General features: G+C 37.1%; 2 long non-coding RNA genes across 3 annotated transcripts; one reads left to right on the top strand and one right to left on the bottom strand.

The window, feature by feature from the left end:
• Positions 1 to 31,217: 31,217 nt before the first annotated feature.
• On the bottom strand, positions 31,218 to 32,314 carry LOC116259662 (uncharacterized). Its single transcript, XR_004173954.2, has 3 exons — positions 32,221 to 32,314; positions 31,893 to 32,126; positions 31,218 to 31,698 (listed from the first exon to the last, which is right to left on the bottom strand). It is a non-coding gene; the product is annotated as an uncharacterized LOC116259662 (long non-coding RNA).
• Positions 32,315 to 48,103: 15,789 nt separating this feature from the next.
• LOC116258397 (uncharacterized) lies at positions 48,104 to 55,133 on the top strand. Of its 2 annotated transcripts, XR_007574012.1 has the most exons (5): positions 48,104 to 48,236; positions 48,314 to 49,103; positions 50,072 to 50,285; positions 51,025 to 51,155; positions 54,499 to 55,133. It is a non-coding gene; the product is annotated as an uncharacterized LOC116258397 (long non-coding RNA). The 2 variants fall into 2 exon arrangements; XR_007574013.1 differs by lacking the exon at positions 51,025 to 51,155 and having other exon boundaries at positions 48,119 to 49,103.
• Positions 55,134 to 72,089: the final 16,956 nt, after the last annotated feature.

Below are 72,089 nucleotides of genomic sequence, written 5' to 3'. Positions count from 1 at the left end.
AATGACTAGACCTAAATTTTCTTTATCTGATTCCATTAGCCCAAAACCATTTGATGTAATACACTCTCATGTTTCGGGCCCAGCGCCTATTGATTCTATGGATGGATTTCGTTACTATGTGCTTTTTATTGATGATTTCTCTAGGACCACATGGGTCTATTTTATGAAAAATAAGTCCGAAGTATTCTCTCAATTTAAAACTTTTTACAAAATGATTGAAACTCAATATGGACTGAAAATTAAAAATATTAGATCCGACAATGGCACTGAATATAAAAATCATGATTTCAATTTTTTTCTTGGCGAACATGATATTAGACATGAGACGTCTTGTGTGGATACACCTCAACAAAATGGTATATCTGAAAGGAAAAATAGACATTTACTCGAAGTTGCAAGAAGTTTCTTGTTTCGGATGAATGTACCAAAAAATTATTGGAAATATGCTATTTCTACAGTTTGCTATGTTATTAATAGGACTCCGAGCAAATTGTTGAACTACCATAGTCCTATCAAGCGTCTCACCTGATCACAACCTAAGCTCGATCATCTTCTTGTGTTTGGATATGTTGCATACATGTGGCAACATCCATCAAAAAGAGATAAGTTAAGTCCTCGATCTATTAGATGCATTTTTGTGGGCTATGATATGCAAAGTAAAGGGTACGTTTGCTATAACCATGTCTCTAGAAAAACTTTTATTTCCCGTGATGTGCAATTCAATGAATGCCTCCCTTACTTTAACGTCAATCTAGATGGACAAAGTCAGGGGGAGCCCACTAACTCAACTTTGCATGATTATGATGACATGTTTATTACTGTGGTTGATGTATAGGGAGATAATGAGATTCATGCTGAGAATGAAAGCCCCACAAATGATCAAGAACTTGCTATTGCTACCGAAGATGTAGAGAACAACTCAACACTTCTCAGAAGATCAGAGAGAATTAGGTGTGCTCCTTCACGCCTAGTAGATTATGAAACATACCCAATCAACAAGTATGTGTCCTACAATCAAATTTCTAACAATCATGCCAAGTTTGTTAGAAATCTTGATAACATTCAAGAGCCTAAGTCATTTCAAGAGGCTCAAGAAGATTCTAATTGGGGGAAGGCTATGCATGAAGAGCTTGAAGCTCTAAGGCAAAACAGAACATGGGAAGTTGTCATCCCACCAAAGAACACAAACATAGTGGGGTGCAAATGGCATTATAGAGTAAAGTACAAAAGTGATGGATCCTTAGAAAGATACAAGGTTCGTCTAGTGGCTAAAGGTTTCACACAGACTAAAGGGTTAGATTATGAAGAAACATTTGCTCCTGTCGCAAAGATAAACACCTTGAGAATATTACTCTCTATTTCTTGCAACTTGAATTGGAGTCTACATCAACTAGATGTCAAAAACGCCTTCTTACAAAGAGAGCTTCAATGAAGAAATTTATATGTCATTACCACCAGGTCACCTAGATGAAAAGAAAGGAAGAGTCTGCAAACTCAATAAAGCCATATATGGCTTAAAACAATCTCCTAGAGATTAGTTCATAAAGTTGAGTCAGGCATTGAAAAAATCAAGGTACCACAAGTGTCACTTAGACAATAGCTTATTTGTCATAAAATGTGGAGAGAACATCACTGTGGTCTTAGTTTACGTAGACGACATAGTTGTGGCTGGAAATGATACAGAAGGCATTCAGATTATGAAAGACTACTTAAAGAAAACCTTTGATATAAAGGATTTGGGAAAACTCAAATATTTTCTTGGTATTGAAGTTGCTCAATCGTACAAAGGTATTATGCTATGTCAAAGAAAGTATGCATTAGATATTCTAAAGGAGACTTGAAAGTTAAATGCTAAACCGGCAAACACTCCTATTGAACCAAACCTCAAAATTGGACTTGCGACGATGAACCTGAAGTTGAAAAAGAAAGGTTCCAACGACTTGTGGGTAAGTTGATATATCTATCAGTTACTCGTCCTGACATCTCTTATGCTGTGAATGTCATTAGCAGATATATGCAAAGTCCAAGAGAATCTCACATGAATGCAGTTGATCGCATCCTCAGATATGTGAAGGGTACTCTAGGGCAGGGACTCTGGTATAAAAGAAACAAAAACATTGAAATTGTTGGTTTTACTGATGCTGATTGGGCAGGTGACATTAATGACAAAACATCTACCACAGGATATTGTGTTTTTGTCGGAGGAAATGTAGTATCTTGGAAAAGTAAGAAACAAATAGTGGTGGCTAAGTCTAGTGCAGAAACAGAATACCGTGCAATGGCATCTGGTGCCAGTGAGCTCACATGAACTAAGAACCTTGTTGAAGAAATGGGTTTTAGTATTACCAAGCCAATGGATATGTTCTATGACAATATGGCTGCAATATACATATCTACAAACCCTGTATTTCATGCGAGAACCAAACATATTGAGATCGATTGTCATTACATCAAAGAAAAAGTCATATCTGGAGAAATTAGAACTCCTTACATTAAAGACACCGCTTAAGTTGCCGATGTCTTAACTAAAAGAGTCAGCAAATTGAAATTGAAGATAGCCACCAACAAGTGGGGATGTCACAACATGTACGCCCCACTTGAGGGGGAGTGATAGGATTGCAACGTCTAAAAGGAGATCAACATAGCAATGATTATCAAGGAAAGAAAGATGGGCAACGGTCATCAATTAACGTATACATTGTTTATGGAAATTTCTCAAATTTCTCTTCCTTTTTTAATATTCTCTTGATGTATAAAAACACAAACAAATGTATCGGCTGATTACAATAATATCAAAATATTGGTTTCTCTTGCTGGTGGATGTAGGCTGCAAAGCTCTAAATCGTTTTCTCTTGCTCGTGGATGTAGGCTGCAAAGCTGAACCAACCTAAATCATGTGCCACTTTTTCTCTCCACCTCCTTCTTTTCTAATCATTATCTCAGTCTATCAGTTTCCTTTCTGTAGCAGTGGTTGTTTACGGCAACCGGTGACCGGTGAGCGTCGGCTGACGAAAATCTGATGTCTCGGTTCTCAAAGGCAGCAAGACATTAGAAAGCAACAGACGAACAACGCACTTCCTCTTCTTTGGTTTTCCACAAGGGTTTAAATTCACAGAGGAAACAAGGAGGTCCCAGGGCTCACGATGTGCATCTTTGCGAGTCTTTTCTCATTTTTCACCATCTTTCCTCTCTTCCTTCTCTCGAACGGTCACCGCAGGCAAGACGACCAGAGTTGCGGCCGGCGAGCACCGACGACCTGCTATCCGGTGAGAAGGGGCGGTGGGAACCGGTGAGAAGGGGCGGTGGGAAGCGGGTAGGCTGACATGGGCTTTGTTGTGTAAGTTTAAAACATTTTAGTTTAATATATATATAAAATATAAAACTTTCTATTTAGAGCCCCTTCCGGCGAGTGTCAGCGACCTGAAAGGATGGATGCAGCGGGGCGAAGGGAGCAACATTCGAGTAGTCGCGGGTCCGCCTGAAAGGTAACAGTGATACAGGGCTTCGCGGCGCAGAGAGCCGGCTAGATGTGAAGGTTCGATAGCACCGTCAGTAGCGACCGAGGGTTGTTGTGAGTCTGCCGAAAAAGAGGCAGCGGCGGATTCTACGGCAACATCAGAAGCAAAAAAACAACGGTACCTTCTCCAGCCACACCCGGTAGAACAAACAGCCATGGTGTTCAGTCGCTGAACAGCAAACAACTTGAAGGAGCTCTCTGGTCAAGACAGGAAAAATTGGCAGCGGTGGTTTTCCAAGCCGTCGAGTAAACTCCTTTACACTCTTTACTTCTTTTTTTTTCTTCTGTTTTTTTTTTTTTTGTTGTCAAACAGAGTATGCTCTGGTATCTATCGCCGGAAGATCCGTACTACACCCTATCCCCTTTGATTTACTTTCTTCCTATTTTACTATAGCAGCGGCAAGAATGGCGCCGGACAGAAAGTAGCATGGGCTCTTGCCTGTCCAGATGGTCGCCCTTTTTCTTTTTTCTGTTTGTCCTTCCTTGTGGCTCTTTCCCATAAATAGAGACTCAAAAACCCACCGCACTTGTGGAAGAACATCTTACGGCATGGCATTAGATATCACAACAAATAGGTTAAAATAAAACGGAGATTAAACAACTATCACAACAGAAAACAAACGTTTCACATAATTCTTTATAGTATATTAATTTCTGCAAACAGCCGTCGATAACCAAAGTGACTGCCCCAACATTGTGCTATGTCCAACATACTCATTCCGACTTTCATGTTTTTTTTTTTTAATCCTCCTTTAATTTCTTCCCACCATCAGATGGGAATATGTTCCAATGTCCAAACAGTGCAGAGATTTTTCCTGGAGGTTCTTGGAAGCACATATATATGTTTCGCTCTCATTGTTATTCCATAGTTTATTTGGTGATCTTGCATCCCCCTTTTTTTCATATATATAGTCTTTTATCGAATCCACTAAGCATTCTGCATTTCTTCTGTCATAATAAGGCACAGGACTAGTAATGTAGGATTCATCTAAACAATTTCTATAGTTAATCATGCAACATGCAAACAATAAATAGAAACAGGCTAATACTTAGTTGAATGATTTTTTTTTTCTAGATTTCACATGCACAGTCCTCAAGATGGAAGCATAAAGACTTTTCTATCAAGCATATGCACACAAAATATCTTTTAGGCTATGAAGCAGAAAGGTCCTTTATATATGAAAAATAAGAGGCACAACCTTGTTCTACCTTTCTGTTTTACTATACGGACACGACAGAAAATTTATATGTGCAGTACCAGAATAGAAGCATATGGATTTTGCTATTTGTGATGTATATTATAACATGCCATCTTAAAACAAATTTCTCGGTTCCCCTTTTTTTTTCATTATTAATGCGGAACCGTGATGTACACGCAGAGAGATTATACATAAATGTATAATTGATGCTCTGAGATTTTTAGCATGCTAGAATATTGAAAAACAGAGTGTAATATGTTTATACACTTCGGCATGTACATGTATTATTGTGAATAATGCCTAGACGGCATGTACATGTATTGCTCAAAGGCAATAACAGCGGCACTTGTAATAAGAATCATGTGCATATGCCTCTTCCGCAATTGGACCCTATTTGAAGCACCTAGTCTCTATGATATTTATTAAGATAGCATACTAAAGAAGTCTGAGACTTACATATGTGCACATAGAAAGATCAACCTAGTCTCTATGATATTTATTAAGATAGCATACTAAAGAAGTCTGAGACTTACATATGTGCACATAGAAAGATCAATACAGGCATCACAAAAGCCAAATTGAACTTGTAGGTTTGCTGCTTTTGATTTTTTTTTTTTTTTCAGATTCAACAACCTTACTCTGATATTAATGTTGGAGTTCTTGCAGCCGGAAGATGCCTGAAACCTTGTTTGTTTCCTCAGCAAAATTACCAGCGGAAGCTCCAGGTGTGTGCACGAACGGCAGGTAGCAGCAGCAACTAAAGAGAGCAGCAGCAACTAAAGAGAGGAAGAGAAAGAAAAGAAAGAGAAACTGAAGCAAAGTTTGCTTCAATGAGGCTCAAGCAAGGGTAATCGGATGATCAGTCCCTACATCGTGTAATGCTGGGCTTATATAACCAGCCTCACAGGTTTTATTGTATGCCTACCATGTGCGGTTAGAGCCTGCTATTCCTGTCAAGAGTCATCACCGACTCAAGAGTCACCACCGACTCTCATGAACCATCTTGAAGCCTCGTCTCTTAAGTCGGTAGCCAAAGGTAATGATTACAAAAGTTAAAAATGATATAATGTAGAAATCGGTGGAAGCTTCATCCACCGACTTCCTCTCCCTATAAATAGGGACGTGGGGCATTTTGAGAGAGTGTGAAAAAGAGTAAGTTAAGTGTGTAAGAAAAATCAGGTTGAGTGATTTTGGGTGCTCACTTTGTGAGTTGAGTGTGTGCTCGTTTGTTCACTTCATGAGCTCGAGTATTGTAGTTTCAAGTGTGTGTTGCAAAGGCATTGGATGTTTTAGCTCACTACGTGAGCCGAGGTGAGTTTTCTTGAGTCTCCTTCTGTAATGTTTATTTTGATGAATAAATAGTTTAAATATACTTTGTCAAAGTTATTATTGAGTATCATTTTGGACGTCGAGACTCTGCTGGATTTTCTCCGCATGAATTTGAGTTTGTAGCTGAGTTATATTTAGGGCCTGCATCGCGTTTTCCAACAAGTGGTATCAGAGCGAGGTTCTGTCTGAGGGCCGTTTTACTGGTGAGATTAATTGGGCCAATTATATTCTGAAATTATGGCGGCATTAGCGGTTGCATTAAATAATATTGAGAAGCTTAACAATAGCAATTATGGCTATTGGAAATCCTGCATGGAGTCATATTTTCTAGGACAGGAATTATGGGAAATAGTATTGGGATCAGATACAAATATTCCTGTCGACGAAGAAGCTAGAAAAAAATGGATGGTCAAAGCAGGGAAAACTCTATTTGCAATTAAAGTATCAATCGAGAAAGATTTATTAGAGCATATACGAGATGCTACGACTCCTAAAGAAGCATGAGATGCTTTTGCAACCCTATTTTCACGAGCTAATGACGCTCGCCTACAATTGTTGGAAAATGAATTAGCTACATTAACTCAGGGAAACATGTCGATAGCAAAGTATTTTATCAAGGGTAAAAATATTTGTAGGGAGATATCTCAAATTGACCCTGAGTCTAAAATTAGTGAGGCCCGTATGCGAAGAATTTTTATTCGCGGACTTCGTCCAGAATTTGGTAGTTTCGTAATTGGTGTTCAAGGTTGGCCAGTTCAACCAACTTTGTTGGAATTAGAAAATCTCTTGATCAATCAAGAAACGTTAGCGAAGCAAATGGTTGGGCTTTCTCTCAAAGGAAATAATGAGGAAGCATTGTTTAGTAAGGGTCAGAGATCATGTTGGCCAGCTAAGCCAGTCATTCGGTCTCCAAGTAGGAATATTGACGAAAAGAAGGAGAAAAATGTAGAAAAGAAAACAAGAGAAACTATACAGCAGTGGAGACCAAAGAAGAAGTGTTTTAGATGTGGAAGATTCAGACATTTTGCTCATGACTGCATAGTCAAAACAAATGAAGGAAATACAGTTACAACAAGTAAGCAATTTGGGGGAGCTAACGAGACTGTACAGAAAAGTTCATTTTTGTACTCAATGGAGGTTAAAGAAGATATTACACAAGAAAGATGTAATTCTGCCCATACAAAACCAGTAAAAGAAAAAGAAGAGAAGATCAATTATCAAACTGATTGGATAATTGATTCTGGATGCCCAAATCATATGACTTGTGATGAGAGCAAGTTTGTAAGTATGAAAGAATATGATGGAAATCGAGTTGTTGTTACAGCTAACAACACAAAGCTCCCAGTGGCACATATTAGAGATGCAGAGGTTGTAGCCAACTTTAGCAAAGACCGGATTTTACGGAACGTTTATCATGTTCCAGGAATGATTAAGAATCTGTTGTCTGTGCCACAACTTACAGCTTTAGGGCACTATGTTGTGTTCGGCCCAAATGATGTAAAAGTTTATAAGGATGCAGATGTTCAAGGAACTCTCATGTTTGAAGGAAGGAAAGTTGAGTCAATATATGTCTTGTCCGCAGAAACAGCATATATTGACAAAGCAAAGAAGCATGACACTGCAGATATCTGGCAAGAGAGACTCGCTCATGTTGGATACAACAAACTTCGGGAGATGTCTAATAAGGGGCAGTTGATTGGCCGACCAAGCTTGAGGTACGAACTGACAAAGTATGCCCAGGATGTCAGTATGTAAAGGCGCACAGGAGGCCATACAAAGAATCAAAATATAGAGCTAAAGCGTCATTCGAGCTTGTGCATTTGGACGTATTCAGCAAAGTACCAGACCCATCAGTTGGAGGTAAGTGGTATTTTATCACTTTTATTGATGATTTTTCGAGATATACTTGGGTCTATTTTATGAAAGAAAATTCTGAAGCACTTGAAAAATTTAAGGAGTTTTACCAGATAGTGAAAAATGAACTTGGGTATAAAATTTGGTGTCTACGAACCGATAATGGTGGCGAATATACATCAGACATGTTTATGGCATACATGAGGCAACATGGTATTCGAAGATAGTTTACTTGTGCTTATACGCCTCAACAAAATGGAGTGGCAGAACGAAAAAATAGTCACATAGCAGAAACATGTCGAAGTATGATGCATGCAAAGAACATGCCACCATGATTTTGGGCCGAGTGTGTCAGCGCCACTGTACACGTAATTAATCGACTACCAATGCCAAGATTTAATTTCAATTCTTCATATGAAATGCTTTATAAAAAGAATCCATCTATGAGCTATTTTAGAGTATTTGGTTGTGTATGTTATGTCTTTATATCTGAACAGCACAGGACTAAGTTTGACAAAAAGGCACAGAGATGTGTCTTTGTTGGATATGATCCATATCGGAAGGGATGGCGATGTGGTAATCCTAACACATGTCAAGTTCATGTTTCTCGCGACATCATCTTCGATGAAGCATCATCGTAGTGGTCAGAAGAAAAGAAAGCGCTTCCAGACTCTCCAGTTTTTGAGAAAGATGTTCGAAACAAAATACAATTCGAGATGAATCAAGGCGAACCTGAGTCGAAAGTTCTAGAAGCAAGACGACCAGATAAACAAGTTCATAGCCCAAGACAAGAAAAACGTGCAGATCCATGGAGAACTGGAGTCAGTCCAATCCAACAAAGAACTGCAGAAGAAGAAAGACCATCACAATTTGAAGAGCCAGAAGAAGCACCCATAACACTAAGAAGATCAACGAGAATACCAAAACCAAATCCCAAGTATGTAGATGCAAACTGTGCCATCATGGAGGAGATCGAGCCAGCTTCTTTTGAAGAAGCAAAAGATGTTGAAAAATGGCAATCAGCAATGAAAGATGAAATGAAGGCATTGGAGCATAACGAAACCTGGGAGCTCGTACCAAAGCCTGCAGGAGAAAAGCTCATTACTTGTAAGTGGGTTTACAAAATAAAAAGAAAGACAGATGGCTCAGTTGATAGATATAAGGCTCGACTAGTCGCGAGAGGATTTTCTCAGCAATATAATATTGACTTTGAAGAAACTTTTAGTCCTGTTGCAAAGATCACATCCGTACGTATTCTGATAGCTATTGCTGCAAGTAAATCCTGGAAGCTATGGCAAATGGATGTAAAAAATGCTTTCTTGTATGTAGACCTCGACCATGAAATCTATATGGAGTAGCCTCAAGGATTCAAATCTCCAAACAAGCCAGACTACGTCTGCAAGTTAAGAAAAGCACTCTATGGACTGAAGCAAGCACCCAGAGCATGGTACGGGAAAATAGCTGAATTTTTGGTGTTTAGTGGATTTCAAGTCTCCTCAGCAGATTCAAGTCTCTTCGTCAAGGCAAGAGGTACGAAACTTACTATTTTGTTAATTTATGTTGATGATTTAATTATTACTGGAGATGACAATGAAGAAATTAATCTCATTCGTGAACATCTCACGGTAAGATTCGAAATGAAAGAGCTAGGGGAGTTGCGACACTTCCTTGGATTGGAAATTGATTATGAAACTCAAGGATTATTTTTAAGTCAAAAGAAGTATGCTCATAACTTACTACGTAAGTATGGTATGCTCAGTTGCAAACCTATCTCAACACCAATTGAGATCAATGCAAAACTTAGAATTGATGAAGGGGACAAACTAGAAGATGTCACTATGTATCGACAACTGGTTGGAAGCGTAATTTATTTAACATTATCAAGACCAGACATTGCCTATGCAGTTGGTGTTGTGAGCAGGTTTATGCAAACTCCAAGAAGGCCACATTTAGAAGTAGTAAAAAGAATATTAAGGTATATCAAATGAACTCTTGACTTTGGTATACTTTATGAAAGAATGACAACTTGTCAAGTTGTTGGTCATTGCGACGCGTACTATGCTGGAGACTTATCAACATGAAGATCAGCCACTGGATATACGTTTAATCTTGGAAGTGGTGCGATTTCATGGTGTGGTAAGAGACAGCCGACAGTTTCACTATCTACAACAAAAGCAGAGTATAGAGCAGCATCTCAAGCAGCACAAGAATGTGTGTGGTTGATGCGACTGTTGAAAGACATTAAACAAAATGTGGATTATGCAGTGAGACTCTACTGCGATAATCAAAGTGCAGTCAGACTTGCAGAGAATCCTGTCTTCCATGCTCGAACAAAACACATAGAAGTGGAACATCATTTTATCAGAGAAAAAGTACTCAAAGGAGAGATTCAATTGCAGCCAGTCGCTTCAGAAGATCAAGTTGCTGACATATTTACCAAAGGCTTGCCAATACAGATATTCACCAAGTTTCGAAGAATGTTAGGAGTCATAAGTAGAGAGTCGGTAATGAGGGGGAGATTGTCAAGAGTCATCACCGACTCAAGAGTCACCACCGACTCTCATGAATCATCTTGAAGCCTCGTCTCTTAAGTCGGTAGCCAAAGGTAATGATTACAAAAGTTAAAAATGATATAATGTAGAAATTGGTGGAAGCTTCATCCATCGACTTCCTCTCCCTATAAATAGGGACGTTGGGCATTTTGAGAGAGTGTGAAAAAGAGTAAGTTAAGTGTGTAAGAAAAATCAGGTTGAGTGATTTTGGGTGCTCACTTTGTGAGTTGAGTGTGTGCTCGTTTGTTCACTTCGTGAGCTCGAGTATTGAAGTTTCAAGTGTGTGTTGCAAGGGCATTGGGTGTTTTAGCTTACTACGTGAGCCGATGTGAGTTTTCTTGAGCCTCCTTCTGTAATGTTTATTTTGATGAATAAATAGTTTAAATATATTTTGTCAAAGTTATTATTGAGTATCATTTTGGACGTCAGACTCTGCTGGATTTTCTCCGCATAAATTTGAGTTTGTAGCTGAGTTATATTTAGGGGCCGCATCGCGTTTTCCAACAATTCCTTTAAAATGCAAAATATGATAATGTAACACTCGAATTAACAGACATATCGCTGCCCAAACCAGTTCTATACCAAGCAGACTAGAAGACTTCGGGTGGCTTCCACTCACCCAACCCTTCTTTTGGCGAGTGGTGAAATGCTAAGAAACCAGCCTCATTCATACATGCAGCTGTCAGCCTCACATACCCACTCCCATTTACTCCCCTCACCAAACCCTAAACCAACCAGCCTATAATTCTTGCAACTTACAACTTCATATGCAATCTATTATAAGTCTGTGGTCTCTATAATCGAGCTCATACTTTGGTGTTAGAACTGTCAATTTTTTTTTTTCAATGTAAAAGACACAAAAGGAGAAACAATGAAATTTGTTCAAGATTTGGAACAGACTTACCCAACACACCTAAGGTGGCTTCGCTGTAAATATCCGACAAAAATTTCCACCGCAAGTATGTGTCTGGCACAAGATGCTGGCGATGGACACGTGCTATAAGAAGAACCGATGTTTTCACATGAACCCGTCTTCTCCGATGAGGACTTTCAGTGGCAAAATTGTAATTTGAAAAAATTGGTTTTGTGTTCTCTTCAAGAGGCTCAAGAGGCTAAAGTAGAGAGACCTGCAAAAGGAACACCGGTACATGAACGACGGGCTAGAAATCCGGCGGCAATATGACATGCTCTCTTTATCTCTCTCTCTCTTGCCCTGTCTCCCTCTCGGTTCTGGGCGGAAGGAGAAGGAAATCCTGATCTGAGGCCATCGCGAACGTGGATTTCATCAACATGTGAAGATGAATGACACAGATGTCTCAAAGCAGATCCAGCACACAGTCCGATTCATCCGCCGGGGAGCGGAGGAGAAGGCCACCACCAAAGACCACAGACTTAAAGCAACAAGAAAAAATTACCCAACACAGTCATTCTAAACTCAAATTGTAATTAACTAAACCACCGAATTTTCAAGGTAGATAAAAAACAGAAATTTGGTTTTAATTTCACATTAATTATGCCAAACTATGTAACACTTCCTAGTTTAGTAGATTTCGGACCCGAACCCTGGGCAATGCTTCAAGAAAACACAAACCCAGGTCCAGACCACCCAAACAACCAGGACAGATCCAATTCAAGTACACTTTCTTTTCTTTTTTCTTTTAAAAATTCAGAAAAGATGCGTAACTTGCACCTAAGTTTTCGGGGGACAAAATTCATTGGACTTATTGTCAAGTCAAACATGACCGAATGTTTTCGGTTGGTTGTGTCCCTGGAAAAATCAAGCACAATCATGTAAAATGTTATTTTTATTATTATTTCAACGGCATCAATGTGAACTTTGTGACCATAGATGAATAAGTTGATTCAACTGATTATATAACTTCCAAAAACATACGCATTCCTTTCAACATTAAATAAATTCCGAGGTTCTAGAAGATGGGTCAATTGCTTCCAGCCTGACCCAACTAAGTATTTGATGCCTGGTCTGGAACTTTCTTGGGGTTCCGTATTTTCTCAACAAATTTTTCAGGATTTTTTGTCAAAACCCCATAAGTCCAATTGAAAATCCTCAAAAGCCTTAGTACGTTTACATTTTCACTGTTTCTGATTTTTGCGTTTTATTCTTCTACCAACTTCAGCGATAAGACCAGTCACAATATACACTGGCTCCGCCTTTGACACTAATTAAAAAACATCGGATCTTAAGGGATCGGATCTTAAGGGGCATCATTATATATAAATGAGCAATTTTTTAGAATACTAATATCAAATAAAAACTTTTGTGAGGACGCTGGTATGGGTTACTGATCATACCCGTCTATATGGGACTCTACAGCTGGCACAATTTCAACATTTACCCTTTAATTTCTGACGGAACTTGTTTTCCTTCTCCTCAATATATATATATATATATATATATATATATATATATATATATATATATATATATATAATGTCCTCTTTTCGGTGGTTAGATGTTTAGTGAGTTCAATTCTTTTGGCAATAAAAGTAGGACCACTGGAACACGGAGCCAAAAAATATTGACTAAGGGGCATTAATATTTTAAATTTTGTTTTCCTTTTGAGTGGCACCAATGTGTAATTCTTCTGCCAGGATAAGTACTATTGAGTTATTTTGGCAACACAGATAATCAAATTTGACAAAGATTGGAAAAACAAATTAAAAAAAGGATAATATCGATTGTCATAAGGGAAGATCATACAATCCAAAGTTTACAATTTTTCTCTGTTTCAAGAAAATAAAAAAAAGATTTATTTTCATATTTCCCCCCACATATTTGGTCACCTACCATTAATGTTTCTTTCCTAAAAATATCATATATTATGTACTATAAAGCGTTCATTGGTTCACAATGCCAGTCATCCAAAGTCATGTTCTTCAACCTTAGTACTATACATTTTTGAATGTTCAAAGCCACATGTATGAGTTCCACAGCTTATTGTACAACTCTCCTTGTTTGTATTGTCATGCATTTCTCCTCACTATTTTTGTGTTTTCACTTTTCAGTATGACCACTATTTCAAACCCAAAAGTAACAAAAGCTAGTATAAGTGTTCAAAATTTCATGTTTTGACTGATCTATTGGTTCAAAATAGGTACTTAGATAGGAAAGGTAACAAAGGAAAGTATGGCTGGATGTATATTAATATAAAAAATAGATATTCACTTAGTAATGATATAGGTCTCTAGCCATATTGAAAATGGTCCATCTCATTTTTTTAAGTGAAAATGTGACACTTCACATATTGGTATATATAGAAATTGATATGTGCCTTTAAGTGGCAAACTTATAAGTAACAGCTTCAGCCTTCTATTTTTTTCTAAATTAACGGTTAATAGAAACACAAACATAAAAGTCATGAACTAATATTATAAAGAAAATGCTCCATGTCCATTCTTCGAATCTCTCTCTTTTCACAGGTAGTGCAACAAATTAGGTTAGGTGGCATATAGTAACCAAGTCCTTTGTAAAAACCAAGTGAACCGGTTCTTGCCCCTCTCATGCTCTCTCTTTTTCCTTGTCTCTCAATTGAGTATGAATCGAGAAAATAATATAATTATCTAGCATTTGATTTAAATTTATTTCTTGTAAATCTGCATTTTGTTTTCATTTCTTTAATTCTTGAAATGAGTTTCTAAAAATTCTTTTCAATTTCATATTTCCAATAAGTCAAACGAGAGGGTGGAACATGGCAAACGGTGGAAACCGGTCGGTTTCTGCAGTGACAGAAGATAAGGATCGTAGCTGGAGGTCATGACACGAAGGTAGCTTATAGGAGCCTCTTCCTCCATCACTCATGGTGCCTTTCGACCCTACTACGTTGACTGCACTTCCTTGTTTGTGTGGGGCCTGATATTGCTATAAATTGTTGGATTTAAAAAAATAGAGAGGTTGAGAGCTTTCATTCACGCCATTGGGTGTTCGAACGTTCTTGAAATTAACTTATTTTACCTACGTTTCAATTTTTTTTTTCGAAACAATGTCAATGAAATGGATTTGGATAGATATCTGATTGAATTGTTCTAAATGGTAAGATACCAAAAAAAGAAACTGATTGAATTGTTTTAAAAAATTAGGTATGAAAAAAATGTTATGAAATCAGATAGGATTCATACGAAGTTCCATCAGATCTAGAGTAGATGTGAAGTAAATAACCAAGGAGATCCGTGAATTCGAATTCAGATTTTTCTAAATAAGTACCCTATACATATCTAGCATTTATGCTTTTTGAAAGTCGACTCTCCCCTCTTATCCAGATGTATCTTAAGATCATGTGATGAATCCATGTGGAGGGGAACACTCATATGCCTTCATCATTGTACTGAATTAGAGCTTCCTTAAATGAAATATCAATGGGCGCTTTGATTCTCCCCACTAATGATCAGTCAAGAATTTAACTCCCTAACCTTTTTTTCACGCTTCCCAATTTAGCATGTAACCAACCTCATCCATTCTTAATCACCAAGAATAAATGTCTCTTATACGTGATTGATCTGTAACCTGACTTTGTGCAGGTCAGAGCCGATATGTTATTGTTGCAAGAATAATATGTATTCTGTTCCCCATAATTTTTCATATTATTTGGTAGATATAATTGCATAAAGCAGTTGGCCCGTAAATTCTTTAAATTGGCTTCCTCCTCAAACTTTTGCTATAAAAACAACATACGAGCTCTATTTACAGTCTGCACGTGAAGAAGGGTTGGGGCACCTATATGTTTTATCATTTGGGCTTATCATAGCATTAAAATCATCTATGTGAATAGTATAAAAAATGAATCCGCCTGAATCGGAGGATTCGAATCGGATCAGTTTATTGAATCTCTGGTGAACCGATTCAAATCGCTGCTGAATAAGGCAGCAGCGACGAACTGGAACTTTCGAATCAGGGTTTCGGGTTTTCTTTTTTTCTTCTTTTATAATTTGTACTCCCAACTAAACGGCTTTTGCGGGTCCCGCGGAGCCTCATAGGTGCAGGAGCGGTTTTGGGGATATATATATATATATATATATATATATATATATATATATATATATATATATATATATATATGCTTATCCTAATCACCGGACGTTTCTCCCAAGTATTTGGTTTTTGGCTTTTTATATTTTTTTTAGAGAGAAAGAAAGTAAGGGTCAAAAAAATAATTTATTTATCTTTTTGGATTGTATAAGAAATCTCCGCCCCTACCACATATTTAGGGTTTAGCTGTAGCGGAAGTTAACTTTAGATTGGGTCATTCAACATGAAAAATTGACTCGTTTCTTAAGACGAGCATATGGCTCTGGAATTCCCGAAAGAGACTCCTTCAGTGAGGCTTCCAGGAATACACAGTGAGAGTGTGTGGCTTCCTTGTAGTTCTAGAGTGCACCACCATCAATAGAGAAAGTTTGTATGTATACTTTAAAGGATTAGCTCTGGGGTTTGGACTAATTGAATCGATAGAACTATTCATGGAAGTCAGGTGTGGATAATGCAGAAACATCTTCCGATGCAACGTATCTGGTGGCCGGGACGGTGAAGCATCCTCTCAGTCGCCGGACAAAGTCATCGCTGGAGAATCGGCGAGAAATTGATTCACGCTCAGAAAGCGGAGAAATGGGACCTAGGAGGAAGACCTGGAACAAATCTGAGAACAGAAAAAGAAAGAGAAAGAAAACTGTGCACACAAAGTGATGATCAACTACCCATAATTAATATAACATAATCTTAAATGGCTTGCACCCACCAGCCTCAAGAACAAAAAACTAAAAAAATTGTGATTTTTAATCACAAAATCCAACCACTTCATTGCTTCACCCCACCGTCCCGTTTGCGCCCACGACGTCGTCGTCTCCATCATCGGCAATGAATTCAATTAGTCCCAACACAGCTCTGGTAATAATGTTTTCCAAAGGGCACACGTGGAGCGGTGAAATTGTGGCACGTTACAACTTTTTTTCAAATGAGAGTATTGAGTGGTACAAGAAATTCAACTGTAGGGTCAAAACTCGAAAGGCTATTACAGACATGGCCATCTTTTGTCTAGCAAAAGAAACAGCAAGTAAATTTCTTCTAGTAAACCACCACGCTGAGCATAAATGAGACATGCATGAATGCTAAAGCTCAAAGAATGGCCATGAAGAATAGGCATTGGGACACAGAAATAAGGGACGCAAAAGAATGCAAATTGAAGAGTGCATTTGTAAGGACACACATTGAGGAGCACCTTTATTTACAAAGGTACAAGTCACTAACAAATGACATCCCCTAGTACAAAGGATATGGCTTTCATCAAGCTGGCATACCTAACGGAGCTAGTCCAAGCGTACTGAGGTTACCTACAGAAAATATAACACTTTGAATTTGTGAAGGTTCTGGTTCCAGAAACACAAAATATAAAAGAAACTGATAATCAAATTATTTCCAGTAGATATGTTATAGGGAAAAACAACTTACCAGAAAAGCATCAAGACAAACACAGCATTTCTGTAGACAATGTATAAAACCAAATAGCCAACACGCTGATAATTCCAGTGCCCATGAACTAGCAATAACCTTTTCAAGAATCTGAACTGCCCCATTGCAAAATCTGACGCCATAACTGCTTGGCGCCCCTCCTGCCCAGATATCCCAACTCCAACATCAGCCATTTGGATCATTGAAACATCATTTGCCCCTGCAAGTTACCATAGATGAATGAGGGTAACTCTCTGGTACAACGAAAATTTTTTTCCACAAGAATCAGTGAACACTTTGACATAGTCACTGTAAGATAACACTGCAAATCATGCACACATCAGCAATCAACTGAATCAAGACTAATCTGACGAGGAAAGAATCAGTTCACCACTATACTGCCGCCATCCCTGAACCCAGTTGCTTCATTCCTCAGAACTCAGAAGGGACGCAAGCATTTGTCAGTGTAAAGACACCCAGAAAAATGAACAAGTCCATGCAGGCAACAGATGAACTTAAAAATTCTTCAGCAGTGGAGATACATTTTACAAGCAGCCTACCATCACCTGTAGCCAGCGTCAAATCATTGATCCTACTATTAATTAGATCAACAACCCCAGCCTTCTGTAGGGGAGCAACACGACAGCAAACCACTACTTCACAGGAAATTGCCAAGTCAATCTTGATAATGCTAATGTGTACCCTTTGGCTCTTTTGTGGACCATATTGAGCAGGGCTGAAGAAATCATAATGAGAATCATACTTATATCTAATTCGTAATGTTAAATACTGAAAGCCTGGAAAGAAGTCACATTAACAAGAATAGGTACTGCCTTATTAAGTATTACATTGACAAGTTTTATCAAAAGCAGCTTCAATTGTCAAGACCCCTTAGAAGAACGAACATTAAATGAGATAGTTGACTAAGCGATCTCATCTCAGCCTTTTCATCTTAGTCTCGTACTTTATGAGAACAGAAATGACAAGAAACAAAATAAAGGCAAGAAAACTAGATAAGCAAGAGGGACAACCAAAAAATCCACATACTACGAAAAAAAGTTGACAAAATGTTCTCTCTCATCAGATACTCTCTCTTTTTGCATGAACTATGAAGTAGTTGTAACTCTTCTAGAAGTAAAGCACATTATGAGAAGTACTATATATATATATCTAGAGAGAGAGAGAGAGAGAGAAGACAAAATGGCAAAGAAAAGAGAGCATGCCAACCATAAAGTGCAACTCCACCCCTAGGTAAACGCTTCACTTTAATAAAGTCACCGTCATGAACCTTTAGGTGTTATATATCACGAAACTTTAGATATAACATAAGCACATTATATATATGAGCATGTTATATATAATATATATCTATAATATATCGTCATATATATATGAGCACATTATATATAATATACATCTTTTCACGATATATTATAGATAGATATTATATATAATATATATCTTTTCACGATATATTATAGATATATATTATATATAATATGCTCATATATATATAATGTACCTATGTTATATCTAAAGTTTCATGATATATAATACCTAAAGGTTCATGACGGTGACTTTATTAAAGTGAAGCATTTACCTAGGGGTGGAGTTGCACTTTATGGTTGGCATGCTCTCTTCTTCTTGCTTGGTTTGCAAGAAGAAGGTGGATGAGCATGGCATAAAGAAGTCATATATAATCCATCGTGTTTGCTTTACTTCTAAGAAGAGTTACAACTACTTCATAGTTCATGCAAAAAGAGAGAGTATCTGATAAGAGAGAACATTTTGTCAACTTTTTGTCATAGTATGTGGATTTTTTGGTTGTCACCTCTTGCTTATCTAGTTTTCATGCCTTTATTTTGTTTCTTGTCATTTCTGTTCTCATAAAGTACTAGACTAAGATGAAAAGGCTGAGATGAGATCGCTTAGTCAACCATCTCATTTAATGTTCATTCTTCTAAGGGTCTTGACAATTGAACCTGCTTTTGATAAAATTTTTCAATGTAATACTTAATACGGCAATACCTTTTTCTTGTTAATGTGACTTCTTTTCAGGCTTTCAGTATTTAACATTACGAATTATATAGAAGTATGATTCTCATTATGATTTCTTCAGCCCTGCTTAATATGGTCCACAAAATAGCCAAAGGGTATACATTAGCATCATCAAGATTGACTTGGCAATTTCCTGTGAAGTAGTGGTTTGCTGTCGTGTTGCTCCTCTACAAAAGGCTGGGGTTGTTGATCTAATTAAGAGTAGGATCAATGATTTGACGCTGGCTAAGGGTGATGGTAGTTGCCTGTAAAATGTATGTCCACTGCTGAAGAATTTTTCGGTTCATCTGTTTCCTGCATAGACTTGTTCATTTTCTGGGTGTCTTTACACTGGCAAATGCTTGCGTCCCTTCAGAGTTCTAAAGAATGAAGCAACTGGGTTCAGGGATGGCGGCAGTATAGTGGTGGACTGATTTTTTCCTCCTCAGATTAGTCTTGATTCAGTTGATTGCTGATGTGTGCATGCTTTACCGTGTTATCTTACAGTGACTATGTCAAAGTGTTCACTAATTGTTGTGGAAAAAAATTTTCGTTGTCCAACCTTAGAGAGTTACCCTCACTCATCTATGTTTACTTGCAGGGGGAAATGATGTTTTCAATGATCCAAATGGCTGATGTTGGAGTTGGGATATCTGGGCAGGAGGGGCGCCAAGCAGTTATGGCCTCAGATTTTGCAATGGGGCAGTTCAGATTCTTGAAAAGGTTATTGCTAGTTCAAGGGCACTGGAATTATCAGCGTGTTGGCTATTTGGTTTTATAAAATTTCTACAGAAATGCTGTGTTTGTCTTGATGCTTTTCTGGTAAGTTGTTTTTCCCCATAACATATCTACTGGAAATAATTTGATTATCAGTTTCTTTTATATTTTGTGTTTCTGGAACCAGAACCTTTACAAATTCAAAATATTATATTTTCTGTAGGTAACCTCAGTACGCTTGGACTAGCTCCGTTAGGTATGCCAGCTTGATGAAAGCCATATCCTTTGTACTAGGGAATAGCATTTGTTAGTGACTTGTACCTTTGTAAATAAAGGTGCTCCTCAATGTGTGTCCTTACAAATGCACTCTTCAATTTGCATTCTTTTGCCTCCCTTATTTCTGTGTCCCAATGCCTATTCTTCATGGCCATTCTTTCAGCTTTAGCATTCATGCATGTCGCATTTATGCTCAGCGTGGTGGTTTAAATGTACTTGCTGTTTCTTTTGCTAGACAAAAGATGGCCATGTCTGTAATAGGGGCAGCCTTTCCAGTTTTGACCCTACAGTTGAATTTTTTGTGCCACACAAATAATCTCATTGACTCCTCAAGGATCATTCTTCGTTAAAAAAAGTTGTAACGTGCCACAATTTCACCTCTCCACTTGTGCCCTTTGGAAAACATTATTACCAGAGCTGTGTTGGGACTAGTTGAACTTATCGTTACTTCATTGCCGATGATGGAGACGAGGACGTCCTGGGCGCGAAGGCGATGGTGGGGTGAAGCAATGAAGTAGTTGGATTTTGTGATTAAAAATCACAAAATTTTTTAGTTTTTTGTTCTTGAGGCTGGTGGGTGCAATTATTTAAGATTATGTTATATTAATTATGGGTAGTTGATCATCACTTCGTGTGCACAGTTTTCTTTTTCTTTTTCTGTTCTCAGATTTGTTCCAGGTCTTCCTCCTAAGTCCCATTTCTCCACTTTCTGAGCGTGAATCAATTTCTCGCCGATTCTCCTGCGATCGACTTTGTCCGGCGACTGAGAGGATGCTTCACCGTCCCGGCCACCAGATACGTTGCATCGGAAGAAGTTTCTGCATTATCCACACCTAACTTCCATGAATAGTTTTATCGTGTGATTCAATTAGTCCAAACGCCCAAAGCTAATCCTTTAAAGATACATACAAACTTTCTCTATCGGTGGTGCTGCACTCTAGAACTAGAAGGAAGCCACACACTGTGTATTCCGGGAAGCCTCACTGAGGGAGTCTCTTTCGGGAATTCCGGAGCCATAAGGTCGTCTTAAAGAACGAATCATTTTTTCATCACGTCGTCTTAAGGAATGACCCACTTTTTTATAGATCCAAAAAGATAAATAAATTATGTTTTTTGAGTCTTCGATTCTTCCTCTCTAAAAAATATAAAAATCAAAAACGAAATTCTTTGGGGGATTGTGAAACGTCGGGTGATTAGGATATATATATATATATATATATATATATATCCCCAAAACCGATGCCCTGGGGCGCCGAAGAGGCTCCGCGGGACCTGCAAAAGCAGTTTAGTTGCTCGGAGTAAAAAATTAAAAATTAGAAAAGAAAAAAAATAAAACCCGGAAACCCGACGGTGAGCGACTTCGCATCCTTTTTCCTGAAAATCGGGAACCTGGTCTGGGTTTATGTAGCGACCCGCCCGCAGTGTATGATCCTTCCATAGAAACTCCCTTGTCTTCATTTGGATCCTCCTACATGGACCCCTACACCTGGCATTTGGAAGTCATGCTATTCCGAGCTAAATATCCGGGCTTAAAACTGCTAACTATTAGTACTGGATACTTTGTTGGTGGAAATTTTGTTCTACCTTTCATTATTTGATTTTGATTTCACGAAACTTTGTCCCGGGCATTGAGAAGTTTGCAGCCGACGTAGAGTTGTTGATAAAACAAATTAAATGTGTGTGCATAAGGTAAAGAATATTTCATATGGATCATCCTCTCCGAACAGAAGCTATAAAGACTGCAAGTAAGGACAACAAGAAAAAATATACGCCATATTGAAAAATAATTGATAGGATATGGAATCCTAACTTGCATAATCTAATACATGCTGCTTTTTTAAATCCTCATCTATTTTGGAATAAAATGGTAAAAATGGATGAAAAAGTTCGAGAGGGTTTGGACATAGTGACAAGAATACTTATTCCTCATGAAGACTATTCTGAAATAGCTAATGAATAGGTCAAATATCATAATAAAGATCTTACATTGTTTCGCAAGGGATTAAACATGAGAGTTATTCAAAGTACACATCCACGTAAATGTCTCATTTTACTAGTTTTTCTATTTATGCAATCAACATTCATTATTGGTTATGCACTTCTTCTTTTAATTTTTTTTTCTTTTTTAATCATATTAGGGATTTGGTGGGTGATGTTTGGTTCTTTTGTTCGTGTGCTTCAAAGTGTAGCAATCAAAATTTTAAGTCAACCATGCAACGTATCAACCATTGAAAGAAATTGGAGTGCATTTGATGCTGCTAACACAAAAAAAAGAAACAATCTTGCACCGTCAAGTTTAACAAATTTGATCTTCGTTAGAATGAATATGGATTTGCAAAGCATGACTCTAGAATGAAAAAAGACCAATGCAAATCCTATTTACATTAAACATGTGGATCCATTTGCTGAAGAAGAAAATTCAAATACTGAGACAACGAACTTGCCTTCAGATTCAGAAGAGAAAAATATTGATGAAAGTGAAGGACAAAGAACTTCAAGGCATACAAGAAATGAAGAAGATGACTCCACTTTTTGGGAAAAAAGACTAAAACATGTTTTTTTTTTCACTTTTCAAGTGAAGAATGACTTCATTTGTGTTGTAAAGTCATGAAGGCAATAATCTTTTGTTAGTTATGTATTTGCCACGCTATTAGTTTTCATTATCTAATTTTAATTTGTTTCTTATCTAGTCATTTTTCAATGTTTTTTTATTTTTTCATTTACTTTATTTTTATATAATTATCAGAATTTTTTATTTATTTTTTAAAAATTTACCATTTTTTCCTCGTTTTATTCTCAAAATATACAACTTTATCTTATTATACCCATTTTTTTTACCGTATAATATCCGTACACGTTTTTTTGTGACAATGCTCCAAAAAAAAACACCATGACAAACAGGAGGCGTTTAGAACATTCACGGCGGCGAAGACAACCTCTTGTTCCTTCCACTCCAATAATTGCACGAAACCAAACCGATCAAAACTCTGTTGCTTCTTCTTCCCTAGTCAAAGCGACGCGAGATATACTGCCGCTGTAATTAAAACTGCTACAGCTGTGATGAATAGGGAAACCAACAAAAAATAATTTAGACAGATTCCACTTATTCCTCAGTAAAGAGCAAAGGTCCGCCAATACAAAATGAGAAGCAAATAGGAAAAAGACTGCAGCCAAAGGAAGGCCAAGCTAAGCAGCAGGCAGCGCCTTTACCAAGCACTTGTACCAGCCCGACAATCCAGCTGCACTGAATAACAATGAGAGTCAAACCTAGGGCACGCCGCACCCCAATCAAACAAAGCCTGCGAGCGATTGCAGCCCGCCGTTCTGTGATGAAGGACTGGGCAATGGTAGGGAGAAGGAAGAATCATGGCGGAGGCAGGTAGAAGTAGGAGCGACGGACGGTAGGGCAGGGGACGAAATTGAGGGCTGTACATCCCTAGATTCGATGTCCTGGAAACACCATGGGAACGACACGAATTTCAAGATCATCTGGAATAAATTTTCTACCGGGAGAAGCATACGCATTTTTGTGGGAAGCAATAGCTTATTTCTCTCTTTAGCTTCTTTCGCTCTTTGGGAAGGATGCTGCACACGAGGAAGTGAGACGTTACCTTGATGTCCACGAGCTCGAGTTGATCCACGACTTATTATATATAGACCGCTGGTTCTTAGGTCAACATGGCCAGCACTAATTTATATTGTTTATAAGAAAGACTATATATTGAGTCGGGCCCAACTTGACATGTTATGACAAGGGCAAAACAAGTGACAGCTTCTGGAGTCTGGAATGTGAACACATGATTTTTTTTTCCATCCTTCGCTTCTCGGCAGTATTTGTCCGCGTTATCAAACGCCCAAGAGAACCTACGCATGTCATGTAATATTTCCAACAAAAGACGTCCTCATGTTCGAAGGTAAACAAGGATGGATGCATTTGGATCCAACGCTAAACAATACCACTTCTTAATCCAAACCACATTATTGGATCCATATGAAAATATTCATAATGTTGCAGGTAGAACAAACGGGCAGCATGGTCCCCGAAGAATTTGGCCAAAACCGAGAGCCACGCTCAGCGGGATTTGGTCTTTAGTGGTTCAAAATCCAGATTCTACACTTGATTAGGCCTTAATGAACCCGACTCCAGATCCATAGCCATAACCTTCAAAGTTGTGCCACTTCCATACAAATTTGCAACAGCCATAGGCGTGGACAGACGTGTTCTTGCTCTTTCCATCTTTACCTTAATGTTAAGAAGAAGGTCCATGACATTATATATACTGTCTGACTTAGAACCATACTAGGCTGATCGGACAGTCTGATCAACCAAGTAGTAACTGCGTGTACTCGTTTTACTTTTGAAAAAAATGCGAAAGGCAAAGCAATTTTCAGTGGTATAATAATAATTAATTTAAATTTAACTCCATTCAGTGTTGCATATTGTTTTATGAGCATGGCAAAGGGAAAAAAAAACGAATCGTCCATTTGCGTTATGAAAGAAATGTTTTTACTAATAATTTATTTTAACTTGACTGTAATGAAGCCTTGAGAAATGACAGTGGCTACACAATTAATTAATTTCGATAAGGGAACGTTTGATGGGCATGAAATATCCTATAGCACTGAAAATAAAACTTTAAATTTTTAATTTTTTTTTTCTGCTCATCAAACTTGAGATGAAAAAACTTATTGTTAGGTTGATTTCTGGAATCTTTCCCCGCATTCACCATGTTTTTGGGCCAAATGGAGGTTGGGTTTTATGAGTTGGATTTGGATATGATCAACTTGAACTCACATTCAAAAAATACATGAAACCCCATTCACCATGTTTTTAGGCCAAATGGAGGTTGGGTTTTATGAGTTGGATTTGGATATGATCAACTTGACAAACAATTAATACAATTAATATGGAGGCTTGTCGTTGATCTATTTGTCAAAACGATAATATCGAGGCTTGTCATTGATCTATTTGTCAAGCAAGTCATCATGCTTGAACCTTTGTGTAAATTATGGCTCTATAAGTTGGTCTGTGTCACATAATTTTTTTTTTTTCAAGATAATTTTAGTATTTCAACCATGTCAAGTAATTAAGATTTAAATCAATGAACTTAATTTGCTGCAATTTCAAAAAATCCAATTTCAAATTTATCCAAGATTTCCTAAAATGCCTTCATTTCTCTTCTTTTTCTTCTCATCATTTTTCTCTTTCTATTCTGTTTTTCTTACTTTCTCTCTCCTCATATGCTCCGACCCATGTGTGAGCTGTATTTCTCCTGCCTTCTCACGCTCTTCCCTCTCTTTGGTCTTCTTCTCTACCATTTTTGCCTTCTTCTTCTTTTTTTTTTCCTTTTTCTTTTTTATCGCACTCTTCAGGATTGTAAAGTTAAAAGAAGCCATGTAAGGGAAGAAAAGAAAGAGAATGGTAACTCACAAGAAGCGAGTGTGAGAGGGGATACAAAGAGGGGACAAAAACCTCTCTTTTTGTTGCCTCTCGCACTTGCTTCTTGTGAGTCACCCTTGTTGTTCCTCTCTTTCCTTACACAGCTCGTTTTAATTTTACAACTTTGAAGAGGAAGATAACAATAGTGTTTTAGGCCACTGGAAGATATATATATATATCTTCAGGATGTTTTAAACCCTTCGAATTAAGATTGCATGTACAAGGCTAGAACTTGTGGGAAAAGCTTGGACTTGAAGCTTCAGGATGTTAATCCGTTACATGCTGCAAGTTTAGAAGTCCAACGGAACTTCCACAAGAGATTAAGACTCTTGCGGCTCCATCTTTCTATTAATAATTAGCCCATTTCCTGTCAATTGCTTCCAACTGTTCCATTCCTTACGTGTTTGATGGTCCAAATTCGGATATCATTTCCTAAATTGACGGTTTGATCAGCTTTCTAATTGTTTCTTTTTTGAATTAGCTGGATATTTGACCAGCTTCCTCTTTTGTTTCTCTCGATTTTCTCTCTTCAGACACGTCCATGTGCCAGCTGTTTTTTCCCACTTGTCCCATCCTTCCCCTCATTGGTCTTTCTCCATCTTTCTCTACCATGTTTCATGAGTGGGAAGGGCCTCTTCCCTCTCCCACTCTCTTGTTGTCAGCTACCCTTCATGTTCGTTCTTCGGAAAAAGAGATAGAAAATAAACAATAAGAAGAGGAAACAGAAGAAGAAACTGGTAAAGAGAGGGAGAGAGAGAGAGAGAGAGAATGATTTATAGAGATAGAGAGAGAGCCAATAAAATGGGAATATGTATCAAAATTGGGGGACAAGACGTCCCCTAGATACAAAAATTGGGGACAAGAAGTCCCCTAGTTACAGTAACAAAAAACCGTAAGACAAAAGCAAAAGAGAAAATATAAATACAATTACATAAAAACAAAAAAGGGGTAGAAAAAGAGTGGAAGGACGGACCGACATCATCTCCCAGTCGTAGAAAGAGGACGACGCCGCAGCTGAATGACAAAATGAACATCTCCCTGCACAAGCCGAGCTAGAGAGAGGAATGATCTAGAGAGAGAGAGAGAATGAACCGATAAAATGGGAATATATAACAAAATCTGGGGACAAGAGGCCCCCTAAGTACAAAAACAATTCGCAAAAAATAAACCGCAAAAACAGAAGCAAGAAGAAGAAATATACAATACAATGCACAGAAAAGTAAGAGAAAGAGGAAAGACGGAGCGGCACAGTCACCCAGCCGCAGACGGACAGCGGCACTTCAACCGAATGACAAACTAAACATCCCCTTGCACGAGACGAGCCACAGAATCTGGTGAAGAGAAAGTGTCTCTGAAGACTCCGTTGTTGCGCTCCTCCCAAATGCGCCACCAAGCTAAAATGAGCCACGGCCTCCAGACGTGACCCCAGGAAGCAGTTAGGTGGGGGGAATGACAAAAGAGGAAAAGAAGACGAATGGATTGTGGGTTTGAAAAACTACTAACAAGGGAAGGCGAGACAAAAGCAAGGACACTAGAGAAAAAAGGGCACGAAATAAAAAAGTTGACCCGAGACTCAGTCGCGATAAGACATAGGGGACACTGATTAGCCAAACTGATGCCAAAGCGTTGTAGATGGTCAAAAGTGTTAATATGGCCAGTAAGAAGAAGTTAGACAAAAGCAATGGCACGGGAAAATGGGCCAGGAGACCAAAGGGACCGGGATGGGAATGACGCGACAGAATGACCAAATGAGGCCAAGTAGCAAGAATAAAAAGTGAACTCACGGGTAGGTGAAAAAGGCCAGGATGAGGACGTGGACGATGAGAGGCCAGCAAGGCGAATGAAAAGAAGAATGACAGAAAGCATGTCGCACCAAAAGTGAGAGGAGGAGGTGTGAGAGAGAGAATGAGACAAGGTTGGAAAGAAACGGGTCACACATGGGTGTGAATAGGGGAGAGTAAGCGAGAGAAAAAGCAGAAGAAGAGAGGAAAAATGAAGAGACGAAAGGGAGGAGACATAAAAGGTGTTTTAGGAAATCTTGGATAATGGATAGATTTGAAATAAAATTTAAATTTACCCGAAGGTGAAGTATAATTTTGGATGATTCAATGGTTATTTAATATTATACATGGTTTGCCCCTTAAAGATACAATTTGATGTTTTAATGCTTCCAAACCACAAAAAATTCTACCTTCATCTTCATCTATGGGGGTTGGAAAAGCGCCTGAAGAATGTGTTAGCTCTCCTCCTTTTCCCATGTCCTTGGTGTTTAGGGCTGCTTCAGGTCTTGAGTGGATGCATGATACACCCATCTTTTCCATGTCCTTGGTGTTTAGGGCTGCTTGAGGTCTTGAGTGGATGCATGATACACCCATCAACTATACTGTTGCATTATCATGACAACTAAACTGTTGACCAGCCTCTCATCCACTCGCCTGTCGGTGGGGATAATGATATCTTGACACTATTAATAAAGGCATGCAGATAAAGATGCACATATTCACGCACAAATCCGGCCGGTAGAGTTAATTGACAAATGGTGGCAAATCTGTTCTCAAGGTTTTTGTATCTTATTTGCCAAATCCAGTTTTAACTCGTTTGGAATGACCAAGTTGAGAAAAAAAATGCAAATATGTAGTTGCAGATGGTCATCAGCATACAGTGATATGTGGTGCACCATACAACTAGAAATGGAAAATATTGTGTAGTTTTGGTTGGTTATTACTGGAGCCGAAAGGGGTTCCGTGTCTCCTGCATGCTTACATCGGAACAAGCCTTCTCACAACTCTTGACGATCAATCTCTACCGTAAACCATCGCTGCTGGGGAGTAGCTCCCTACCTTCTTTTATTTAAAGGAAACCTCGCTGATCCTTCTCATCTAAATTTTGTCTTGCTATTTTAAGAGCCACCAAGGCCATTGGCAATTCATACCCTCACGGCCTACAAACTGTGGGTCTGTCCGTAGAAATTTCTTCGGGCGAAGGATTTGGTGCCCATTAATTGATACAAGTATTCAAGACCGTGTCTGACCCTCTTACCTATGAAAACGAAGCAATTTTTTAGGATTTCTTTGAGGTGCATTTAGTCTCAAAGGCCCACTTATTTATGGATTATGGAGCACAGATAACTACCAAATATCTACCATTAGATTGAAACTCAAGGGTACATTCCAGATTTAACTGAAAGAAATAAATCTTGTTCAATATTTAGAAAACAATCCTTTTCCAAGAGGACAAGAACCTGCAGCCCATCTTAATTACAAATGTCAGACATGTGGGCTCCCTAGCTTAAATTAAGAAGTTGAAGGCGAATCCTTTACCCTTCCGGCTTCCTTAATTTTCGCTTTTTACTTAACAAATGTAACTGCGTAAGTTTCAAAAAATTTATATTTTGTGGTTTAATGTATCCATTATTTAAACAATTTAATTTGTTAGACTACTTCACTCATTATTAAGTTGGATTTAATAAAACATCCATGTTGATAGATGCAAAATTCAAGAAATAGATTATCCAAGAAAGGAGTGCGAAAGCAAAAGACGTCCCACTTATACTTTCTTATTGGCCTTATGATCCCTAAAATGTTAAACCCTACAGCTGCATTTAATGTACTTAAAAGGTTTTTGCCAAGTTTATTGACATGGCCATTTTAAAATTCCACGAGTGTGAACCAATATTGGAGAAAAATTCATGAACATAAATCAACAATAGAGAACAGGGTAGTATAAGTCATTCTTTGCGGGGCAGAATCTACGAAACCAATTGCAGCAAAAATTAAAAAGAATAAAATGATCATGCATGTTCTGCCGGTATTATGATGAAGCAGAATATCAGAGGCATAACGTAAAATCATCTATATGTCTGGCTAAAGCATTGATAAAGCTAAACTGGTCAATCTGTTTAGTAAAGCAAGAGTAGGATTATTTAGTAAACTAGTTGAAATCGAAAGACCGAATATGTATTATACCATATGCATTGGTGAAGGCAGATGTTCATTGACGTCTAAAGGTGGACGTCAGTAAAAGTTAATCCTCAACGACATCACCTCCGGACATCGGTAAAATTTGACTTTCATCGACGGCCATTTTCTCATGGGCGGGTAAATCTACCTTTTTTTTTTTTATAGTGAGAAGGGTTCACATAAAGAATGAATGCAAGAACAGCCAACAAATTAACCAAGCTATGACATATATCATGAAAAAGGCTTTACAATTTGATCATCCTGAATCCAAATTGTAATAAAAATCACAAATCCACATGAAATGTGTGACATTAGATTAACCACATAGTCAACAGCAAATTATTCTCAATCATAAGAAAAGGATCGTTTATAGTCCACTATGCACCACCAGGGGACAATTATCAAAAAGGATAAATGCTCAATTTCCCATTAGTGACCTGAATTTTTTGTAAAAAAAAAAATAAATTATTGCCCTCTCTAGCTACATAGTGAGTGAATGATGACAATGGCAATTCAGAATCACCTAGTCATCTAACTAGTGTTGTTATTGATAGAAAAGCAAGGAGAAAATATGTCAACTAATACTGGATGATGAAAATATTCATCAGCTTTTTCTTTTTGCTTTTCTCTTAACCATCCATCATATTGGATTATTGGATTATAAGGCCTTGGTTAGAGGGCTAGATGACTTTGAAAAGCCAAAGTCACCATTCAACTTTTCCATATGTACACACACACTCACGGGCGTAATGGTCTCTAGCGTTCTAGCATAAATGGGGAATAAATTATGTAACAATGTGATGGTTTATAATTCTTTTCTTCTCATATAAATATGTGATCTTTAAAATAAATGTTCCTAAATGCTATCGGATTGATTGTTGTGTTTTTAGCATATTACCTCATGACATATATGACTCAAAATAAAAGGTTCGGTTACAGATCAATGATAAGCTAAGAGATTCAACAGGAACATCTTAAAGGTTTTGGAGGTGTAGTATATGCTTATGATTTTCTCACTCACTATAAAGGTTGAATCCCAACGCTATTACATTCTTGTTCTTGAAAAAGCGCAGGCTGACTGGGAGACCTGTACCTTGGCTTAGCAACAGAAACTGGAAGCTTGGAAAGCCGTTGACCGCTAGGCTTATGTAGTGGTCGGCTAGTTATTCTTCAATTAGAGAAGGGCTACAAATGTGATCAAATCAAATGAGAATTATTGCATACATCTCTTTCTGGGTGAGCAACATCTTAATGAAGAGAGTTATGTTATACGATGGGTAATATCATCACCAGAGGGAGGGAAAGAAAGACGGATGTGAAGGTCATTATGAACATGAAACAATGAGTGGCCAATAACCGTAGGAGCAGGCATAGCTTTTGAATAATAAAGAGAGAGAGAGAGAGAGAGAGAGAGAGAGAGAGAGAGAGAGGCATACCTAATCCGGAAGAACCGAGCTGACCGATCGCCTTTGTTTGTGACGAAGAACTTGATATGCATCAAGAGGTTGGAGTCTTTCTCCGAAGTCATACATATATATACACATCTTTCGGAGTGTACAGTACCTCCATTGAAATATTTTTTTTTTAAAAAAAACTTTTTAAAAGGTATAGAAAGAACAGCGAAAAAGTTAAAAATCTGGTGCACGCAATTAAGAGTTTTACAAAGTTAAAGTCTGAAATATATTTTTTATTAAAAAAAATATAAAATAAAGATATTTTTTTTTTAATTCGTGAAAAACACAAAAAGATCATGAAAAGAATGTGATAAATTTGTTTTTCATGTTATTATAAAAATATCACGATTTTCCATTTTTTTTCATTTTTCTCTTTTTTTCTGTTAATATCACCAATCGTGATATTTGTAACACTGGGTGAAACACATCTTTTCAGGGTCACCCTTTCGATTTTTCTCAAAGAAAGGGGCCTCATGGCAAAGTATTAAGAAATTGATCATTTATTGATGAAGAGATAATTAGATTAATCACGGCAATAATTAAGCTGAGGGAAAGCATCACCATTTGGTTTCAGGAGGGATTGCTTCCAGTGTTCCATAGGCAGCTAGCGAAGGCAAATCAATGATTGTCATAAGTTGGACAGGATATTTCATATTTAAGGGAGTTTCTCATGCTAATGAGCTTGTTTTTCTTTTGACTTGTATTATACACGGTAAGCAAGAGTACTGGTAATCGTTTCAGACAAACGTCACGAAGCCAGTCCATTTTTCTTACCTCAGGCGTACCTCCAGGGAGAACAGAAACTGTCATCCCTGTAACAGGAAGAGAAAGGGATGCTATTCGACAGTGGTCATAGTCCATCATTCTTACACTAAATTGTTTCATCTATCGAGCACGCGAGAACCTACAAAAAGAAGAGGCAATGAAATTAAGTGATGCATCAATTTTGTTGTAGCTCACGAGATTTCGAAGGTACGCTGAGATCGGAATGACTTAATATTCAAAGGGACATAGGGTGGCCGGTCGGCATGTCAAATGAAGTTATTGTTAAGAGATGATAGAATGATGCATTAGTTGACCCAGCGAAGGCGAAGGCACCTATAGATGCAATGAAACAGCCCTGATCCTTGAGAAAGACTTGAGCTCTCACTCGGGTTTGTAGATTCTCCTCCCCCTCAGTGGTATTCGGACTGGCTTCTACCTGCAGATTCTGCAGACGCACCTCCATTGTTGAATGCTTGACCTTCATCTGCTTGAAAGTAATTAAGTCCTCCAATCTCCAAACCATATGAGCTGGAACTGCAGCTGGCAGTTTATGAAACGTTTCCAAGGCTGTTGATGAAATTGAACTACGGATCAAACCTAATTTTAAAAGCAAGCCCAAAGGTGGACAGCTGCAAGTGAAGTAAGAAGGGTAGAGCCATACCTGGCCTGAAAACATTTGATCTTCAAGAACTTCTGTTCATAAGCTTCAGAGTTGCGACAGGCTGCTTGTTGCTGCTTGTTGCTCCGAACGAAGGAGATGCTGATGAGGGACGATTATAATGTGAAAGCAATGACTTTCCTACATAAGGGGCTGAGGGAGGTGGGGCCAACCATGGCACCACCCCACCCAACGAATTGAAAAAAAAAAAAATTGTTTGAATTCATGTTCAGTTTAGCTTCACTTGAATTCTGTTGGACCCACTCCTAACAAAAATCTTAGCTCCACCTGTAATTTAACTACTGACCTGCCGGCAATCAATAGCGTCGGCAGCGACATCGTTGATTGTGTATCAAATCACTGGAACGAACGCCCTCCATGGTGCATTGATCATATACATTAAGTTAGTTGAGCAACCATAAGACTATGGTTAGAGGGAGGAAAAGACACTAGTTAAGGTCCTTTTGACGGCATGAAAATTGTTGCTGGAGCATAGCAAAAAAAAAAAAAATCAGTTTCAGTCTGAATTTGTTTGTTATTTTATTTTTATTTGCACCCAGATATAAAACTTTTAGGTTTTCCCCATCGAGGGTGATGATGAGGGGAACTGGAACTGCAGGCCTTTCCCATGCGAGCAGCAATAGTCGGCCTTGAGTTTGCCGTTGCCCACTTCTGTTTAGAAGTGCAGCACACGTCCAGAGCTCTTTCTTGGAAATGCACAAGAAATCGACCAAGCTAAGACATGACAACTACAAGGAACTTGGTCCAGCACTAATGGCCACCAGTTTCAACCACAGACGTCTCATTTGGTGTGGTGTAGGCTTATCCCACCATCTACGAAATATTGACCATCATGGGCAATCAGAATATTGCTAGAGGGACTCCCTCTCTATAAGGACAATAACAGTTTTTTTTTAGTCACTCAACCATTTAAGCAGGGTTGTTCATCGAAAATAGTGGAATTGTTTTGATAAAAACAAGTATAATAATGTGATAGTTGGATGATTCAAAGAAAAACAAGTATAAAAAAAAGTATGAATTAATATTAAATGATAAAAATATTTATCTTCTTTTTTTTCTCTTAACCATTCATGGTGTTAGATTGGATTGCCTTAATTAATAGGTTGGGTGACTCCAAGAAGATCGAGTTATATATATATATATATATATATATATATATATATATATATATATATATATATATATATATATATATAAACACCATGCATAGATTAACCGTGCAAATAAACTCTGAAGCCAAAAAATGTGCACTGCCATCCACAATAGTTCCATATTAGACAGCTCAAAAAGGATGACCATCTTAGATTCAGAATTGCTAGCATATGTAAATTTCCCCAAGCTATATTGCAAGAAAAAGACTTTTCTTCGGCGCACATAGAACACCCACAAACTCCAGCAGACTTGCAACTCGATGCCTCCTCTTACATGCCCTATTCACCGTAGTTGAAGGAGCCGGTAGATGTGATCACATTTAATAAAAAGAGCAAGTTGAGCTGGTCGTAGGCAGACCACTATCTCAATGCAATAAATGGGTTCCGCGTATAAACTCATCAAAGTGGAATATGAACTTTCCATGGGAGAAAATGTATGATAACACGGCACCTTTAAGAGATGAGGCTGGAAATGTGGAATTTTGGAATTAAAATTTTCATTTTTGATGAAATGTATTGGCATTAAGATTCAGTCGTGGACACGTGCCGACTCAGTGACGTGCCGCTGCGTCATACTCCGTGCCCTCACAGGCCACGGCCTTGCGGTCAAGGACGAAAATGAGCCTCCCCAAAGGCAGTTGACTTTATATAATAAGAAAAATAAAAAAAATTTAGAAGAGAGAAAAAAAAAGGTTTTGGAGTTCGATCCAAACCCTGATCCAGATCTCTTCCAATCCCATTTCTTAACCCATCTGTTAGCTGGGAATGTCAATGGAATCAGATACAAATGGGATGTTTCCTTTCTCACATCCGATTCATAGATGTCCACAAATTTTAATTTCAGTATAAACGAAAAACAGGATCTGAATATTACTTTTTAATTTATACTTCATATCAGATCTGAATCGACTGGTAGATTCACATATGAATCCGAATTCAACTGTTAAGAACCAGCTATGGGAAACGGATGAATATTGGTTAAGAATATTTATTTAAAACAGAATTCTAATGTGCATCTGAATCCAATCGAATGTATAAATCTTAGTCCGAATTCGATCAGATTTCATTTCTTAAATTTCAATTCGGTCAGATTTCAGTGCCTAAATGCAATTAAAAAGTTTTTTTTTTTTTAAAAAAAATATTTCAATGGAGGTACTGTACACTCCGAAAGATGTGTATATATTATATGTATGACTTCCGAGAAAAACTCCAACCTCTTGGTGCATATCAAGTTCTTGGTCACAAACAAAGGCGATCGGTCAGCTCGGTTCTTCCCGAATAGGTATGCCTCTCTCTCTCTCTCTCTCTCTCTCTCCCATTTCTTTATTATTCAAAAGCTGCGTCTGCTACTTACAAAAGGGTTCATAGTATATAAAAGCTGCTTCATAACCGATGGTCACACAGTTGGGGTCTAGGCGCAAACTTGTTCTTGTGGTGACACACAAAAAGAGATAGTATAACATTGTTGGTTTTTGATGCCGTCCCAAGCCGTTGGCAAGGCCACCCACAGGCGATTCAGAAATGAACTCCCGATGACCATAAAGCCACTGGCAAAATGCCAATGGCATTTGATTTCCCAACAGCTGAAGCTGTTGGCAACAAATACTTTTTTGGTCACACAAACACGCACCCATGTATATATATAGCATGCCACACATATGTCATATCTTGTCACTGGTTGATTAGCATAAGTCTAGTAAGTTGCTCGAGGTGAAACCATCGTACAATAATTACTTTAGAACAATTGCAACCTTAGCTGAATGACATCATTATTGTTGGAATTTTTTATGTTATAGTCTTTGATGCAAAAAAAAAAAATTGTTGTGATTCTGTTATAAATTTCTAAATTTTGAGATTGCTTTGCATCTGAAATAAGTTTGTTGATGGAATACTAATAAACAAGTAGTAATTTTCTTCTTGCTTAGTTTGTCGGTTCAGTTCATGAAGGTGCTTCTGTGAGAACTTCTTAATCAATAGGGTTGATAATAGAGAGTTCTCCTAAACTTGTCATATCACAGACAATTTTAAATAACTTTTCACAAAGCACATATATACAATGTTATGAAATCCAAGAATTTGATATGCAGAGTTGATTACAGAGTTCTTTGTAAGAAAAAAAAAAATCATGCTTTCCTCATAACTGAACGTGTCCTAAACCACATATATATTCAAATGCTATCATGAAATTGTAAACTTTTGTTTATATTCTGATCACCTTATGAATTTTCAGAAACCTTGCAGACATTTGTAGTCTATTATAATGATGAATTGATGCATTGCATCGTTGTCAACATGACGCTCTCATAAACAACATGTTGTCGACTCTATGTGCCCCTATTCTTATACCTACATGTTTACATAACTATATGTATACATCGTACATATTTTATATACACATAGGCTCAACAGAACGTACATAGACTACATGCTACGCCTACGACTGAATATCCCATATTTTATACACACATGTTGGCTTTTTGTAGCTTTGGGGATCAATTTCGTCCATAGATTGGAGACTGGATATCTTCAAAATTCCCATAGAAACATATCTCTTTTCCATTTCATGCATGCATCAGCATTTCTTGGGGAATTTTTCATTTTCAGGCCTATCATTTGCCCGTGATTTAGAAAAAGAAACTAATATTTCTGATTTTTAAGGGCCATACTATTCAAGACAACCCCTCAAATAAAGGCCTGAAGTAAATTAACTTAAATAATAGAAAACGTTTCTTTTATTTCTTCTTTCAATGTTGCCTTGTATCACTTTAATACATTTTTACCATTTTAGCTTTCTTGTTTTGGACATTTTTCATGGAGAACGGGACCTTTCAAAATTGCAGAAAGTAGTTTATGCTTTTTGACGAGTTTCATACAGTACCAGGCAGAGCATGATCGAGTTGCACGCACCAGGTGGTGCATACAATAAATATGCACTGAAAAAAGAAAAAGGAGAGGTGTTTGGAGCATTTTACAATGTTTTTTTTTTTATAAAATACTTTTTCAACTTTTTAAATTTTTCATAACCCCTTCTATCCTTGTTATAAAAGGAAGGCTCCTTTTTTGCTTTAATCAAGGGCATTTTGGTCACTATACATCGGCATGCACAATTTTTTTTGTGCATGTACACCTCCTTGCACAACTTTTTTGTGCACAAGGGTGTACAAGTAACCAGTTTTGGCAGAGCTACCTATGGTATATGGTTTGGTGTGGTCAGCCAGTTAGTTAAAAATCTAATTGTGGCTTCATTATAATGAAACTAGACGCATGTCCAGCCAAGCCAACCAGCTTTCTCCTTTTTCAGTTGGAAGAAATACAAAAATTAAAAAGATCTTCAATTTGCTTATTTTGAATACGTCAAACCCTCACCATGCTCCTCATTCTCCATTTTTTCCCTTCTTATTCTCCTCGCCCTGCTTGGTTTGCCAGGCAGTGGGGCCACCGGCCGAAAGCAAAAGCGTAGGTAGAGCACCTTCACTAATGGGTTCAGTCCAGGATCTAGAAGGTGGCCAGACTGAGGGCGCAAATGGGGACAGTGGATCTATTGGTGGTCCTAATTGTTCACCTTCAGGTGGATACTGAATCTATTGGTGATCCTAATTGTTTACGCTTCTGGTGCAAGGGCTGCTGCCCAATCGTCTGATGCAAGACCAGTTGGGAGATGAGTTGTGGAAGACTTTCTTGATGTTTATTTTTCGCGAAGCCTGCTTTGGAGGAAAACCACATGCTAACTGGGTTTACATCAGCCTGATGCTCACCCAATTGACGGTCCTATTTTCCCTCACCCATTCCCTTATTGCACTCGGCTTCTCAACCATCTTGACAAACAAAAAACTCTGCTGGCTTGTGCTCTTGTCTCTCATTTGGCTAATGATCGGAATAATTGTTGGAGTAGTCACATCCACCATCCTCATGTCAAACGCATACCTGGCATCACTGACATAAACTAGGTTTCTCTTTCTCTCTTATTACATCTGCCTGCAACATTATGAATATTTTCTTGTAATTTCAAACGATAAGAGACAGAGACAAAGAGAATCTCGTAAAGGACTCAACTATTGTCATTCATACATACATAAAGTTTTTAAAGATTACATATTTATAGGAGAAGAAAAGAGTTATAAACCATCACGTTGTTACATAATTCATTCTCCATTTATGCTAGAACGCTAGAGACCATAACACCCATGCATGTGTGTATGTGTACATATGGAAAAGTTGAATGGTGACTCTGAAGAGTCATCTAGCCCTCTAATTAAGCCGTCTGATCCAATATGATGGATGGTTAAGAGAAAAGCAAGAAGAAAAAACTTATGAATATTTTCATGATCTAGTATTAGTTGACACATTTTTTTTCTTATTTTTCTCTCAATCATCTGTATCCTTTAGTTGAATAACACTAGTTAGATGACTAGGTGATTCTGAATCGTCAGTGTCATCATTCACTCACTATGTAGCTAGAAAGAGCAATAATTTATTTTTTTTACAAAAAATTCAGGTCACTTGTGGGGAATTGTGCATTTTTCCTTTTTGATAATTGTCCCCTGGTGGTGCATAGTGGACTATAAACGATCCTTTATTTATGATTGAGAATAATTTGCTGTTGTCTATGTGGTTAGTTTAGTGTCACACATTCCATGCGGATTTGTAATTGTTATTACAATTTGGATTCGGGGTGATCAAATTGTAGAGCCTTTTTCATGATAGATGTCATAGCTTAGTTAATTTATTGGCTGTTTCTTGTATTCATTCTTTATGTGAACCTTTCTCACTATAAAAAAAGGGTAGATTTATCGACGCATGAAAAAAATGGCCGTTGGTGAAAGTCAATTTTTACCGAATATGTCGTTGAAGATTAACTTTTACTGACGTCCACCTCTAGACGTCAATGAACATCTGCCTTCACCAATGCATGTGGTATGCATATTCGGTATTTCCAAGTCAACTAGTTTACTAAATAATCCTACTCTTGCATTACTAAACAGATTGACCAGTTTAGATTTATCAATGCTTTAGCTAGATATATAGATGATTTTACGTTATGCTTCTGGTATCTTGTGAAGACAAAAATGGAAATCAAAAAAGTAAAAGGTCTAGAAAAGACATCCTTTTTAATAAATTACCAAAATGCCTCCCTGCTCTTACTAAGTATATTGGTCGGTGCATGCAACATAATCTCCTTCCACTGCCTGCAGGCCTGAATTCAAGTTTGTGCTCTATGCCAGCTTTTAATTGTTATTTAAATAATTTGAAAAAAAAATATAACTACTTTTCATTAGATTTTATATGTTTTCAGTTATTCTCAAAAATAATTTCTTAACATTTTTGGCCAATTCACACGTCATTCTGCTGAATCGCTAGGCAGCCATAAGATTTGATACGAGAACATATTTTTAAAACACTGTCCTTACTCATGTATACTGAGATTGGTTTTCAGTTTTAGTATATATGGCGCACACAGTATCATCAATCAATATTGTGCAAGAAGAAAATCTCTGAGACCTTGAAGCCCCATCTCTAGTAGTGGCAAGGGATCACTGGCCTCGAGAAGGAAAGTAACACATAGTTCATGCCAATGCCCCTTCTGTTTATGAGGTGGATCAAACGTTGGTGGCATGCAGGAAAATTCTAGTGATCATGGGGCTGTTTGGCTACAGTAACATATTGTTATTGTTTTATGAAATTGACACCAAAAAATGAGTTAAATTTATAAAACATTATGAAAAGTATATTACTGTTGACAAACGGCCCTACATGTATCTATGTATTCGATTAAAAAAGAATCAAATGTTGTAATTGTATAAATCAATAGCAGGAAGCTTAGAAGAAGCTACTATTAATAAAGCTACAACGTGCCATCATAATCTAGATAAGAGAGTGATACCAATCGCTTTTTAAGATGGAAAAGTAATCTTGCTTCTTTTCGTTTCTTTCTCCAAGGAACCAGTTGAGACACTTTCTCTTTGAGCATTATATATTCGATGTGCAGATCAGCTAGCTAGGCGATCATATCCGTCTTCAACACCCCTAGGGCGTAGAAATACTGGACCTCTATCAGTGTTCTATGAGATATTACCAAAGTTAGTTTGTATGTCGTGAATATTACTTTTATAAAGCAAGCCAGTTGTGCAAAGAAAGACTTCAATGTATTTTTTAAGTTGGATGTTCCGCATGTTTTTTATGAAGAGTTGAATAACCTTACGGTTTACTTGGAAAAAATATATGAAGCAACAATTCATTGCACACGGCCATAACCACTAAAATAGATTTTCAGAATGTTAAGTGCGTGCATGATATATGCATGCTTATGGCGGGCAAAATGTCACGTTCTCTCTTTACATGTTTGTAACTGTTACAATACAAGCCTACATGTTGTTAACATCATTTCACCAACTGGTGGACCTTGATGGATGTTTACTTCTTGTGGTTCGGGATTTGTGTGCTGTTGGAAATGAGATGGAATGCAAGTTTATGAGAGTAGGCTTTTCCATAATAGCAGGTTTTTGAACAAGGTTTTGCATGAGGCTTAATTATTTATGAAACTGTTTATCACATGTTGTTAGGTTAACTCTTGTAACATATTTATTTGAGCAAATTTATATTTGTTATTGACCAGGTTTAAGATGCATGTTTATATTGAACATATTTGCAAAGTTCGCATGTGTTCATGCATGATCTGTATGATTGGGCAGCTCATATATATATATATATATATATATATATATATATATATATATATATATATATATATATATATATTCGGTTTTGTGTTTGTGTTTGTAGTTTTATGTCACAATTTCGCGTGGATTTCTGATCGTCATTTGGATTCTGTGTTCGAACCTTTCTGATTGAGCCATGCGGTTTGGCAATTTCTTTAGCCAGGCTTGTGGATGATCCCATGCTATGGCCCCGGTCATTGACATACAGTTTGCTTATGTATGATTGTATTGTTGTGCTTGTGGTTTTATCGCAAAAACTTCGTCTGGATTGTGATCGTCAATGTAATTTGGATTGGGTGTGGAATTTAGCACTTTTCTGGCTGAGCTATGGTTGCATTGTGAAATCGATTGAGCCATTCTGTTTGAACGATGCTTTAGCCAGCATGCGGATGACTCCACGGTATCTATGGCCCCAGTTATTCAGCAAGTTCTTGATTTATATCCTGTTCTCTAGTATCGATTTATGTTCATGAATCTTTCTCCAATACTGATTCAAATAATACCAAGGGGGCGTTTGGATGACGTGCTCAAAAACTTGGTTTTTATCAAGGGGGCGTTAGGAAGCATGCTTTGTTTGTTTGGATGACAATACCAAAACTAGGTTTTCAGTTACTGAAACTAGGTTTTCGTTTGGATGACAAAATCCTTGTTTTGGAGGGTAGTTGTAGAAAAAAAAAAAAAGGTTCAGCTGATATGCTTGAAACTTATGTGACAGTGGAAACTTTTGATAAATCTATATGCATATATATGTACACAAATAAAAAAAAAAAAAGAAAAGAAAAAGTATTTCATATTACAAAAAGTGTAAAAAATTACAGCTTTGGTCTTGCAAATAATACCTTTGATAGCATTTCTTAAAGTGTGAAAATGACAAGCCTTCCATTCTTATGAAATATTTAGCAGAAAATGCATGAACAAAGGGAATGTTGCAAGACCCTCAAAATGAGATTGAATTACAACAGTGAGTGAGATGTAGTAATTTCTACACCAATGGCAGCATGGAAAATGGGCCATTTCAATATGGTGGATATACTTTGTATGTAGTAGCCGAACCAAATTTCTCAAGCTAGGATGACCCAATGATTAATTATGACTGCTGAAAATGTTAGGAAAATTATCTGCACTATTAAATTACCAGCAGTTCCTAATATAATATAGTTTTGCAAAGACTTCTAGACTCACCAAGTCACACTTTGCAATAGAGGAACCTAATCAATCCCCCATCTGATAGGGCCATATTTGTTATTATGCATGCCATGATGAACAAAAGCGATTCAAGCAATAGATATTACAAGCGGGAGAAAACAACAAAAAAGATCATTAGTCTTGAGGACTGAGGTGAATATGGCGTCATCTTCATGCCTTTCTTTTTGGTTGAGTTCAGTATATGGAGTACATGAGCTGCAGGAGAGCCCGAAAAAGAAATCTGAGGGTGTCGTCGTTTTTCATGAGCTAAAGAAAACGAGGCGTCGTTTTCTGAAACCCTCCATCATCTAAACATGCCACAAACAATCGTTTCGGCGACTTTTTGCCTCCAAAAAACATCGTTTGGGGCCGTCATCCACATCCAAGCGAGGCATAAAAGAATCAGCTCTAGCAAAAAGACTTTAACCACAAAGCTGTGTGGCCGGGATAAGGCTTGTATGACGGTATATATAATTGTAGTTTAAATCGGTAGCGAGTAAAATTTGACATCCCGATAATTAGCTCATTCACGCCACCACCCATTTTCACGTACTTTTGATAAAATTCCACCCAGGGAAAACCATATTTCCTTAATTAACATACATGTGTGTCAGGAACTTAGATTCTCAAAGGCAAAAGATATTGATGGTTTTTTGAATTTTTATAAATTCTGATTTCATACATTAGAAAATTTATGAACTTATTTTAGGTATAAAGTCCATTGTACAGGTTCGGCAGTGTTAATCAGAAGATCGACATAGTTCTCTTGCTATAAACTGTGCTTTGGATTATTACTTTTTAGAATCATTCATCAAATTTAATGCATTGTGCATCATTGTTTTTTAATACATCCCATTATCCTTGTGTGTATATATATATATATATATATATATATATATATATATATATATATATATATATATATATATATATATATATATCTATATATATATATATATAACTTGAAGGGTTGTCAATGTATACGTGGACAAGTCGAGTGGAATTGAACGAGGAATCAACTGTCATCGTATGCATCACCCTGACATTGTTGCAGGGCTCGGAAGGCATATGAAAGGGAATTCCGAGCACACACGTGGGCACATTTGCACGAGCGGCAAAGATGGCTGGTTGCTGATGCTTGTCTAGGGTACCGGGACTCGTTAAACCTCGAGCTATGCGTATCTATGTTTTTGGTAAGGATGTAAAAAAAAATCGGATATAAAAAAATTTAATATCTGATTAAGAAATCAGATTAGATTTACATTTAACAAATGATATCAAATTGGATTCAGATCCATATAAATATGTGATTGGATTTGGATTCCGATGAGATTTAACTTAAAAAAAAAGATGTCTCACATCTAATGCTCTTCTTACATTTTATAAATCCTCCAGCTTGGGTTCAAAATTCAGAGATTCATTCAGATATGGATGTAAAAACAAGATTTACATTGTAAAATTAGATTTCAGATTTAGTTTAGACCTATGTTACAATGGTCGGGCCAAACTAAAAAACTTTGATTTTTTCAATGTAAAAAAAAAAAATTCCTAGGCTCACCCAGGCCATGGCCCGAGCGCCCCCCCCCCCTCCCTTCGTCCCTGGGTACGGGTACAGGTACGGGAGTACGGCTATTGGTACGGCGTTTTCATAAATCTTGGTACCGGTACGATGACTATTATATATAATTAATTCACAAATCATGACAAAAATGTTCATTTTCATTTTGATAAAGAGCTTCAAACAATGAAAATGCCAACACAAGTAAAAAAAAAAAAACTTTATTTTAGTTATAATATCGTTTGGATCTGGTTTCATATCATAAAAATGCCAACAAAAAGAGGTTGCAAGTCAAAAAAAGCAAAACAAAGCTTTATTTTAGTTATAATATAGTTTGGATCTGGTTTCGGATCATGTAAGCGCCAACAAAAAGAGGCTCCAAGTAAAAAAAAAAAGCTTCATTTTAGTTATAATACAGTTTGGATCTGGTTTCGATCCAAAATTAAATCCAAACGTACCACGCTGTACCGCCGTACCAGCATACCAGTATTGGTACGCCACCATAAATGGCGTACCACTGTGACATAGGTTTAGACATGAGCTGTTATCTTATTGGAATCCCATCCATTTGACATCCCTAGTTTTGATTCCTGCTCCAAGTACTCTTTTCAACGACCGGATGTTGCTTTTTACCAATTCAATTTCATTGGCAAATAGTGAAAAGCAGAAAGTTGCCTATTTAGACTAAAAACAAAGGGGATGATACCATCAGCACTTGAATCAACAGAAAGGAAGCATATCAAAACAATTATACTGAGAAAAGGAAATAAAAATGACCTTTCTTTTGGTTCACAAGTAATTTAGTGGTAGAAGCTTGTATTTGATGCCGTGTGTTTTCATAATGCTCCTCACCATAGTGGATATTTTTATACTTATATTTCCTTTATTAAGTTTTTCAGTTTGTTCTTAACCTTTTCTTGATCTAGACATATTTTTATTTTTAAGGGCATTAGATTAATCATAAAAATTATGAGGCATATTTCTTTTCTTAATCATGAAATATTTTGCTTCTTTAAATGCATACACATTTTGCTGGCAAAATTTATGAAACTCTGTTATAATTAAGGTTTATTTTATTTTTAATTAGGCAATGGTTTTTGACATTTTATTGGCTGGTTAATTTATGAAGCTACAAGCGGTATGTTGAAATATGCCAAACTAAGGGTTGAAGCTGGTTGTTATCATGATAATCTTTTTTTTTGGGTTAAGGCTACACGAATGCGGAAAAAGTTATCATTCGCCACGATGGCGTTTCTGTGCGTGCGAAGTCATAAAGTCAAATGCTGGAAGTTTGCATTTTAGAAGAATTTAAATGCCCTAATTTGAATTTTTTGGCGCCCTTTTTCGTGCTCTCTCTTCACTTTTTTTGTACGTGCCAAGTACGTGCTGGAACACGGATTTATGAGTCTATATTATACATATGCACAAACTAACATATATATATATATATATATATATATATATATATATATATATATAGAGAGAGAGAGAGAGAGAGAGAGAGAGAGAGAGATATTGAAGCGTGACCATAGTAATTTTATACACTTATGGACATTAAATCATTGCCGTCCATCTTGATCTTGGATTTCTTTATTTTTTCCTTTTTGGTTGCACAAGCCAATTGTGCAACACGGTGGGAATGGGAGAGGAACCCCTCTCCTCATCACATCGGATCTATGGGTGCCATCGCTGGCACCAACCCATGGCATGGGTGTCGCCGGCAAAAGCACCCATGGCACCACAGTGGGGTGGCAAGGGAGGGGAGGTTTCTTCCTCCCCTTCCTACCATCGTTCTCACCCTACCCTCGGCCGGTGGGGGGAGGAAGGTTTAAAAAACATTCAAATGGATGGTCATCTAATTCAGAAATGATTCGTGTATATATCCCACATAAACTTAAAATCAAAGTGGGCGATAAAGTAGCTGGAAGACAGACATGGTGTATATAAATATATATATTTATATAATCACTTTTGTCGGCAAAACATTTGCTTCTCAGAGCTCTGATTGCATGGTTAAAGAGCTGTTTGTTAAAACCACTTTGACGATGATAAATGACGAATTAAGTACATCATTTTCCTCTCCGAACACTTACCTCGAGTTCTAAGCAGTTGGTCGGGAGGTGAGTGTCCGGTAAAACATGTTAAATTGGCGTGACCATTAATTCAGTCAGCTTCAAGAGTGGTTCCTCCATTATAGAGAGAAAAAGGAAAAGTTTCAGACAGCTCACGGGAGACGCATCACTACTGGCAGCACTCGGAAGTTTGAGAGGCTGTTGCCCACCAGTGGCGGCCTTTTGCTGGCTGACGGGAGCGGCAAGCTTCTTTATTTCTCAGTGATAGGAGGGAGAATGCGCGATGGAAGTGAGTTACGATCAAGAGCAATATAGCCAGCACCAACAGTCCGGCCACGAAGAAGAGTACCCGGCCACAATCAATAAGGGCGAACTTCAGTAGTTGGCTTCCGGTCGGTGGTTGAATTGACGGAAGGCCACCGTCTTCTCCCATTTCTCCCTTTACCTCCTCCTCCTCTTTCTTGCTTCAGCGGCAGACTTGGTGCACGAGAGAGACCAAAAACCAGAGCTGTAAGGAGGAATTCCTTTTCTTATAATTGCATAATAGGCCTCCACTTGTCTGCTATTTTTTAAGCACATCAATTCACCAAAGACCAACAAGGATTTTATGGTCACACTTTTTTAATAGTCTTAATATCTTAGGAAGTTGTTTGACATTCCCTCGTTTTGGTCTTTCTCGATCTCTTTCCACCATGTCTCTTTTTGTTGTTTTTCTCAAATGTTCCAACATTGAAACGAGAAGCCGAGCAAGAAAGGGTGACTCACAAGAAGCGAGTGGGAGGGGCCTCTTCCCTCTCCCACTCTCTTGTTGTCAGCTACCCTTCTTGTTTCTTCCTTTTCTGGTTGGGCTTTTCATTTTAAAAGATAAAAAGAAACAATAAGAGGAAGAAATTGGTAGAAAGAGAGAGCAGACAAAATGAGAATTAGAGTGACAAGATGTCATCGAACAATAATAATAAAAGGGTAAGCTAAAAGCGGCAAAAGAGAGAGAGAGAATAATCGAGAGAGAGGAGTGCGAGAGAAAAGCCAGAGGAAGAGAGGGGAAATGAAGAGAAGAAATGGAGGAGACATAAAATATGTTTTAGGAAATCTTGATAAATTGACAGATTTGAAGCATAATTTTGGATGATTCCATAATTTTTTATGTATGGGTTGCCCTTATTGCTGTAATTCGATGTTTTAGTGCTTCTAAACCACAAAAAAAAAATCTACCTTCACATCGTGGGGTTGGGAAAGAGCCCGAAAGAATGTTGCAGCACTCCTTCTTTTTCCATGCCCATGGAGTTGAAGGCTGCATCAAGACTTGTTTTTCCATGCCCATGGAGTTGAAGGCTGCATCAAGACTTGGGTGGATGCCACCCATTAATATAGTGTCATTATCACCTTTTGTAGTTTAGAGAAGTAGTGTTCATAGAAACTAAACTGTTGATTGGCCCTCTATCGACCCGCGAGTCTGACCACCTATCCTATCCTATACCCTTTGTTGTACAGCTGTCGGTTGGGAATGATATCTTTACACTACTAACAAATATATACTGATAAAGAAAGATGCAGCATATTGACACACAATTCCAGCCGGTAGAGTTAACACACATATAAACTTGACAAATGGTGGCAAATCTGTTCTCAAGATTTTTGTATGTTATTTACCAAATCCAGTCTAACTCGTTTGGAATGACTAACTTGGGAAAAAAAATATAAGTATATAGCTGCAGACGGTGATCAGCATATAGTGATACGTGATGCACCATACAGCTAAAAAGGAAAAAAATATTGTGTTATTACTTGAGCTGAAAGGGGTTATGTATCTCCTGCGAGCTTACATAGAAGAAGCTTTCTCACAACTCTCGCCGATCATTCTCTACCGTAAACCATCGCTGCTGGCCTTTTGTTTAAAGGAAACCTTGCTGATCATTATCTACCTCACGCTTTACTCATCTAAATTTTGTCTTTCTAATTTTTGTTTTTTCGGACCTTATTTATTTAATGTGTTTCCGTTGATTGGCTCCCTCTCTCGCTCGCTCTCTCTCCCTTATCACTTTCAAGTAACCAGGGCGGTGTCATCGACACGTCTTTGACTATCTGCACAAAAGAAGCTGCTTCGACTCTCGGTTTTTTAAGAGGCCCCAAGGCCGTTGGCAATTCATATCTTGACGGCCTACACACACTGTCGGGGTAAAAATTTGTTAGGGTGCAATGAATTGATGCCCATTAGTTAGTACAAGCATTCAAGACATGTCTGACCTATCCGAGAAGTTGTAGCACAATGAGCGGTCTACTTCAAAGGGGTTTGAAGTTCAAATTCGTGGTGGCTGACATAACATAATGCCCTCATTCTTTGTAAGGTTTCAATGCAAGCTCCGTGAGCTACTCACCCTTATATATATATATATATATATATATATATATTATTATTGGGAAGATCATGTCGGACCCTCTTTCCCATAAAAGCAAAGCAAATTTTTTGAGATTTTTTAAGGCGCATTTAGTATCAAAGGCCCACTTATTTATGGATTATGGACCACAGATAACTACCAAATATCTATTTTTCCCATTACATTTAAAAGCAAGGGTATATTCCCGATTTAACTGAAAGAGATAAATCTTGTTGAATATTTAGAAAACAATTCTTTTCCAAGAGGACAAGAACCTGCAGCCCATCTTAATTAAAAATGTCAGACATGTGGGCTTCATAGCTTGAATTATGAAGTTGGTGGTTGAAGGAAATTTTAAGGGTAAGAAGATGGTGTGAGCGAGAAAGTAACTGCACTGCTCGCATGGGAAGAGCCTGCAGTTCCAGTTCCCCTCATCATCACCCTCGATGGGCAAAACCTAAAATCTGGATGCAAATAAAAGTAAAATAACAAACAAACCCAAAATGAAACTGATTTTTTTTTCTTACTATGCTCCAGCATCAATTTTCATGCCATCAAATGGGCCTTAATTAGTGTACTTTCCACCCTCTAAGCATAGTCTTATGGTAGCTGACTAACTTAATGTATACGATCAATGATGGGCCCACCATGGAGGGCGTTTGCTCCGGTGACTTGATACATAATCAACGATGTCGCTGCCGACGATATTGATTGCCATAAAAGCACTAAAAGTTGGCCAGCCGGCGGGTCAGTCGTAAAATTACATACCAATTATTGTAGTAGTACAGTCATCTGGATCCACATGTTCTCAGCTTTCAGATGGTCATCGCCCATCACCAGCGGAAGGAGAGTTGCAAGCTCCATCATTCCTAGCAAGGAGCGGCCTGTTGCGATAAATGAAGCTGCGGCCAGAAGTTCTAGCTCAAATGTTTTCAGGCCAGGTATGGCTCTACCCCTCCCACTTCACTTGCAGCTGTCCTCCTTGCGGCTTGCTTTTAATATCAGGTTTGTTCCCTAGTTCAATTTCATCAACACGCTTGGAAAAGTTTCACAAACTGCCAGCTGCAGTTCCAGTTCACATGGCTTGGAGCTTGGACGACTTAATCACTTTCAAGAAGGTGAAGGTCAAGCATTCAACAATGGAGGTGCGTCTGCAGAATCTGCAGCTAGAAGCCAGTCCGAATACCAGTGAGTGGGAGGAGAATCTACATACCCGAGTGAGAGAGCTGAAGTCTTTCTCAAGGTTCAAGGCTGCTTCATTGCATCTATGCATCATTCTGTCGTCTATAACAATAACTTCATTTAAGATGCCGACCGGCCACCCTATGCCCCCTTGAATATTAAGTCATTCCGATCTCAGCGTACCTTCGAAATCTCGTGAGCTACAACAAAATTGATGCATCACTAAATCCCATTGCCTCTTCTTTTGTATGTTCTCGCGTGCTCGATAGATGAAACAATTTAGTGTAAGAATGATGGATTATGACCGCTGTCGAATAGCATCTCTTTCTCTTTCTGTTACAGGGATGACAGTTTCTGTTCTCCCCGGAGGTACGCCTGAGGTAAGAAAAATGGTCTGGCTTCGTTTCGTGATGCTTAGTTCGAGTTCATTTAGTGAAGCTCGCTTAACTCAACTCAACTCGAGTGAGGAATATTTATTGTTTTCCTCATTGTTTCATCTTCATTTTTGTCATTTTCCTCTTTCTTCACTCTCTTCAACTTTCATTCTCTGATGCCAACTAACTCCTGATCAGCACCGACATCCAGCGATCGGTGGAATTGCTGATGGCAATCAGCCTACAATAACGGTACTCTCTCTCTCTAAATCATAGAAAACAAGGTATCGAGCAATGGTTTCATTCGAGTGAGGGTTTCGCTTGAGCGAAGACCTCGTTCGAGCGAAACGAACAAAGGTTTCTCAAACCCACTGACCCTTGCATGAGTGAATGTCTATTTTCGTTTTGACCTCTTCGAGTGAGCTACGTTGTCCCTCAAACCCTCGCTCGAGCAAAGGTCTGTTCTCTCTCAGACCCTCACTCGAGTGAGGGTCTGTTCTTCCTCAAACCTCGGTCGAGCAGGTGTTTTAAAAACTAAAACCCATTTTAGGTTTTCAGGCTTTCATCTAGATCTCATGATCATTTTTTTTCTTCTTTTAGATTTTTGTAAAACTATCTTATGCTGGTGCAGTCTTCTTCTATATTCCATACTTGAAGCAATGTCGCCTTTCACACAGGAGAAGCATATGTAACAAGCAATTAATCCAGTTAAACAAGTCAGTCGAGTCAATCTCGAGTTAGAACAAAATTGATAGAGTCAAACTCGAGCTAGCATTGTAAAGCTCGACTCGAGTGTGAGCTGACCGAAACAAGAGTCGAGCCAAGCTTGAGCTGGCTAAACTCGAGCTCGACTCGCTCGTGTTCTGCCCTACCTAGCCATGAGGCCCTTTTCTTTGAGAGGAACAAAAAGGGTGGCCCTGGAAAAATGTGTTCCACCCAGTGTCACAAATATCACAATTCCAATTATTATCAAAAAAATGGAAAAAAAGAAAAATTGTGATATTTAAAAAAAACAAGGAAAATAAATTTATCACATTATTTCATGAACTTTTTTGTGTTTTTTCACGATTTTTATTTTTATCTTGATTAATTTTTATAAAAAAATTTATATTTTAAACTATTAACTTTTTTAAATCCCTTAGTTGCGTGCAACTGATTTTTGAACTTTTTCGCTACTCTTTCTGATCCATTTAATTTTTTTTTTAAATATTTTAATTAAGGTATTGTACACCCAGTATCTTTGGGGCTAAGGTGCGTATGTATATATATGACCCCCGAGAGTGAAACTGGCTCCATCGCATGATTCGCATCGCGGTCCTCTACCTCTTGGTGCAGACTAAGTTCTTCGTCACAAACAAACAAGGACGATCGGTCCGCTAAGTTCGTCACCAGAATCATGCTACGAATGATCGGTCAGCTCGTTCTTCCCCACAGGTCTGTCTCTCAATCATCTCCCATCTCTTTATAATTTCAAATGCTGTGTGTGAATTTTTTTCGAGGTCACAGGCAGTTTTTTTCAAGGTTTCATGGACATCATGATCTTCACATCTGTCTCTCTTTCTATCCCTCTGTGGTGATCACTTTCTCTCTCTCTGCTTTTTTATCTCCCGGAGTGCGTGTGTGAAAGTCGTGGTGTTGGTCAGGTGGTCTTCGTCGTCGTGTTAGTTATATTTCTTAGAGCTTCATTTTTCAAATTTTCTATTAACGAATTCAAGTGTAGAGGATCACGATTTATCATGAAAAAAATATGATTTGAAAGCAAAGTATAAGAAAATATATTGTCAAAAAATGTGATTGAAATCCATCTACCCTCTTCGTGTCATGAACCCCTCTCGCTCTCTCATTTTCTCTCTCTCTCACTTATGCCTCACTTATCCTTATGCCTGAAAATAAAGACGACTGGGCTCGATAAGAGTCGAGTTTGGGTTGACCCGAAACTCAAGCTTGAGTCCAGATTGACACTTGAAATGGAAGTCCAAACTCAAGCCTGGTTCAATTAAATTAAAAAGTATATTTTCAATATAAAATAATATATAAATATAATTGATTGTAACAAAATATTATAATTATATATAAAAATTAATATAAAATATATATTTAAAAATATGTCGGGCCGACCCGGTACTCTTCTGTCCACCGACCATAAGTATGACACGTGTCATCGACTGCGCAGCAAAACTTTGGGACTCCGATCGACTCAGCCGCAGACGTCTTGCATTCCCTCACCATCACAACGGTCGACAAATAGGTTTCACCGGACATTCTGCTACTCTGTCCTCCGGTAGCACCAGCCAGCTTAGTCAGGTCTCTCTCTCTCTCCCCGTGTGTGTGTGTTTGTGCCCTTGAGCGTCCATGAAACTCAGTTTACATAATTTTCATATCGATTGTCTCCTTCTAAGCATCATTAGATCTTCGTCGTCGTGTTTGTCAAGTGGAAATCGATGTCGTCTGGATCCTTTTATATCAATTGTCTGCTTCTAACATCATCAGATCTCATCTACAAACTGTTATATATATATATATATATATATATACTGTTGGGAGAAAAATGAACTCTTCAACAGTTATGAGCACTAGAGGGTGAGGCAAATACAACATAACATGGTTGTTGGCTTTCCCTCTCTCGTATGACATGTCACTAGCATTTATTTTTGATATTGTTTCTCCACTGATACAGCTGAGTCTAGATCTTTCTGCAAAGCATAACATAGCTGCTTTTCACTATGCGAAATAGTTAAGTCCATTCAATGGGACATCTATAATTTTGAGATTTTGACTAATTAACATGTTCTTTAACGATGGACGTCAATAGACTATGCATTGTTATATAAAGATGATTGAATTGTTATTCGAAGCTCCCCATGTCATCAACCTTGCATGAACTTGTTTTTCCTTCAAGCCTAGATTTGATTCCATGTTGGTGAACCATAAAAAAATTAAATGGAAAAACTCAACAGGCATACAAAATTAATGAGGATTGGCTTAATTTGCCTACATGTGTGAAGGTTGCTTGAGCTTCATTGATCAAGTGTTTCTACAAGGTTGATTTTCTATGCCTTGTATCTGCATATATGGTTTCTTTTCAATAGAAAGAATGTCGGAGTATGCAATATTTAGATTTTGAAAGCAACGAAAGAGCCCAGCTGGCAACGGAACTTCTTTGAGTTGCTAAGATGATCTCCAATGATCCATTGACAAGAAATAATTCATTTCCAAGTGCAATATATTCTTATTAACTGCTTCTGACTGCCTTGTCTTCCGGTTTCATTAGAGACATTGACCTAAAAGAGGAGGTGGGCCTCCTGCGTGAATAAGCAACTCAATTTGAAGAAGCCACCTATTATTTCTATAACTTGCTTCAACATCTTTCTTGGGAACTTAATCTCCACAATCCGTTTTGTACAAATTAAGTAGCACTTGAATTCTTATATCATTAAGAAATATGCATGACTTGTCCTACTTCTTGCATCATTCGCAATTCATTATAATTATGGAGATAGTTGTCCAAGTTCAATTTAATGCCCACTTTGACCTTAAGATTTTAAAATAAAATGCCCTCTAGTGTAACCTAAGGCAGAGGCAATATAAATATGTAAGGAAACAGACGGACCAATACTTTACGTGGTTGCATCATTGTGCCTAAATATCCACAAAGGTTTCTTTGCTTCAATGTTGATCACGTACTTTCTGCAAGTTTCCTTTCCCTTATGCCTGTCTTATTATGTGCATGGTTTCCCTCAATACAAGGAATTTCAGACTCTACGATATTTTTGTGTTATATTGTGATCACCTCATAAATTTTCAGAAACCTTGCATATATGCCTAGTTTATTCTAATCATAATTTGATGCATTGAGTTGTTCTCAACATGATGCTCTCATAAACAACACGTAGTCTATTTTATGTACCCCTAATCTTATACCAACATATTTACATCATTATTTGTATACATCATACATATTATTATGCTCAACAAAATGTACATGGACTACATGCAACTATGACTGAATATCCCCATACCTATTAAATTAGAGATGAGTCCAATTCCAACAACTTGTAGAACTCCAATACCAGTCCTTTATTTAGCTAGAATCAATTCAAATCTCCTCCATTCCTTCCAATAGATAACTATATATTTTAATGGATTATACTTTGTCCATCCACATACATGTCAAGCTATAGAGCCTTGATATCAAACAACAGTGCTTCCAACTGCATCTTGGTTAACACTGTCATCTAAGGTTGAGATGATAAAAGAATTACAACCAGTCAATACCAAGCTTTGGACTTGTCCCAGAATTAATATAGTAGAATAGTGGTGTATTTCTATCCTTTTCCAAATTCTTGTTGCAGGAAGCTTCTCCCTAGGGTTGCAGCAAATGGAAAGCCAAAATGTTGCCAAATAATGTTAAACAAGCCCATACAAAAGCAGTAAACCTTAGTTACGAATTTACTGATGATGGCTCTTCAGTTGCCGACCATCCTTTGTAATGCCCGATTGTTATTTTTTGTTAACTCATTTATCCATGCAAAAGTAGTAACCCTCTCTTTGTTGCATAATATTTACTTCTTCATAACCTCATTGACAAGTTTAACTAAGTTCAGTAGTGTGTATCCGTGTGTGTGTCTATATATACATATATACATATATACATATATAGTAGATATATATATATATATATATATAAGAACAAAGGTTTCATTGCACCAAGACAAGAAAATTAAAGGGCTTTACAAACCGAGTTGAGAAGATATATAGAAAAAGCTATGCTGGAGGAAGTTTTCTCTTCCAATGCCAATGGCTTCCGTCAAGGGAAGAGGAAGAACTCAACTACTGATGACATATCACCCGTCGGCAGTTCACCAAAATGGCAAAGTGTGAATAGCAGGTGCACTTGAAAATCTGGAGAAGATATACGGTGGAGATTGCTTTATAAGTAACTTGTATGAAGTTTTTCCTTGTGGCTAGTGTGATGGTGGCCTATTAATTGGATTATAAAGATTGGTTCTAAAGCATCAGTCCAGATGTGGTGCGGCAGCGTGCCTACATCCACAATGATTCTCTCTCAATACCTATCTCCTAAGGAGTGGCTGCTTTAAAGAGCAAAATGTTATTGAAATTGGTTTCCAGATATATAGCACTCTCCATCTGGAAACAAATCAATATTGTTGTGGCTCACAATGTCTTGCCTAGATTTGATAACACCGAGACTTCCACGGTGGTTGCCGAGATATTTATCTTCACTTTTGCTAACGGGAGATTGCTATTGGAGGCAAACATGTTAATGGATAATCACGTACATTGAGAATGTTTGTTAATTTTTATTTCAATATTGCCTTCTATCACTTTAATATATTTTTATTATTAATTTAGCTAACATATTTTGTTTTGGACATTTTTTTAAGAAAAATAGGACATTCAAAAATTGTAGAAAGTAGATTATACTTATCCCTGTGTTTTATATAATAGCCCATGTCCTGCCACATGCCATGCCACCAAGGCAACCGTCTTTCTCCTTTTTCATTTAGAGGAAGTAAGAGGACTAAAAAGATCTTTAATTTGCTTATTTTGAATGCCTCACCAAACTCCTCACTCTCCTTCTGTTCTTTGTCCTTCCTTATTCCCCTCGTGTTGCTTGTTTTGGCAGGTAGTGTGCGGCAAGAAAAATTCATTTGTTGGAGGAAAAAGCTTCCCCAGGGCACCTTTACTTAATGGCTGTACCAGAAATCAACGTTAAGCTACCTGGGCAAGAGGAACGAGACCAAGATAATGGTCCAGAGGCAAATCTGCCACCCAATGGTCAGACGGAGTGGGTGACTGTTTGGAGGCCAATGGCACAGTTCATCGTATACTTGGGAACTGGTTTCTTGTTGTTTCTTTTCCGCGAAGCCATCTTTGGAGGAAAACCTCAAGCTAACTGGACTTACATCATCCTGATGCTCATTCAATTGTTGGTTTTAACTTCCGTTTGCCATTCAGTTACTGCACTCTTCTTCTCAACCAACATGACAATCAAAGAACGCTGCCACGAGGTGCGCTTGTCTCTCACCTGGCTAATGATCATCATAATCCTTGCAGTAATATCATCCATCGTCCTCATGGCCAAAGCGTACCGGGCATCACTAGCATAAACCAGGTTTCTCTCTCTCTCTCTTTTGTTACATCTGTCTGCAACATTATGAATATTGTCTTGTAATTTCTAAACATGAGAGAGACAGAATCAGGTGAAGGACTCAACTGTTTTCGCTTCTTTTCATTATACGCTCAATTTTCGCTTTGGTCCTCTCCCTCTCTTTCCAACACTTGTTGGCCTTGTGGAGAGCGTGCCATTCTCTCGGACTACTTTTATGGTCCAGGTTTTGCTTTTGTGACCTGGTTTGTCTTTGTATTTGGTGGATTTTGTGTCCATTGATCTTTTTGATCGGGCGTTGCATCTCCCTCGAGTTACCGTTGGAGGTGGGATTTCTTGTTAGCAATTTTGGGCTATACATGTTGGTATGTCAGAGTTCTCTGTCTCACATGTATTTGCATTATTGTCACAAAAGACGTGGACGGGTATAATACGGCGATGAAAAAAACGGGTATAATACGGTGAAGCCGAAAATCTCGAGAATAAAACGGGAAAAAGACGGCAAATTTTTAAAAAATACATAAAATAATCCTGATAATTATATAAAAAGAAAGTAAATGAGAAATTAAAAGAAACATTGAAAAATGACTAGATAAGCAACACATTAAAATTAGATAATGAAATGACAAATACATAACTAACAAAAGATTTTTGCCTTCATGGCTTTAAAAATTTATCACCACCACCTAAACCATTCAACAAATTAACAGACAGTGAAGAACGCTTCATCTAACAAGTTTTAGAAACAAACAGAAGACGAGATGGAGACCAAGGCATGCATTAAATTGAATCATTGATGCATACGACAACAAGAAAAAAGAAAAATTGAACAGCACATGTATACTATAGTGACATTGTAAAAAAACGAAATGGAAACTTGGAAAGACTAAAGAGAACCTGTCACCGCTCGAATGAAAAAGAGATGGAGATTGGAGACGAAGGAAGTTGAATCTCGAATGCCCTCCTCTTCAGCCGGATGAAAACGAGAAGATGATGAAAACGAGAAGAAGACGATCGGACGAAAGTTCGAAACCAGCCGAATCTTGAATGCCCTTCTCTTCAGCCGATTGAGAAGTGAGGTCGAGGAATGAACGAAGGAAGAAGTTCTCACCTCACTCGAAGAAGCCTGCCCTGTTACGCCTCTCTGTCTTGAAGACAAGACATACTCGAATGTTCGAAGCTCAAGGCCCTCAACAAATTTTCGATTTCAAGTTAACCCTAAGCCCTCTTTTCTTATGTTAAAATACTTTTTTGCCACTAAAAGGTCGAACAAGTTTAAAGAAAAGCCAACGTCTTAAAAAATATTACAAGCTTTGCCATTTTGCACTCGCACGTTAAAAGAAAATGCAAAAAATCGTTTTATGCACGTTTTATACGCGTTTTTTAAATTTTGTCGTTTTTTTCAAAAAAACGCGTTTTTTTGCCGTTTTTTTCGTCTAGAACTTTTTTGACGTTAAATACGCGTTTTTTTTAATATAACGCCGTTTTTTGTGACAATTTGCATGCATGACTCTCTACTTCTTTCACGTATATTTGGGTAAAATGAGCGCATTTTCTTCCTTCGTAAGTTCGCCTCATGCAGTCGTTCTTACTGTATACTACTTGCAGAAAGGATGGTTGGATTGGTCGAGGACAACAGATCGGATCCAGATCAAGGAAGTAGATGTTGGGAGTAACGAGGATAATTAATTTGCGCTTTTTTCGCTTGGCACTATTAAATACGATTTGATTTTTTTTGTGTGTAATTAACTGTTTGATGCCATTTCATTTTTATCATAAACTGCCCCAAAACGCAAACAATATTCTTTCGTTTAACCCCTTGCCTTGTTAACTTAGTCGGCTTAGTAAAAAAAAAAAAAAAAAAAAGTTAAAGCTGCAGCATATTTTATTTTACATCAAAGTTTGACTGTGTTTTTCGATAATAAAAAATTATTTCTTTAGTGTTGGTCGATCGGAAACCTTTTTATCTTTCACTCCATCTAGTTGCATGCCTAAAATGTAATTTTTTTGCGTTTTAAATACGAAAACTATAACGTGACAAAATAAAACCATAAAATTAAAGTGTGGTCTGAAAAAACAATCACAAAACGATAACGGTTTAATGCATTTTTCTTTCTACGTCAATCGTGCCTTCTAGGTATTCTCTCCATGGATTTCAGCCATCGAAAAATTATGTCTCTGATGAATCCGGCAGTGAAAATGTATGCAAATTTCCAAACCTATGAAATTGGAAAAATAATGTAAAAATGAAATTTTATGTGCCCACTCCTAAATATCATTACTGTTAGTTTTTTATTTTCTATAAAATCTGATTTAACTAAAACAATTATAGCCGTATTTTGGGTATCAAGTCCATTATGCCGGCTCAACAGTGTTAATAAGATCTTACGCAAAAAAGTTGGCATAGTTCTCTCCCTCTAAAGTATGAACCTTGTTTTAGTCTATATTAAAAGCATAAAGTGTTTGACCCGCCAAATTTTAATGCATTGTGAATTATTGTGTTTTAATACATCCCGCTACTCTTTTTCACGCACTAAAATAATGTTTTTCAAAGTTTTTTTTATTTCGTTGGCTAATAACGTACAACCCATCAAATTTCAATGCATTCCAAATTATTGGTTTCTAGTGCTTCCCTTGCCTTTTTCATGGAATAAAATAATATGTTTCAAGGTTTTTTATTTGTCAACTAATAAGCTATAACACATTAAACTTTTAGTGCATTGTGAATTTATATATTGTTTTCAATCCATTAATGTTTTCCTAAGTTTTTTTATTTGTTTAACTATAAGCCATATAATTTTACATTGTAATTAAGTAAAGAGATATGATTATATGCACTGGAATATATGGTGGATAGCTCCTGATGGATGCATGTGAATCCCTGACCCACTTTGACCCACGAAATGCTTAGTTGGCCAAAAAGACTACCAAACACACCAATTTAAAATTCTAACTAAATAAGATTATGAATTGTATATGAAGGTATAATCTGATTAAGAGGTAATGTCTTTCATGAAATTGCATATAATAATAGTCAAATAGTTAAAATATACACTATTTAACTTAAAGTATTTAAAACCATATCACATAAAACTAATTAATTAATAATTTTATATTATATTTAATTAAACGTTTTTGTGTAAACAAGGAAACTATTATAGTTAAGGCATCAACTAAACAAGATATCTTAAATAATATATTTATTTAATTAAAAATAACAAAAAAACTTGTATAAAAAAATTTTAATAAAATGAGTATTTTAAAAATATGAAAATTAACCGCAAATAAATATATTTAATATGAAACAACTAGTAACTCATAAAAAAGTTTTATTTATCAAATTATCAATTATTTATTTAATTAATCAAGTAAATTATTTTGTATAATCATATAATAAGTCCAGAAGTCTTAGGTATTTGATATACAAAACATAATTCATAAATTTAAAAACAAAAACCGTTAACTAGTAGAAAACAATAAATTATATGATTTAATTAAATAATACAAATTTATGCAAAAGAATACTTATTGCAATAAAGCTAAGAGGCTAACCCAAAAAGTTAGTGTGAATGTGGAAGAATGAAGGTTTGACAACATTGAAACACTTTTTTTAGGGATATAAAGCAAAAGTTTTTTAATTAACTCAATGAAATTTGAAAAAACCATTAAATAATGTCATTCTTAAATGAGAAATAATATAGGTCACTTGATTTAATAATTTTCAATAAGTGATTATCATTAAATAATAGTTTACTCCATAATATGTTATTATTTAAAAATAATCAAATCAATGTTCAATATACACAATCGATATGAAAAGAGTATGAAGTGTCATATTATGAAAAAAATATGCAAATCGTATGGAAAACTTGTGGAAAAAATATAGAAATCATATACAAAATATGTTTTATAATAAATAGAAATCTCAAACACATTATGATATTCATTTTAAGTTGAAAACATCTTCACTGTCTCAAATAAATATGTTTAATATAAAAAAACTGCTAAACACACAAAAAAAATCTATCAAATTATCAATTTACTTATTTAATCAGTCAAATAAATTATTTTATATAATCATATAATTCATTCAAAAGTCATATGTGTTTGACATATAACACATAATTCACGAAGTTGAAAACAAAAGCCTTTAATTTAATTGAAAAACAACAAATTGTTTGATTTAATAAACTATTTTACATATCATTAGAGTAATTATACAATTTTATGTAAAAAAAAAACTATTGTAATAAAAGTAAGAGGTCTAATAAATTATCCGATATATCATTGAACATTCTTTTTTATGGATATGACACAAATTATTTCAATTAACTCAATTAAAAAAAATCATTAAATAATATTTTTTAATGAAAAAAAATATGGGTCACCTGATTTAACAATTGTTATGAAGAAAGTATGAAAGTCAAATATACTAATAAAAAAAAAATTACGAGTTGCTTAGATGACACACTTAAATTTAGAAAAAATTTTAAGTGAAACCAAAACATAATTTTTTTTTATATGATAAACTTAGGAGTTGTTTTGTTGCAAAAGTCAAATTGTAGTTTTAAAATTTTAAGTGAAGCTAAAATATAGTTTTTTAATTTTTTTTTATATGATAAACTTAGGAGTTGTTTTGTTGCAAAAGTCAAAAGTTTGAAAATTTTAAGTGAAGCCACAACATAATTTTTAAATTTTTTTTATATACAATAAACTTACCAACAACTATTTCACATTAAATATATATTTTTGGTGATTAATTTTCATAATTTAAAAATACTCATTTTATTGAAATTTCTTGATACAAGTTTTTTTTATTAATGTTAATTAAATAAATACATTATTTTAAATATAATGTTTAGTTGATGCCTTAACTATAATAGTTTGCTTGCTTGTTTACACAAAAACGTTTAATTAAATAAAAGGAATTATTAATTAATTAGTTTTGTATGATATATTTTTAAATTCTTTAAGTTAAATGGTAATATGGTAATTATTTGACTATTATTATATGCAACTTCATAAAAGCCATTACCTCTTAATCAGATTATACCTTTTCATATACAATTGATATTTTTCTTATGTCATTATTTTAAGTTGATGTGTTTGGCTAGACCTTTAGCCCAACCATTCATAGGTCACAACTTCAAAATGTGAGAACTCCAACTCTTGCTCTAGGTTCGGATTCAGATATAATTTAAAATTTGGATCGGATTCGGATCGGATTCAAGTATAACTAAAAATCGGATTCAAGTATCACTAAAACTCGGATTCAGATGTAGATTTTAAAGTTGGATTCGGATATGGTATAAACTTTTTCTCATCCAAATTCGAATCCTAATCCGAATCTAAATATATGAATATCCAAAAAATCAGATATGATAAAAGGTATATCCGATCCATGTACCTCCTTTCTTTGTTTGATGCCCCGACTTACTTGAAAGGACTCTAAGTTGTTGTAGTAACTCATGCCCAGTCTTACTTAAAAGGAAAGGAAAGAGAAGAAATACCTTGATTGAACGACATGAAAAAAACTTTGTTTGCGTACCTTAAAAGAAAAAAACAATATTTACCGATATATATCAGTCGATATCATGCCATCCCTATGAGCAAACCGATAAGACACCGACATCGTTTATTTACAAGAATGGAAAAATGTGATTGATAGGCTTGGCCTCACATGTTCTTCTAAATTATTAAATGTATGAAGCCCAGTTCGAAAACGTCCAATCGTCGCTAGTCGGGCTTGGTACTTTGAATGCATTTATGAAGAACGTAAATGGATTTCCATTTCAAGGCCTTTTTTTTTTCTTAAAAAGAGTCTATTGTAAAACCATCGAGGCTTTATAATAAACTTTTATCAATGCACGAGCAACTAAAAAAAAATTAAACAAAATAAAATAAATTCATAAACAGATAAAAAAGTGGTTCATATAAAAAGCATAGAATGTGTGGCGTTCATAGCATCAAATTTTTTCATTTTGATCTCGATTTTGGATTTTGAGTTTCAAATTTTTGAACCGGTTTTAAACTTGGATTCTCGATCTAATTCAGATCCAAGAGTTTGATTTCGTATTTGAATCTCGTGTTTGAATCTGAACCTTGTGTTTGGACACAGACATGGGTCTAGAGATCGCTAGAGATCGTTTTGAATCGAATGGTGGTGCATTGGACTTATGTATGGATATAAAAGTCTAAAGTCTGTTTTAGGTTTAGAGTTGCACTTAGGGTCTAAAAGTTAAATCCAAATGAAATAACTGAGAATTTCATTCAATGAAAATGAAATACGGTCTTTTGAAAGATTTGAGGTGATAACATCAGGCAAATTGCTTTACGTAATTATATCTACAAAATCAAATACAGCTGAAACTGGAAATTCATCCTGTACTACATTTTAGACTATCATATAACTGCAAAAATCAAATACAAGATAGCCTGCCCTCGAGGTTCTTCGGTTAAAATAATTGTTTACAAATACCAAAAACCAAATCATTAGTAATCAAGTTGCGGATGCAATTTGAATCAAATTAAAATCTCATTGATAGTACAAATTTTACAGATGGATGAAAAGCCAAAAAAGAAAAAAAAAAACAATAATAAACCATTCAACCAATTAACGATAGAACCTTTTTTTCAGGCATTTCATCATATAAGTTACGAGAATCATCCATCAATCCAACTGTCTCATATCCATTAAGTATTATCCGTTGCCACTTGCCATCAGACCATGCTTCTTTCTCACGTTTCATCGAACAAAAGGTGGGTGTTATCCAAAACCGAGAATATGCATAATCGAGAGGGCAGCCTCTATGAAGAACAAGGAGAAGAACACTCATCTAGAGAATGTGCTTGGCTCTGTTCTTAAACTTTATGCCGGTGAACACTAGAACGGATGATCGAAAAGTTCTAGGCAAAAAAGGTCAATAGACCGCGTCCTAACCCTAGCTCGACTTATTGAAGCATGTTGATATTCATTTATATCCTTTGTTTTCAATTTGAAAATTATAACAAAAAACAAAGGTAACATACATTAAACGAGCTTACTCATGTCTAATGAATCAGATGCACAGTTAACTGTTTCTGTCTTTTCAGATATTCACATATTCAAAATATAAACAAAGAAAATTCATCCAAAATACAATTTGAATCTGATTTTTACATTTGTATCTGAATCCAAATCTGAAATTTTAATCAAATTGGCCGATTTTCAATATGTTAGAGCATTAGATATAAGATATTTGTTTAAAAATACATCCAATCTGATTCCATATCTAAATCCAAACAGCTATTTATGTATATCCCAACCCAAATCCGATCGAATGACATTTCTTAAATCCGAATCTTATGCATTTCTTAATCAAATATTTTTTTTCATATCTGATTTTTTTTGTCTGAGCTCATTGTTTTGATATTCAATTCAGATCGGTTATGCTGACATCCCTATACTTCATGTAACTCAAACTCAACTAAGTTATAAATTCAAGTTTCAGTTAAGTTCAAGTTCTTGAACTCGACTCATTTATAAATTCAAGTTTTCAGTTAACCTCGAAATTGACTTATTTACAAACGTGTTGAGCTCAAATCAAGCTTAACCGAGTAACTCTCATTTGAACTCAAGTTGGCTTAACTCATTGTACAACCCTAACAATAAAAACCATAAGCAAAGAACTCAAGGGAAACTATCAGAATTTGTTGGTAGGAAAAAGTCAAGACAGATGAATCTGATTTTTTTTTTCCATGGATCATTTTCCCAAATCGAATCCTGATCGGTGGAAACATTTGGGCAGGTACTTAGCCATTACTAGAAAGAAAATATGCACCACTGACAATAAGGATTCCTTTTATCATCTCCCCCTTTTGCTTTTCAAGTATTCCAACTATATAGCGACATTTTAATTAGTACAATCTTACCAATCAATTTTTGCGTTGTAAAAAATCTTTATAAACTGCCTAGATAGAAAATCAAATTTGATACTCATTGACATTAATCATGAAAGATTACAAAAACAAATTAAAAAAATGAATAGTACCGATTGTCATAATAAGTGAAGATGATACAATCCAAAGTTTACTAAACACAACAATTTTCTTTGTTTAAAACAAATAAAAAAAAGATTTATTTTCATTTTTCCCCCCATTTCTTATTTGGTCACCTACCATGAATAATTCTTTCCTAAAAGTACCATATACTATCTACTATAAAGCACCCATTGCTTAACATTTGCAACCATCCAAAGCCATGTCCTTAAACCATAGTACTATACATTCTTGAATGCTCAAAGTCACATGTATGAATTCCACAACTCAATGTACAACTCTTCTTGTTTGTGTTGTTATGCATTACTCCTCACTATTTTTGTGTTTTCACTTTTCTGGCTATTTCAGACCTGAAAGTAACAAATGGTAGTATAGGTCTTCAAAATTTCATGTTTTTTCTGTTCTATTGGTTCAAAATAAGTAGTTAGATAGGAAGGAAAGTATGGCTCGATGTATATTAATATAAAAAATAGATATCACTTAGTAATAATATAGGTCTCATGGCCATATTGAAAATGGTCCATCTCTCTCTTTGTTTTTTTTAAAGTGCAAACCTAAAACACTTTACATACACGTAGATATAAAAATTGGTATGTGCCTTTAGGTGCTTAACTTATCCACTTCAGCCCTCTACTTTTTCTAAATTGAAGGTTGATAGAGACACTATTGAAAGTGCTCCATTTATTTTTTTTAAGTGCAAATGCAAAACAGATGCACGTGAAATTAGTATGTGCCTTTAGGCGGCAAACTTATAAGAAGCCACTTCAGCCTTCTATTTTTTTCTAAATTAACGGTTCATTGAAAGGCAGAGTGTAATATGTTTATACACTTTGTTATGATTTAGATAGTCTATTATTGTGAATAATGCCTAGACTGCATCACAAAGGCCAAATTGAACTTCCAGATTTGCTTCTTTTGTTTTGTTCTTTTTTTTTTTTCCAGGTTCAACGGCCTTACTCTGATTCTAATGTTGGAGTTGTTGCAGCCAGGAGACGCCTGCAACCTCGCTTGTTTCCTCAGCAAAGTCACCAGCGGAGGCGTCAAGCCTCCAACGTGTGCCCATAATGGCAGGTAGCAACAGCAACTAAAGAGAGGAGGAAGAAAAGAAACTGAAACTGAAACTGAAACTGAAGCAAAGAGATTATTTGGGTTAGCCGCTACGAGGCTCAAGCAAGGGTAATCCGAAGATCAGTCCCTAAATCGTGTAATGTTGAGCTGCCTCATATGTTTACCTGTATGCCCAGCGTGTGCGGTTAGGGCCGATTATGAATTTGAATGTGACTTTCAAATCGTCATCAGATTTGAATGTGACTTCCAGTCGTCCACCATCGGATCTGACGGTGAATATTTTGACGGATATCTTTTGGATATTTGTGTCACCAATTGATTAATCCTATTAGAACCAAGATTTTAGTTTTGTATAAATCAAAAATTAAGTAGAATGAATCAGGGTGTCGATTCGGTGAACGTGAGTTGCCTAAGAATTAATAAAGTTATTATATTATTTTTAATAAATAAAGGAGAATCAAACTGTTTAACTATATCCAGAACATGGAGGGTACCCACGATTTTTTTTTTCGAAAAATATGACATACTTACTTTAAGATAAATAGATCTGTTAAAATTTAATTTTATTAATAAATTTAAAGCGAACAGGTTGCTAAAAATACACTGAGACATGAGTACTAGCAACAATTTACAGTATAGTAAAGGTTTATGGTGTTTTTAACAGCGGATGGAAGATTAGCCACTGTTTCTCAAATATGTAATCATTCGGCAAAATATCAATAGCTGAGAAATTTCAATTTTCTTATATATCTATATATATATATATGTCGTTTTTATATTTATATTATAAAAATCTATGGTAGATTTTGATAACTTATAACAACTTTAACTTAAACATTATTTAGCAAGTTAATAATTTTTCAAAACTCTATTATTATTATTATTCTAACCGTTGACAGAGCTATCGTTAACTCGATGTCGTCATGTCTCTCTCTCTCTCTTTCTCTCTCTGCTTGTTGAATATAATATATTCAATGAGATCGTCGTTTTCCGACCGATTCATAGGTAATCAACAGTTGAGCAATTTTAGTTAAAATCCTGTTCACAGATCGGCGATTCTTTGCCAAATCACCGATATGGACTATGTCGAACCGGATGCCCCGGGCCAACATTCACGTGAACCTGGCGCGTGCCTCAGATAAAAGAACACTTTTGTCCCAAGAACATTGAGCGTTTCCCTGATACGACGCGCACATGATAAACACGCAACCGCGTCCCTACCAACTCAGACGCATGGCAACTCAAATATTAAGAATTGTATCGGGAAGAACCGTCACTCTTCTTTTCAAATGAAGATGGCAGGTTGATTAATGGAGGGGAAAGGGGAAACCTGGGAGATTGCAGGAGTTGGGCTGCTACCGCCATTTTGTGTAGAAGTCGTCGGGGTGGAAGCCTTCGTCCAAGAACCCACAGTCCACCGATCTGTAGAGAGGGTAGCTCTCGTCTCAGACCCAACTCCCCGTGAACACATCGCAGGCGGGTGCCGCCAGAAGTTCGGCAGGGACGCCTTCACTATGGAGGACTACCGGAGGCCAATGAACCGCTGCTGGGAGAGCAAGACCCGCTTGCCGATGGCGAAAAACCCAACGTCCATGTAGATGAAGCAGAGGAAGAAGGTGAGGGCCATCACAACGAAGAAGAGCACGGCTGGGGAGGAGACGCTGGGGGACTAGAGCTTCGGAAGGCGCCGCAGCTTCTTCACCATCAACTCCATCCTGAACACCATCAAAAACAGGAAGAAAACAAGAAGAAGTGAAACAACGCCGGCCTGATTCCTGCTTCTCAGTCCTCCTCAAAGGAGAGACCGCGAGGAAACAACCGAAAGAGTGAGAGAGGGCGAGATCAACATTACCAACGTCAACGACAGTCACGGCCTTAGATGGCAAAAAGAACAACACACGAAGTAACTGATGAGAGAGAGACAGCCAGGTGGCTTCATGTTGGCATTTAGGATACGAGATATCTTTCTTTCTCTAGTTTCTGCAAGCAGAAGCATGGAATGGCCTGAAACTAGTTTTTTTTTTTTCAGTCCTGCCATCATTCAATTCCACGCCTCTACTCACAGAAACTAAAAAAAGAAAGATATCTCGTATCCTGAATGCCAACATGAAGCCGCTTGGCTCTTTCTCTCTCTCATCAGTTACTTCGTGTGTTGTTCTTTTTTCCATCTAAGGCTGTGACTGTCGCTGGCCTTGGTTGGCATTGGTAATATTGATCTCGCCCTCCCTCAATCTTTCGGTTGTTTCCTCGCGGTCTCTCCTTTGAGAAGGAGTGAGAAGGAGGAATCCGGCCAGCGTAGTTTCGCTTCTTCTTGTTCTTCTTCCTGTTTTTGATTTTGATGGTGTTCGGAATGGAGTTGATGGTGAAGAAGCTGTGGCGCCTTCCAAAACTCGAGCCCCCCAGTGTCTCCTTCCTAGGTGTGCTCTTCTTCGTTGTGATGGCCCTCGCCTTCTTCCTCTGCTTCGTCTACATGGACGTCTGGTTTTTCACCATCGGCAAGTGAGTCTTGCTCTCCCAGCAGAGGTTCGTCGGTCTCCGGTACTCCTCCACAGCGAAGGTGTCCCTGCCGGACTTCTTGGCGGTGCCCGCCTGCGAGGTGTTCACAGGAAGTTGGGTATGGGACGAGAGCTACCCTCTCTACAGATCGGTGGACTGCGGGTTCCTGGACGAGGGCTGCCGATGCTCCGAGAACCGCCACCCCGATGACTTCTACACAAAATGGTGGTGGCAGCCCAACTCCTGCAATCTCCCGAGGTTTCCTTTTTCCCCTCCATTAATCAACCTGCCATCTTCATTCAAAAAGAAGAGTGAGGGTTCTTCCCGATACAATTCTTAATACTTGAGTTGCCATTGCATATGAGTCGGTAGGGAGGCGGTTGCGTGTTTATCATGTGTGCATCGTATCAGGGAAACGCCGTATCATCAAAATGACATTTCCTATCTACCGCCCGATTGCGCCGGATGAAAGACTACGATCAAACACACCTTTAGATCAAACACCCCTTTCATCCCTGTGAGTAGAAGCATCTGCTACCGACCGCATGTGAGTAGACAAGCTCACGATCCGACCGGAGAGGGCAACAGAAGCTCTTCTCCACTGCTAGTGGCGACACCAACACCCGCGACACAGGTGGATCCCTCGCCCTGCCGATACCCCATTGTTGAGCAAAATAGCGCGGCTAGACAGTGAAGAAAAACCGTCTTGCTGTCAAATCCACTGTGGGCTGTGACACCCCGACCCGCGCCATTGCATTACATTCCCTAGACCGACTGTGGAGAAGCGCAAAAAATTTTTCCGTCCACCCCTTGCTTCCTTCCTTCTGTTGGTAGACTTGGTAACCACTCACCGCCATCTGGTGTAGGATTTCTCCTTCCATTCATAAAGTATCAAGCTTCTCCTTCTTGCGATCTTATTTCGTGGTTTTACTCTGCTTGAGAATTCATTTCATCATTCCTGTAAAATTTTCTGTTCGCTCCTCGCTTCCTTCCTTCCGTGGGCAGACTCGGCTACCATTCGCCGCTGTCTATAGTGTAGGTGATCACTTTCACTGCTTGCTTTTACTCGGTTTAATAGTTTTCAGGGGAAATACTGTTGAGAGGGTGAAATTCGTACAGGGAGATGAAGTTTAACGCGCTGAAGATGTTGCCTCTCAAACGCAGTGAAATTTCACCTAATAAAAAGGGTGGAATGGGTGAAATTTAATTTGCTAAAAAGTCCGACCTGTGCAGGTTGGACTTTTTCATGGAGGCATTTTGGAGAGCCGTTAGGATTCTCTCATTCTCTCATTTTTTCCCCTCTTTTCCCTCTTCATCGACGGCCTTCTTCCCCTTAACTCTCTCGCTGCCTCAACTCTCTTCCTGCCTCACCTCTCTCGCTCTGTTGTTGCCTTTTCTCTTGCTGCCTCTCTTCTCTCGCTGTTATCTTGCTCTCTCGTCCCTCTCCTCTCTCACTCTCTCGTTCTTCCCCTCTTTTCCCAACGTTGCCTCTTTGCAACAATAGGTGAGTCCATATATTTAACACCTTGTCGCTCTCTCACTCGCTTGTTGGTGAAAACCCATCTCTCTTTAACTATTTTTCATACGTAGGCCTTCTTCTGCAACAGGAGATTTGGGTTAATCCCTCTTGTTTGCTCCTTCAATTAGGTATGCCTCCCAGCTTCTTGTGGAGCATTCACGCATGCTTGGTATGACCTCTGGTGGAGGTTTGAAGTCTAAAGCATATACAACATTTGAAAAAGGCATGATGGATAGATTTGTCCATAATTCAGTAAAGACAAAATAAAAGACAAATTAAAGTATTCCAAACCCAACTTGAAAGTCATGAAGGAAGTTTTGAATGACCCAATTAACAAATATATTGAAGTCGACTCCCAAGTATGGAGTGACTAATTGAGGTAAGTTATAGAGTTCATATAGTTAGGTTTTGTCTAACATGTTTTTACTTGTGCAATATATAAACACATGAATTTTTTCACAAATATCTGAATAGGAAAAAGTACAGAGGGCCAAAGTTATGGAGATACTATGATGAGTTTGCTCAGGTGTATGGCGATTCCCATGCAACTGGCAAAGACATAGACACATTGAACAACATGCTACATGATGACACTGAACCACTCCCATCTACACTTGTATTTCAATCGACTCATTGTACATGCAACCTGAAAGTGAACAATCATTCACACAGATGCTTTATGAAGATAGTCCTCCCCTACAATCGTCAGTACCTCCAACTCCTACACCTGAAAATACAACAATGACAACTGATAGAACTACACATAGGTAAAAAAGGAATAGGTCAACGAATGATGACGAATATTACAATTTGTTGAATGGTATAGCTGAGAATGTGAACATCCTCACACGTACTTCTAAAGGGTTTTAATTTGTCAAATGTTGTGAAATATTGCAAGAGATGTTGGACACTGGACTCCTAGATAGTCATACGTGAATGAAGAGTATGGACATGTTAGCAGAGGGCACCAATTCCAAGATATTTGTCAACATTCCACCTTCAGACCGGGTGTCATGATTGACGCGTAAACTTGCTGATTTGTAGTTAAGAGTTGATTGTTATACATTCAATGGTTCACTATCTGTATTATTCATGTCATCCAAAACATTTCTTGTGTGTTATTAGTATAATCCCATGATCTTCGATGTTATTTGAAATTGTTGTTGTTCATGCAATCTGTTCTTGTTCATGTACTGAAATACATCTTTGAAACACATCAGCGAGGAAACAACAATTCTATAAGAGCAGCTATAACATCTCAAATGTTTACAGATTATCAATTGAACAATAAGTTTATTTATGAATTTTGACTATTGTTTCATTTGATTGTTTGATATTTATTTTGTTTTGAATAGAACAACAAAGATGTTGTCTCACCAAAAGTACTATGTCGTTTTCGAAGGTCGGTCGCGAGGCATATATGACAGTTGGGAACGACGCCAACCTTTAGTATATCGATACAAGGGCACCCTCTCCAGATCGTTTGATTCAGTCGAAGCAGCTGAGTATCATATGAATGAGTATCTCCACAACAAGTATGGCGGGCAAGTACGTAGGCCTCCAGTCATCAAAATGTCATCGCAAAGCTAGAAATAGGAGACACGAAGTTTGATGAATAGAAGTGCAGCCACAAATGTTGGATTACTTATTTTGTGATTTCTTGCCTTCTTTGTTGGATATGTATTTGTTAAACTTATATTTTGGATGAGAATACAAGCTTTTGTTAAGGTTTCATAATGTTCATACAGGTTTAACTGTGTTATGGTTCTAACTTTTGTTTCGTCAATTACATTGCACTCTTGAATGTCATGGTTCTAAATGTGTTACTTTTTTTTTTACCTTCAATTTTTTTGGTACTTCATGCTTAATGCATAGGTGCAATCATCAACATTTTGTTGTTTTCGAAGATCATCTTCCAATTTCTTCCCACGTAAAATTGGGGTGGAGAAGGAAAAAAAAAAACTACTACTAACAGTCCTGAAAAAAGTCTCTCAAATTTTCTACCCTATGCATCAAACAAGATTAATTTTAACCTATAAAAAACTACCCTGTGCATTAAACACGGTCAATTTTACCACGTTAAATTCTACTCTATCATCAAACAAGGCCTCAAATTGGAAGAGGAAGAAATTTCATTCTGCAAATTTTTTCAGAAAAATTTGCCATGGTAAATTTACCACGTTAAATTCTTCCATGCCATCAAACCGACCCTTAACGAGCCCAATTGATTTAACGATGGTTTTACACGGTTCAATCCACATTGAACAAATCAGTAATTTTTTCTGGACAAGTAAATGTTTATTGTTTTAATAGTAGCTGTAGTGGTCGGTACATTTTTCATGTGTGTATATGCATCACTTAGGAACTGATACAAACAGTTACTCGATTTTCCACTAAAGATATTTGAGTCTTCTTTTTGCAAATGCATAATCAAGGAACTTGTTAACACCATTTGTGTACTCATGGCTTGTCCTATTTCACAAACACAAAGAGTAATTAGTTAGGGTAATTAAGAAAAATGCAATTAAAAATATTATTTTAAACACATTGCTGAATATTACTTATGCATTTGAATCCAACTTCTAGCATCCATGTCACCCATTTTATAAAAAATCACCAAATAGAACTTTCATCCATAAAAGCCTAAAAAAAACATTATTTATGCTATCAACCTCTCTACTAGTTGACCAACAAATAAAACTACCACTTAAGCATGATCCAGCATATTTGTCAGACAAAGAAGACTTCTAAGCTGCAATAAAGTTGAAACAAGTTGCAGAATTGCAGCAATTATCATATGGCAAACGTGGGTGCCTGAAAAAACAATCTAATAACCACCTAACGACAAGGGAGCAGCCCAAAATATGAGAAATAGATTCTCGGGATGTAGGAAAACAGATCATGCCTTACGGTTTCGTAGGAACATTTCCTTACTTAAGACACATAAAGCCTAAAAGTTGGGGATTTTTTTATCATACACGCAAAAGAATGCAGTAAACATAACTAGGTTGAGAATCGGCGACTAAACGGATGGCCCTAACAATACAATAAAATGGAACTGATGGTTTCTAAACATTGGGAAATTAACTCTTGGTCCAATGAACTTAAAAAAAATGCTAAACATAGGAAATTAACTATTGATCCAATGAAGAGGAAGAAAAGCGATCACAGCAACAACAAGAAATTTTGAAGAAAATGGGACATCACATGTAGCTATGCAAAAATATTTTAAAATTTTGTAATAGAAGAACTATGAGTGCATCTCCAACATGCATGTGCTAAAACTTTGTAATATAAGAACAAGATCTATGAGGAGTGAGTTAAAGGAAAGAAGAAAATCAGTGGCCTGAAAGGTCATGTTTTCTGCAAGTCATGTGAAAAGATATTGGCAAAGAAGAGCAAAAAAAGGCAAATCCAGAAGTGGCCTGAAAGGTTTTGTTTGGTGAGTGCGCTTAAAGAGGCCACATAAAATGCTTAAATTTTCAATGATGCTATTGGTTCTTCATGTGCTTCGTGATAACTGAGTGTACAAACAATTTGAAGAGAATGTAAATGCACCCAACTTTTGGTGCAACCTTTGTTGAAAACTTGAAATTGATTTTTAATGTACTATTTTTTATCAAATTATTGTTATAGAGACTGGAATTAACTGAATTGAGTTTACCTAGTTGTTGAATCAGTGAATCAGCCAATTCTAGTAGTGCAGTTGAATTTCTTATGGATCTCGGTAAAAAAAAAATAAAATACTATATTTATTTTGGCATGGTTATGTTAATTAGCTAATGAATCACATCAACATGCCACAGAAATTCATGCTGATTTTTTATATTAAATTCCAAGGTTTCACATCTTATACAGTCAGTTCCATGGGATATGTATATGAGCCCACCACACTTCTGCTGCAAAAGAGAAGTTGATGCTAATATAACAGCGGCTTCAACTTGTTATGCTAATAAAGCTGGCGCATGAAGCATGTGCTTGGAAACCG

Source organism: Nymphaea colorata, chromosome 8 (genome assembly GCF_008831285.2).
Source record: "Nymphaea colorata isolate Beijing-Zhang1983 chromosome 8, ASM883128v2, whole genome shotgun sequence".
In the NCBI taxonomy this organism is placed as follows: domain Eukaryota; kingdom Viridiplantae; phylum Streptophyta; class Magnoliopsida; order Nymphaeales; family Nymphaeaceae; genus Nymphaea; species Nymphaea colorata.
This window is presented reverse-complemented; position numbering and strand designations above follow the sequence as displayed.